This window comes from Cibotium barometz, chromosome 52 (genome assembly GCF_041138505.1).
Source record: "Cibotium barometz isolate CiBa-2024 chromosome 52, ASM4113850v1, whole genome shotgun sequence".
In the NCBI taxonomy this organism is placed as follows: domain Eukaryota; kingdom Viridiplantae; phylum Streptophyta; class Polypodiopsida; order Cyatheales; family Cibotiaceae; genus Cibotium; species Cibotium barometz.
Genome location: NC_141097.1, coordinates 18401782 through 18473870, shown reverse-complemented (window position 1 = coordinate 18473870; position 72089 = coordinate 18401782). Strand labels below are relative to the sequence as shown.

Below are 72089 nucleotides of genomic sequence, written 5' to 3'. Positions count from 1 at the left end.
AAGGCCGCTTGGGCAATGCCCTCATAGGTAAAAATGTAGGGGAATGTCCCTAGCTTTTTTCAGCCTCGTCCCTAGATTTTTTCAGCCTGAAAAACCTGTTCCAATCATAAAAGTCAAAAACTTTTCTAAGCAGTGAGCACTGGTTCAGAAAACTACATGATTCACATCCCCCAATCTTCCATTATGTTCAATCACACGTGTGCACACCACCATATATACATTTCTAACCCAACCATCACCCCCTTTTCACCATGACTAAGCACTCTTCTAACACCACTCCTCCCCTCTATTTTGTGCAAACAGACTTATCATGCAACACGCTTCTATAACACCACCCAACTTCCAATGCCCTTTTTTTCCACTTTCATTGTACTCAATCACATGTGCATACCACCATCATGTAATCACACGTGCACACACCACCATCATGTAATCACATGTGCACACACCACCATATATACATTTCTAAACTTAGTGCGAACACACTTATCATGCAACACCCTTCCAACCCGTTTCTCACGCCCTTTTTTTCTACTTTCACTATACTCAGTCACATGTGCATACCACCATCATGCAATCACACGTGCGCACACCACCATATATACATTTCTAACCCCACCTGATCTCCCTTTTCACCATCACTAAGCACTCTTCTAACCCCACTCCTCAAACCCTCTATTTCGTGCACACACTTATCATGCAACAGTCTTCTATACCATCACGCAACAGCCTTCTATACCACCACCCAACTTGCAACCCCTTCCTCATGCCCTTTTTTTCTACTTTCACTAACTGAGTCACACGTGCATATCACCATCATGCATGCACGTTTCACAAATCCACATTCAACGACACAACAAGAAAAAGCAGATTAGATTTGATTCAAAGTTAAATCAAACCATCAAAACCATCTAGCTACATCATGTGATGACTCCTCAGATACCAAAAGGGATGGGAATATACTCACAGAAATGTGGATGCCCTTGAAGGTGCAAAAACGTTGAAGCTTGCATTGCTGCCAAAGAGGGTGGCACTCCACTTGGCACACACCTGGCACAATCATGGCATAGGATAGGAGGACCCCTAGCTTCTCCACACTTGAAGTTGCTCATCCCTATGGTCTTGACCTTGTCTATCCCTGGTAACCTCTCCATCGCTTGCCACGTAGCCTTTATATCCAAGGGTGCAAAATCATCATCATAATCTATGCATGTGTGTCTTTGTTTTCTTTTTTGCTTTTTAATTCCATGAAAGTTATAAAAAAAAGTGTTAATACATTCTTAATTGTAATTATATATGTTAATGTATTGTGCTTTATATTCTTAATTGCAAAATATATGTTTTGCAATCCATTTACCAAAGCTTGGAAGTGGTCCATAAGTAGCCTTGAAGCATTCTTGCAGTGCTTCTCCAATCTAACAGGATTTGATTAACTGCGTTGATTAGTTCATCCATCAACACAAATTAGTAATATACTTCAGCTTTCTTTACTTAATCCGGTTTACCTCTTTCTCATTGCCATAGACGGCCGCGCAGTTGATATGTCGGTAACCCATCTGATTAAAAAAAATTAATAGTTACTTAAACCAGCATCATTCAACCAAATTGCGATGGTAAACATTGAGCGAGGGAAATCAGAGGAGTGTATTAAGGGATTTTTGAAGAAGGATTAGAATAATTAATCACATCCAAGGCAGCCGTAGCTGGCAGGTTTATCTACTCTAATTAACGCGTATGCTATATTTTCAAAAGATATATTCACATTCTTTTTTTTTTTCCACTACTATTTTTTTTTCCCCCCCACTACTAGAAGGGAGCAACATACTCCATGAGGACCTCTTATATCCCTCTCTAGACACCCGATTATTACCTTGCCCTCACTTTGTAGAGGATATTAAGACATTCGTTGTGTAGGTTTCTAGCAGACTTAATTACATGAGACGAGACATATATCACATATGTTATTTACATGGCTTGATCCATGCAAAGCTACATAGCCTTCTTCTTTCTCCAAACTTCACATGTGTCGTTGGCTGGCATGTGTCTCCACTTGCCAAATGCCTTGTCTCGTTTTTGATTGGTAGTTGCCAAATGTGTATCGATTTCTCTCGTGCACACGCACTCTCACACCCGCATATAAGTTTCGAGGGGGGTAGGCAAGAGAGTCCATATCAAAATGAGTTAATTAATAGGCGCAAAGCTTAATGGGGTAAATCCTTTTTTTTCCATAAGCTTTCCTACACCACTACACCAGCTCTTGCGGACTAACGAGGTCTCCATCATTGGAGGATGCTACCATATTGTGTGCAACCGCATCAGCACCAATGTCAAAAAAAAACTCTCCTTTGGTGTAATTTTTACGGCTCAAATTGAGAAAAATCGGTTGTAATTTCGCCTAGTCTTGAGTTTAAAGATTTAATTTTGTGAAATTTTAGTTATAAAATTGGTTAACCTATGCCTTTGTTTAATAAAAATCGGTTGCATGTCAAGGTCATACTTTTTTTCACTGGTTAGAGAAAAACTTTATTCTAACACTAATAAGGGAGAGAGAGAGAGAGAGAGAGAGAGAGAGAGAGAGAGAGTATAGCTACATAGATCTGCAGAGCTTTGAGGCCCCTCTTGACCTCATAATTTTTTTGGGGGCCGATGGGTGGGTGGGTGGATGAGACGACATAGAGAGGGAGCGTCATGCTCCTCACGGCAAAATGCACAGAATTCCATCGTTGAACATGTTGGAGTGAATGCTAAACACACACTTTCCAAACATCTATTTTTTAAATATTTTATAAGATCTATTTCTATGATAAAACTAGTTTGGTGACTCGCGTGCTCGTTCTCCCCGTCACGGAGCTACCACGTGGCCGAGCAAGGGGAAATTCCTGGTTAGTGTGGATAATAGTATTATCCATACTATTTCTCACACTAAATCTATTCATACTGCCACATGGTTGACCGAGGGCTCGGCCATGTGGCACCTCCCTAAGCTCTCCCCCTCAACTCTCCCCCTCAACTGTAAGGGGAGTGAGAGGGGAAGGGATAACACGCTGGTCCCCTCCTAGTGTGGATGACAAGAAAGGGATCTAGGGATAGGGCAGAACTCAATGGTTAGAGTCCTCACAATTAGACTCAATGGCTGGAGTCCACACAAGTTGCTCCTCGATGCCTCGAGTAGCCATAAGTTCATGAAGAAAGCCATGAAAGCTTGTGTAAGAAGCTAATAGCTCCAAGAAAGTTAGTGTATATTATGTTCAAAAAGGTCCAAAAGGGTACAATAGTCCTAGGGCTGATGTCTTTTACAGTCCCCAAAGCCCCATATGCCCAAAACCCATGCTAAATGTGCCCTAAGCTCCATGTGCCTAGGCCCATGCCCCATGTGCATGTGCACCCTAAAATCACTTTATTATAATCTATACTCTCCTACAATGATTTCATCCTCAAAATCAAAGGGTGGTCGTGCACAAACAAACATATGCAAAGGCTATATATAAAAGCTAAAAATCAACCATAACTAGGTGTTAATGCCATGGTAAATGCTCGGGGGGTGCACTACTAAGAAACCCTATATATCACATGCGTTCAAGGGGTATTTAAAAAACCCCTTACCTATGAATTTTTCATGAATAAAATGATCCCTTTTTCTTTATGGACTTACGGTTTTTTTTTCAAAATCGATTTTTAAACCCCTTATGTAAATGTACTTATGTAAGTTTGTCTTAAAATTTTGAATTAAAAAACCCCTTCATTTGAACTTATGTGGTATACTTACATATTTTTAGGTAAACCCCTCAAGGGTAAATGGATGCAAAAACATGAGTCGCACGATGTCGATACTAAAGTCACATGAGCCCCGACGAGATCAAATGGAAAGAAAGGTGGAATGCTGTCGAAGATGAGGCCAAACATACAACCACTTGGATTAAAGAGAAATCCAAACCATGTAAAGTCCAAAACCATGGCTCCAAGTAAACCTGGATCAAATGGGAAGTGTAAGGAAACACCGTTGATGATGAAGCTCACCAAATATCTTCTCGGGTTAGATGGATAACTATAGTATACATCACGGACCCATGAATCTGGAATGAAGGGATGTAATGCATGAAAAATATGAGTAATCACCATGTAAACATGATGCCTAAGTGTGTTTAGTCTCTCACCAAGAGAATGGAAATAGCCTTCCACAAGCCAAGAGAGAAGCCATGAGCTCCAAGAAACATAAGTTTCCATTTCTAAAAATGATCATCAAAAGTTACAACCATGGTCCAAGTCCCCTCTTTTATACATGGACTTGTCCCATTATTAACCCTATTGAATAAAGTTCCTACTTTATTACAAACCATCCCTTCCCAAAGATTTTGTCCTCAAAATCAATAACATGTACAATCTCAAAGTATGAGACTCTAATGTAATCAATGGGAAGTGGTTAAGAGTTCTCAAGTACATCCAAAGCACATATACAATGAAAATCCGGATGTATACAAGTCCACAAAGCTTCAAGCCCAAAGTGTATGAGTGGGACTGTTATGACAGCCCTTCTAGTCGATGAAGACCCTTGAAAATCCTTCATTTAGACTCCATATATTGGGCTGAAAATGATATGTACACTCAGCCATATGTAGCCCACATCATAATCTTTCATTAGGATACGCCATGAAGCTTGTTGGAGTAGAAAAATAGGCCCAATAGTAGACCTTCCCAAAGCTGTCTAGAAATTACAGCATGTATACTTCTTAAGAAGAGTTGCCATTTCCTCATCTATGTGCTGTCCACTGCCTTCCATCCCCTCTTGGGTAACATGTAACACATAGATAGTGCCAAAAGCCTTAATCTCTTTCTTGAGTCGCCTTGGAGTGATCAAAGAGAGCTTCTTAGGTGCATTTGCAGCAAGTACCACTTGTTGCCCATGATGTAGAAAGCTCATGAAACCTTGTTGAAGGTTCATGTGAATGTCACCAAGTGAAGCCAACCAATCACACCCCATGACAATGTCGATGGGACCCATATCCAAAACCACCAAATCACCTTCCCAAGTGTATGAAGAGGATAAAACCACTTTTGTAGAAGGGCAAACCAAGCTAGTCTTCTCACTTTCCCCATTTGCCACTTGCACTTGGAACGTTGTAGGTGTCTTCTTTGTGTTGAGTTTGAGAGAGTTGATGGATTTAGAGTTGATGAAGCTATGAGTGCTCCCGGAATCCACAAGAATATGTGCAACCCTCCCATTGATGGTCCCCACCAACCTTAGTGTGCTTGGGTTCTTGCAACCCGCCAACAACTCTTGTGAGATAGAGCATATGCAAGCTGAAATTTCTGCATTGGTAGGCATGTCTCCGTCCACAAGGCTTTCCTTAACTCCACCTCCCGGATCAAACGGAAACTCACCATCCTCCGTGATGAAAGAATGGTCTTCAAGTGTCTCCTCATGTGCTTCTTCATTGCAATCCTCCCATTCCTCAATGTCATGAGAGTCATCCTTGTTCTCTTCCTCATCCATGAGGATCATAGTGGCCACAATCTTCTTTGATTTGCACACATGCCCGGGTGACCACCTCTCTTTGCACTTGAAACATAGCCCTTTGCTTCTCAACTCCTCAATCTTTGGATTATCCATTCTTTGAGTCTTCTTGAAGGGTTGAAAGGGCTTCTTCTTCATGAAGTCACTACTCTTTTTGGCATCAAATTGATGTATCCCATTCTTTGGCTGTCCACCCCCAAATGATGTAGGAGTTCTTGGATTAGAGGATGGTAATGTAGAGGTAGGACCTTTCCCAAAATTGTAAGAAGTAGTGGTTGGTTTGAGTGTGTCTTTGGTGAAGGTCATGGGCTGAGACCTCTTGTACTTTGGCTCATAGAGTTCGGCTAACCTCATAGCTTCTTTGAGAGAGCTAGGCCTTTGAGCTGACACATCCGCCTTGATGAAGTGTTCAAGCCCATGCACAAACTTTTTCATCTTCATGTCTTTACTCAAGCCTTCCACGTACATTGAAAGCTTCAAAAATCTCTTGATGTAACCTCTCACCATCATCCCCTTTTGAGAAAGCTCATACCATTCTTCATGGTATCGGTCGAGCACTAAGGGTGAAATGAAGGCCAAGTTCATCTCCCGCTTCAATCCTTCCCAAGTTGATGGCGTGTTCCCTTGTTTGATCAAGTGCCTCCACCATTGATGAGCATAATCTTCAAGATGTAAGGAGGAAAATTGTACCATATCACGCTCACTTTTTGGGTAAAGTTGGAAATAAGTTTCGAGGGGTCTAGGCAAGAGAGTCCATATCAAAATGAGTTAATTAATAGGCGCAAAGCTTAATGGGGTAAATCCTTTTTTTTCCATAAGCTTTCCTACACCACTACACCAGCTCTTGCGGACTAACGAGGTCTCCATCATTAGAGGATGCTACCATGTTGTGTGCAACCGCATCAGCACCAATGTCAGAAAAAAACTCTCCTTTGGTGTAATTTTCACGGCTCAAATTGAGAAAAATTGGTTGTAATTTCGCCTAGCCTTGAATTTAAAGATCCAATTTTGTGAAATGTTAGTTATAAAATTGGTTAACCTATGCCTTTGTTCAATAAAAATGGGTTGCGTGTCAAGGTCATCCTTTTTTTCACTGGTTAGAGAAAAACTTTATTCTAACACTAAAGAGAGAGAGAGAGAGAGAGAGAGAGAGAGAGAGAGAGAGAGAGAGAGAGTATAGCTACATAGATCCACAGAGCTTTGAGGCCCCTGTTGACCTCATAATTTTTTTGGGGGCCGATGGGTGGGTGGGTGGATGAGACGACATAGAGAGGGAGCGCCATGCTCCTCATGGGGCAAAATGCATAGAATTCCATCGTTGAACATGTTGGAGTGAATGCCAAACACACACTTTTCAAACATCTATTTTTTAAATATTTTATAAGATCTATTTCTATGATAAAACTAGTTTGGTGACTCACGTGCGCGTTCTCCCCGTCCACGGAGCCACCACGTGGCCGAGCAAGGGGAAATTCTTGGTTAGTGTGGATAATAGTATTATCCATACTATTTCTCACACTAAATCTATTTTTTATTGCCACATGGTTGACCGAGGGCTCGGCCATGTGGCACTTCCCTAAGCTCTCCCCCTCAACTATAAGGGGAGTGAGAGGGGAAGCGATAACACGCTGGTCCCCTCCTAGTGTGGATTACAAGAAAGGGATCTAGGGATAGGGAAGAACTCAATGGTTAGAGTCCTCACAATTAGACTCAATGGCTGGAGTCCACACAAGTTGCTCCTCGATGCCTCGAGTAGCCATAAGTTCAAAAGCTTTTCTGTAATAATTTCCTTAATTCTTTTCTAATGCATACTTCAAAAGTTTACCCCCCAAAAAAGAAGATACCTCTATTTTTGTAGCAAACTCATTTTGAAAAATGACCATTCAAGTTTTTTTAAAAGATAAAAAGGACATTTATTTATTTATCTTGGCTAGATTTTACAACACTTAATGACCATTAATATTGCCAAGTATCATAGGAGCAAATTGAAGTAAGTGTTTTTTTAAAAATAAAGACATTTATTTATTCGTGCCATCTACATCGCAATACAATTTTTAAAGCTTGTTTACAAATCACCATCCCAGAACTCCTCCACAGATTTGTAAGGCCCAGAGTCGTTGCACATCTCTTCGTTTCTAAGCAATCTCACCTGCTAAATGGATTAAATTAGGAGGAGGATAATTATGCATCATGCATAATTAACATTTATAATATGCATATCTATTACCTAACATGCACATCACCAACAAACGTACACAAGTCTCTCTTTTTCTCTCCTTTTTTTAAACTCTTTTTTTGAAAGAGTTTTTTAACTCAATTGAATTCCCCCATCCATCAATAATAATATTGCAATTTTCCATCTTTACTCAATAATCACTAATATATCTTCCAATATCACACACCCACCTTCAATGTTGATCACATGGTAGTATTAATCCATCCACCATAACACCAAGCTTTCACATGATTCACATCTCCCTACCTTCCATTATCTTGAAGGACATGCACTCATAATAATAAGGGAAAGGAGATTGTGAAGATTATGGACAGGGATGGCTTGATACAAGGCCGCTTGGGCAATGCCCTCATAGGTAAAAATGTAGGGGAATGTCCCTAGCTTTTTTCAGCCTCGTCCCTAGATTTTTTCAGCCTGAAAAACCTGTTCCAATCATAAAAGTCAAAAACTTTTCTAAGCAGTGAGCACTGGTTCAGAAAACTACATGATTCACATCCCCCAATCTTCCATTATGTTCAATCACACGTGTGCACACCACCATATATACATTTCTAACCCAACCATCACCCCCTTTTCACCATGACTAAGCACTCTTCTAACACCACTCCTCCCCTCTATTTTGTGCAAACAGACTTATCATGCAACACGCTTCTATAACACCACCCAACTTCCAATGCCCTTTTTTTCCACTTTCATTGTACTCAATCACATGTGCATACCACCATCATGTAATCACACGTGCACACACCACCATCATGTAATCACATGTGCACACACCACCATATATACATTTCTAAACTTAGTGCGAACACACTTATCATGCAACACCCTTCCAACCCGTTTCTCACGCCCTTTTTTTCTACTTTCACTATACTCAGTCACATGTGCATACCACCATCATGCAATCACACGTGCGCACACCACCATATATACATTTCTAACCCCACCTGATCTCCCTTTTCACCATCACTAAGCACTCTTCTAACCCCACTCCTCAAACCCTCTATTTCGTGCACACACTTATCATGCAACAGTCTTCTATACCATCACGCAACAGCCTTCTATACCACCACCCAACTTGCAACCCCTTCCTCATGCCCTTTTTTTCTACTTTCACTAACTGAGTCACACGTGCATATCACCATCATGCATGCACGTTTCACAAATCCACATTCAACGACACAACAAGAAAAAGCAGATTAGATTTGATTCAAAGTTAAATCAAACCATCAAAACCATCTAGCTACATCATGTGATGACTCCTCAGATACCAAAAGGGATGGGAATATACTCACAGAAATGTGGATGCCCTTGAAGGTGCAAAAACGTTGAAGCTTGCATTGCTGCCAAAGAGGGTGGCACTCCACTTGGCACACACCTGGCACAATCATGGCATAGGATAGGAGGACCCCTAGCTTCTCCACACTTGAAGTTGCTCATCCCTATGGTCTTGACCTTGTCTATCCCTGGTAACCTCTCCATCGCTTGCCACGTAGCCTTTATATCCAAGGGTGCAAAATCATCATCATAATCTATGCATGTGTGTCTTTGTTTTCTTTTTTGCTTTTTAATTCCATGAAAGTTATAAAAAAAAGTGTTAATACATTCTTAATTGTAATTATATATGTTAATGTATTGTGCTTTATATTCTTAATTGCAAAATATATGTTTTGCAATCCATTTACCAAAGCTTGGAAGTGGTCCATAAGTAGCCTTGAAGCATTCTTGCAGTGCTTCTCCAATCTAACAGGATTTGATTAACTGCGTTGATTAGTTCATCTATCAACACAAATTAGTAATATACTTCAGCTTTCTTTACTTAATCCGGTTTACCTCTTTCTCATTGCCATAGACGGCCGCGCAGTTGATATGTCGGTAACCCATCTGATTAAAAAAAATTAATAGTTACTTAAACCAGCATCATTCAACCAAATTGCGATGGTAAACATTGAGCGAGGGAAATCAGAGGAGTGTATTAAGGGATTTTTGAAGAAGGATTAGAATAATTAATCACATCCAAGGCAGCCGTAGCTGGCAGGTTTATCTACTCTAATTAACGCGTATGCTATATTTTCAAAAGATATATTCACATTCTTTTTTTTTTTCCACTACTATTTTTTTTCCCCCCCACTACTAGAAGGGAGCAACATACTCCATGAGGACCTCTTATATCCCTCTCTAGACACCCGATTATTACCTTGCCCTCACTTTGTAGAGGATATTAAGACATTCGTTGTGTAGGTTTCTAGCAGACTTAATTACATGAGACGAGACATATATCACATATGTTATTTACATGGCTTGATCCATGCAAAGCTACATAGCCTTCTTCTTTCTCCAAACTTCACATGTGTCGTTGGCTGGCATGTGTCTCCACTTGCCAAATGCCTTGTCTCGTTTTTGATTGGTAGTTGCCAAATGTGTATCGATTTCTCTCGTGCACACGCACTCTCACACCCGCATATAAGTTTCGAGGGGGGTAGGCAAGAGAGTCCATATCAAAATGAGTTAATTAATAGGCGCAAAGCTTAATGGGGTAAATCCTTTTTTTTCCATAAGCTTTCCTACACCACTACACCAGCTCTTGCGGACTAACGAGGTCTCCATCATTGGAGGATGCTACCATATTGTGTGCAACCGCATCAGCACCAATGTCAAAAAAAAACTCTCCTTTGGTGTAATTTTTACGGCTCAAATTGAGAAAAATCGGTTGTAATTTCGCCTAGTCTTGAGTTTAAAGATTTAATTTTGTGAAATTTTAGTTATAAAATTGGTTAACCTATGCCTTTGTTTAATAAAAATCGGTTGCATGTCAAGGTCATACTTTTTTTCACTGGTTAGAGAAAAACTTTATTCTAACACTAATAAGGAGAGAGAGAGAGAGAGAGAGAGAGAGAGAGAGAGAGAGAGAGAGAGAGAGAGAGAGAGTATAGCTACATAGATCTGCAGAGCTTTGAGGCCCCTCTTGACCTCATAATTTTTTTGGGGGCCGATGGGTGGGTGGGTGGATGAGACGACATAGAGAGGGAGCGTCATGCTCCTCACGGCAAAATGCACAGAATTCCATCGTTGAACATGTTGGAGTGAATGCTAAACACACACTTTCCAAACATCTATTTTTTAAATATTTTATAAGATCTATTTCTATGATAAAACTAGTTTGGTGACTCGCGTGCTCGTTCTCCCCGTCACGGAGCTACCACGTGGCCGAGCAAGGGGAAATTCCTGGTTAGTGTGGATAATAGTATTATCCATACTATTTCTCACACTAAATCTATTCATACTGCCACATGGTTGACCGAGGGCTCGGCCATGTGGCACCTCCCTAAGCTCTCCCCCTCAACTCTCCCCCTCAACTGTAAGGGGAGTGAGAGGGGAAGGGATAACACGCTGGTCCCCTCCTAGTGTGGATGACAAGAAAGGGATCTAGGGATAGGGCAGAACTCAATGGTTAGAGTCCTCACAATTAGACTCAATGGCTGGAGTCCACACAAGTTGCTCCTCGATGCCTCGAGTAGCCATAAGTTCATGAAGAAAGCCATGAAAGCTTGTGTAAGAAGCTAATAGCTCCAAGAAAGTTAGTGTATATTATGTTCAAAAAGGTCCAAAAGGGTACAATAGTCCTAGGGCTGATGTCTTTTACAGTCCCCAAAGCCCCATATGCCCAAAACCCATGCTAAATGTGCCCTAAGCTCCATGTGCCTAGGCCCATGCCCCATGTGCATGTGCACCCTAAAATCACTTTATTATAATCTATACTCTCCTACAATGATTTCATCCTCAAAATCAAAGGGTGGTCGTGCACAAACAAACATATGCAAAGGCTATATATAAAAGCTAAAAATCAACCATAACTAGGTGTTAATGCCATGGTAAATGCTCGGGGGGTGCACTACTAAGAAACCCTATATATCACATGCGTTCAAGGGGTATTTAAAAAACCCCTTACCTATGAATTTTTCATGAATAAAATGATCCCTTTTTCTTTATGGACTTACGGTTTTTTTTTCAAAATCGATTTTTAAACCCCTTATGTAAATGTACTTATGTAAGTTTGTCTTAAAATTTTGAATTAAAAAACCCCTTCATTTGAACTTATGTGGTATACTTACATATTTTTAGGTAAACCCCTCAAGGGTAAATGGATGCAAAAACATGAGTCGCACGATGTCGATACTAAAGTCACATGAGCCCCGACGAGATCAAATGGAAAGAAAGGTGGAATGCTGTCGAAGATGAGGCCAAACATACAACCACTTGGATTAAAGAGAAATCCAAACCATGTAAAGTCCAAAACCATGGCTCCAAGTAAACCTGGATCAAATGGGAAGTGTAAGGAAACACCGTTGATGATGAAGCTCACCAAATATCTTCTCGGGTTAGATGGATAACTATAGTATACATCACGGACCCATGAATCTGGAATGAAGGGATGTAATGCATGAAAAATATGAGTAATCACCATGTAAACATGATGCCTAAGTGTGTTTAGTCTCTCACCAAGAGAATGGAAATAGCCTTCCACAAGCCAAGAGAGAAGCCATGAGCTCCAAGAAACATAAGTTTCCATTTCTAAAAATGATCATCAAAAGTTACAACCATGGTCCAAGTCCCCTCTTTTATACATGGACTTGTCCCATTATTAACCCTATTGAATAAAGTTCCTACTTTATTACAAACCATCCCTTCCCAAAGATTTTGTCCTCAAAATCAATAACATGTACAATCTCAAAGTATGAGACTCTAATGTAATCAATGGGAAGTGGTTAAGAGTTCTCAAGTACATCCAAAGCACATATACAATGAAAATCCGGATGTATACAAGTCCACAAAGCTTCAAGCCCAAAGTGTATGAGTGGGACTGTTATGACAGCCCTTCTAGTCGATGAAGACCCTTGAAAATCCTTCATTTAGACTCCATATATTGGGCTGAAAATGATATGTACACTCAGCCATATGTAGCCCACATCATAATCTTTCATTAGGATACGCCATGAAGCTTGTTGGAGTAGAAAAATAGGCCCAATAGTAGACCTTCCCAAAGCTGTCTAGAAATTACAGCATGTATACTTCTTAAGAAGAGTTGCCATTTCCTCATCTATGTGCTGTCCACTGCCTTCCATCCCCTCTTGGGTAACATGTAACACATAGATAGTGCCAAAAGCCTTAATCTCTTTCTTGAGTCGCCTTGGAGTGATCAAAGAGAGCTTCTTAGGTGCATTTGCAGCAAGTACCACTTGTTGCCCATGATGTAGAAAGCTCATGAAACCTTGTTGAAGGTTCATGTGAATGTCACCAAGTGAAGCCAACCAATCACACCCCATGACAATGTCGATGGGACCCATATCCAAAACCACCAAATCACCTTCCCAAGTGTATGAAGAGGATAAAACCACTTTTGTAGAAGGGCAAACCAAGCTAGTCTTCTCACTTTCCCCATTTGCCACTTGCACTTGGAACGTTGTAGGTGTCTTCTTTGTGTTGAGTTTGAGAGAGTTGATGGATTTAGAGTTGATGAAGCTATGAGTGCTCCCGGAATCCACAAGAATATGTGCAACCCTCCCATTGATGGTCCCCACCAACCTTAGTGTGCTTGGGTTCTTGCAACCCGCCAACAACTCTTGTGAGATAGAGCATATGCAAGCTGAAATTTCTGCATTGGTAGGCATGTCTCCGTCCACAAGGCTTTCCTTAACTCCACCTCCCGGATCAAACGGAAACTCACCATCCTCCGTGATGAAAGAATGGTCTTCAAGTGTCTCCTCATGTGCTTCTTCATTGCAATCCTCCCATTCCTCAATGTCATGAGAGTCATCCTTGTTCTCTTCCTCATCCATGAGGATCATAGTGGCCACAATCTTCTTTGATTTGCACACATGCCCGGGTGACCACCTCTCTTTGCACTTGAAACATAGCCCTTTGCTTCTCAACTCCTCAATCTTTGGATTATCCATTCTTTGAGTCTTCTTGAAGGGTTGAAAGGGCTTCTTCTTCATGAAGTCACTACTCTTTTTGGCATCAAATTGATGTATCCCATTCTTTGGCTGTCCACCCCCAAATGATGTAGGAGTTCTTGGATTAGAGGATGGTAATGTAGAGGTAGGACCTTTCCCAAAATTGTAAGAAGTAGTGGTTGGTTTGAGTGTGTCTTTGGTGAAGGTCATGGGCTGAGACCTCTTGTACTTTGGCTCATAGAGTTCGGCTAACCTCATAGCTTCTTTGAGAGAGCTAGGCCTTTGAGCCGACACATCCGCCTTGATGAAGTGTTCAAGCCCATGCACAAACTTTTTCATCTTCATGTCTTTACTCAAGCCTTCCACGTACATTGAAAGCTTCAAAAATCTCTTGATGTAACCTCTCACCATCATCCCCTTTTGAGAAAGCTCATACCATTCTTCATGGTATCGGTCGAGCACTAAGGGTGAAATGAAGGCCAAGTTCATCTCCCGCTTCAATCCTTCCCAAGTTGATGGCGTGTTCCCTTGTTTGATCAAGTGCCTCCACCATTGATGAGCATAATCTTCAAGATGTAAGGAGGAAAATTGTACCATATCACGCTCACTTTTTGGGTAAAGTTGGAAATAAGTTTCGAGGGGTCTAGGCAAGAGAGTCCATATCAAAATGAGTTAATTAATAGGCGCAAAGCTTAATGGGGTAAATCCTTTTTTTTCCATAAGCTTTCCTACACCACTACACCAGCTCTTGCGGACTAACGAGGTCTCCATCATTAGAGGATGCTACCATGTTGTGTGCAACCGCATCAGCACCAATGTCAGAAAAAAACTCTCCTTTGGTGTAATTTTCACGGCTCAAATTGAGAAAAATTGGTTGTAATTTCGCCTAGCCTTGAATTTAAAGATCCAATTTTGTGAAATGTTAGTTATAAAATTGGTTAACCTATGCCTTTGTTCAATAAAAATGGGTTGCGTGTCAAGGTCATCCTTTTTTTCACTGGTTAGAGAAAAACTTTATTCTAACACTAAAGAGAGAGAGAGAGAGAGAGAGAGAGAGAGAGAGAGAGAGTATAGCTACATAGATCCACAGAGCTTTGAGGCCCTTGTTGACCTCATAATTTTTTTGGGGGCCGATGGGTGGGTGGGTGGATGAGACGACATAGAGAGGGAGCGCCATGCTCCTCATGGGGCAAAATGCATAGAATTCCATCGTTGAACATGTTGGAGTGAATGCCAAACACACACTTTTCAAACATCTATTTTTTAAATATTTTATAAGATCTATTTCTATGATAAAACTAGTTTGGTGACTCACGTGCGCGTTCTCCCCGTCCACGGAGCCACCACGTGGCCGAGCAAGGGGAAATTCTTGGTTAGTGTGGATAATAGTATTATCCATACTATTTCTCACACAATCTATTTTTTATTGCCACATGGTTGACCGAGGGCTCGGCCATGTGGCACTTCCCTAAGCTCTCCCCCTCAACTATAAGGGGAGTGAGAGGGGAAGCGATAACACGCTGGTCCCCTCCTAGTGTGGATTACAAGAAAGGGATCTAGGGATAGGGCAGAACTCAATGGTTAGAGTCCTCACAATTAGACTCAATGGCTGGAGTCCACACAAGTTGCTCCTCGATGCCTCGAGTAGCCATAAGTTCAAAAGCTTTTCTGTAATAATTTCCTTAATTCTTTTCTAATGCATACTTCAAAAGTTTACCCCCCAAAAAAGAAGATACCTCTATTTTTGTAGCAAACTCATTTTGAAAAATGACCATTCAAGTTTTTTTAAAAGATAAAAAGGACATTTATTTATTTATCTTGGCTAGATTTTACAACACTTAATGACCATTAATATTGCCAAGTATCATAGGAGCAAATTGAAGTAAGTGTTTTTTTAAAAATAAAGACATTTATTTATTCGTGCCATCTACATCGCAATACAATTTTTAAAGCTTGTTTACAAATCACCATCCCAGAACTCCTCCACAGATTTGTAAGGCCCAGAGTCGTTGCACATCTCTTCGTTTCTAAGCAATCTCACCTGCTAAATGGATTAAATTAGGAGGAGGATAATTATGCATCATGCATAATTAACATTTATAATATGCATATCTATTACCTAACATGCACATCACCAACAAACGTACACAAGTCTCTCTTTTTCTCTCCTTTTTTTAAACTCTTTTTTTGAAAGAGTTTTTTAACTCAATTGAATTCCCCCATCCATCAATAATAATATTGCAATTTTCCATCTTTACTCAATAATCACTAATATATCTTCCAATATCACACACCCACCTTCAATGTTGATCACATGGTAGTATTAATCCATCCACCATAACACCAAGCTTTCACATGATTCACATCTCCCTACCTTCCATTATCTTGAAGGACATGCACTCATAATAATAAGGGAAAGGAGATTGTGAAGATTATGGACAGGGATGGCTTGATACAAGGCCGCTTGGGCAATGCCCTCATAGGTAAAAATGTAGGGGAATGTCCCTAGCTTTTTTCAGCCTCGTCCCTAGATTTTTTCAGCCTGAAAAACCTGTTCCAATCATAAAAGTCAAAAACTTTTCTAAGCAGTGAGCACTGGTTCAGAAAACTACATGATTCACATCCCCCAATCTTCCATTATGTTCAATCACACGTGTGCACACCACCATATATACATTTCTAACCCAACCATCACCCCCTTTTCACCATGACTAAGCACTCTTCTAACACCACTCCTCCCCTCTATTTTGTGCAAACAGACTTATCATGCAACACGCTTCTATAACACCACCCAACTTCCAATGCCCTTTTTTTCCACTTTCATTGTACTCAATCACATGTGCATACCACCATCATGTAATCACACGTGCACACACCACCATCATGTAATCACATGTGCACACACCACCATATATACATTTCTAAACTTAGTGCGAACACACTTATCATGCAACACCCTTCCAACCCGTTTCTCACGCCCTTTTTTTCTACTTTCACTATACTCAGTCACATGTGCATACCACCATCATGCAATCACACGTGCGCACACCACCATATATACATTTCTAACCCCACCTGATCTCCCTTTTCACCATCACTAAGCACTCTTCTAACCCCACTCCTCAAACCCTCTATTTCGTGCACACACTTATCATGCAACAGTCTTCTATACCATCACGCAACAGCCTTCTATACCACCACCCAACTTGCAACCCCTTCCTCATGCCCTTTTTTTCTACTTTCACTAACTGAGTCACACGTGCATATCACCATCATGCATGCACGTTTCACAAATCCACATTCAACGACACAACAAGAAAAAGCAGATTAGATTTGATTCAAAGTTAAATCAAACCATCAAAACCATCTAGCTACATCATGTGATGACTCCTCAGATACCAAAAGGGATGGGAATATACTCACAGAAATGTGGATGCCCTTGAAGGTGCAAAAACGTTGAAGCTTGCATTGCTGCCAAAGAGGGTGGCACTCCACTTGGCACACACCTGGCACAATCATGGCATAGGATAGGAGGACCCCTAGCTTCTCCACACTTGAAGTTGCTCATCCCTATGGTCTTGACCTTGTCTATCCCTGGTAACCTCTCCATCGCTTGCCACGTAGCCTTTATATCCAAGGGTGCAAAATCATCATCATAATCTATGCATGTGTGTCTTTGTTTTCTTTTTTGCTTTTTAATTCCATGAAAGTTATAAAAAAAAGTGTTAATACATTCTTAATTGTAATTATATATGTTAATGTATTGTGCTTTATATTCTTAATTGCAAAATATATGTTTTGCAATCCATTTACCAAAGCTTGGAAGTGGTCCATAAGTAGCCTTGAAGCATTCTTGCAGTGCTTCTCCAATCTAACAGGATTTGATTAACTGCGTTGATTAGTTCATCTATCAACACAAATTAGTAATATACTTCAGCTTTTTTTACTTAATCCGGTTTACCTCTTTCTCATTGCCATAGACGGCCGCGCAGTTGATATGTCGGTAACCCATCTGATTAAAAAAAATTAATAGTTACTTAAACCAGCATCATTCAACCAAATTGCGATGGTAAACATTGAGCGAGGGAAATCAGAGGAGTGTATTAAGGGATTTTTGAAGAAGGATTAGAATAATTAATCACATCCAAGGCAGCCGTAGCTGGCAGGTTTATCTACTCTAATTAACGCGTATGCTATATTTTCAAAAGATATATTCACATTCTTTTTTTTTTTCCACTACTATTTTTTTTTCCCCCCCACTACTAGAAGGGAGCAACATACTCCATGAGGACCTCTTATATCCCTCTCTAGACACCCGATTATTACCTTGCCCTCACTTTGTAGAGGATATTAAGACATTCGTTGTGTAGGTTTCTAGCAGACTTAATTACATGAGACGAGACATATATCACATATGTTATTTACATGGCTTGATCCATGCAAAGCTACATAGCCTTCTTCTTTCTCCAAACTTCACATGTGTCGTTGGCTGGCATGTGTCTCCACTTGCCAAATGCCTTGTCTCGTTTTTGATTGGTAGTTGCCAAATGTGTATCGATTTCTCTCGTGCACACGCACTCTCACACCCGCATATAAGTTTCGAGGGGGGTAGGCAAGAGAGTCCATATCAAAATGAGTTAATTAATAGGCGCAAAGCTTAATGGGGTAAATCCTTTTTTTTCCATAAGCTTTCCTACACCACTACACCAGCTCTTGCGGACTAACGAGGTCTCCATCATTGGAGGATGCTACCATATTGTGTGCAACCGCATCAGCACCAATGTCAAAAAAAAACTCTCCTTTGGTGTAATTTTTACGGCTCAAATTGAGAAAAATCGGTTGTAATTTCGCCTAGTCTTGAGTTTAAAGATTTAATTTTGTGAAATTTTAGTTATAAAATTGGTTAACCTATGCCTTTGTTTAATAAAAATCGGTTGCATGTCAAGGTCATACTTTTTTTCACTGGTTAGAGAAAAACTTTATTCTAACACTAATAAGGGAGAGAGAGAGAGAGAGAGAGAGAGAGAGAGAGAGAGAGTATAGCTACATAGATCTGCAGAGCTTTGAGGCCCCTCTTGACCTCATAATTTTTTTGGGGGCCGATGGGTGGGTGGGTGGATGAGACGACATAGAGAGGGAGCGTCATGCTCCTCACGGCAAAATGCACAGAATTCCATCGTTGAACATGTTGGAGTGAATGCTAAACACACACTTTCCAAACATCTATTTTTTAAATATTTTATAAGATCTATTTCTATGATAAAACTAGTTTGGTGACTCGCGTGCTCGTTCTCCCCGTCACGGAGCTACCACGTGGCCGAGCAAGGGGAAATTCCTGGTTAGTGTGGATAATAGTATTATCCATACTATTTCTCACACTAAATCTATTCATACTGCCACATGGTTGACCGAGGGCTCGGCCATGTGGCACCTCCCTAAGCTCTCCCCCTCAACTCTCCCCCTCAACTGTAAGGGGAGTGAGAGGGGAAGGGATAACACGCTGGTCCCCTCCTAGTGTGGATGACAAGAAAGGGATCTAGGGATAGGGCAGAACTCAATGGTTAGAGTCCTCACAATTAGACTCAATGGCTGGAGTCCACACAAGTTGCTCCTCGATGCCTCGAGTAGCCATAAGTTCATGAAGAAAGCCATGAAAGCTTGTGTAAGAAGCTAATAGCTCCAAGAAAGTTAGTGTATATTATGTTCAAAAAGGTCCAAAAGGGTACAATAGTCCTAGGGCTGATGTCTTTTACAGTCCCCAAAGCCCCATATGCCCAAAACCCATGCTAAATGTGCCCTAAGCTCCATGTGCCTAGGCCCATGCCCCATGTGCATGTGCACCCTAAAATCACTTTATTATAATCTATACTCTCCTACAATGATTTCATCCTCAAAATCAAAGGGTGGTCGTGCACAAACAAACATATGCAAAGGCTATATATAAAAGCTAAAAATCAACCATAACTAGGTGTTAATGCCATGGTAAATGCTCGGGGGGTGCACTACTAAGAAACCCTATATATCACATGCGTTCAAGGGGTATTTAAAAAACCCCTTACCTATGAATTTTTCATGAATAAAATGATCCCTTTTTCTTTATGGACTTACGGTTTTTTTTTCAAAATCGATTTTTAAACCCCTTATGTAAATGTACTTATGTAAGTTTGTCTTAAAATTTTGAATTAAAAAACCCCTTCATTTGAACTTATGTGGTATACTTACATATTTTTAGGTAAACCCCTCAAGGGTAAATAGATGCAAAAACATGAGTCGCACGATGTCGATACTAAAGTCACATGAGCCCCGACGAGATCAAATGGAAAGAAAGGTGGAATGCTGTCGAAGATGAGGCCAAACATACAACCACTTGGATTAAAGAGAAATCCAAACCATGTAAAGTCCAAAACCATGGCTCCAAGTAAACCTGGATCAAATGGGAAGTGTAAGGAAACACCGTTGATGATGAAGCTCACCAAATATCTTCTCGGGTTAGATGGATAACTATAGTATACATCACGGACCCATGAATCTGGAATGAAGGGATGTAATGCATGAAAAATATGAGTAATCACCATGTAAACATGATGCCTAAGTGTGTTTAGTCTCTCACCAAGAGAATGGAAATAGCCTTCCACAAGCCAAGAGAGAAGCCATGAGCTCCAAGAAACATAAGTTTCCATTTCTAAAAATGATCATCAAAAGTTACAACCATGGTCCAAGTCCCCTCTTTTATACATGGACTTGTCCCATTATTAACCCTATTGAATAAAGTTCCTACTTTATTACAAACCATCCCTTCCCAAAGATTTTGTCCTCAAAATCAATAACATGTACAATCTCAAAGTATGAGACTCTAATGTAATCAATGGGAAGTGGTTAAGAGTTCTCAAGTACATCCAAAGCACATATACAATGAAAATCCGGATGTATACAAGTCCACAAAGCTTCAAGCCCAAAGTGTATGAGTGGGACTGTTATGACAGCCCTTCTAGTCGATGAAGACCCTTGAAAATCCTTCATTTAGACTCCATATATTGGGCTGAAAATGATATGTACACTCAGCCATATGTAGCCCACATCATAATCTTTCATTAGGATACGCCATGAAGCTTGTTGGAGTAGAAAAATAGGCCCAATAGTAGACCTTCCCAAAGCTGTCTAGAAATTACAGCATGTATACTTCTTAAGAAGAGTTGCCATTTCCTCATCTATGTGCTGTCCACTGCCTTCCATCCCCTCTTGGGTAACATGTAACACATAGATAGTGCCAAAAGCCTTAATCTCTTTCTTGAGTCGCCTTGGAGTGATCAAAGAGAGCTTCTTAGGTGCATTTGCAGCAAGTACCACTTGTTGCCCATGATGTAGAAAGCTCATGAAACCTTGTTGAAGGTTCATGTGAATGTCACCAAGTGAAGCCAACCAATCACACCCCATGATAATGTCGATGGGACCCATATCCAAAACCACCAAATCACCTTCCCAAGTGTATGAAGAGGATAAAACCACTTTTGTAGAAGGGCAAACCAAGCTAGTCTTCTCACTTTCCCCATTTGCCACTTGCACTTGGAACGTTGTAGGTGTCTTCTTTGTGTTGAGTTTGAGAGAGTTGATGGATTTAGAGTTGATGAAGCTATGAGTGCTCCCGGAATCCACAAGAATATGTGCAACCCTCCCATTGATGGTCCCCACCAACCTTAGTGTGCTTGGGTTCTTGCAACCCGCCAACAACTCTTGTGAGATAGAGCATATGCAAGCTGAAATTTCTGCATTGGTAGGCATGTCTCCGTCCACAAGGCTTTCCTTAACTCCACCTCCCGGATCAAACGGAAACTCACCATCCTCCGTGATGAAAGAATGGTCTTCAAGTGTCTCCTCATGTGCTTCTTCATTGCAATCCTCCCATTCCTCAATGTCATGAGAGTCATCCTTGTTCTCTTCCTCATCCATGAGGATCATAGTGGCCACAATCTTCTTTGATTTGCACACATGCCCGGGTGACCACCTCTCTTTGCACTTGAAACATAGCCCTTTGCTTCTCAACTCCTCAATCTTTGGATTATCCATTCTTTGAGTCTTCTTGAAGGGTTGAAAGGGCTTCTTCTTCATGAAGTCACTACTCTTTTTGGCATCAAATTGATGTATCCCATTCTTTGGCTGTCCACCCCCAAATGATGTAGGAGTTCTTGGATTAGAGGATGGTAATGTAGAGGTAGGACCTTTCCCAAAATTGTAAGAAGTAGTGGTTGGTTTGAGTGTGTCTTTGGTGAAGGTCATGGGCTGAGACCTCTTGTACTTTGGCTCATAGAGTTCGGCTAACCTCATAGCTTCTTTGAGAGAGCTAGGCCTTTGAGCCGACACATCCGCCTTGATGAAGTGTTCAAGCCCATGCACAAACTTTTTCATCTTCATGTCTTTACTCAAGCCTTCCACGTACATTGAAAGCTTCAAAAATCTCTTGATGTAACCTCTCACCATCATCCCCTTTTGAGAAAGCTCATACCATTCTTCATGGTATCGGTCGAGCACTAAGGGTGAAATGAAGGCCAAGTTCATCTCCCGCTTCAATCCTTCCCAAGTTGATGGCGTGTTCCCTTGTTTGATCAAGTGCCTCCACCATTGATGAGCATAATCTTCAAGATGTAAGGAGGAAAATTGTACCATATCACGCTCACTTTTTGGGTAAAGTTGGAAATAAGTTTCGAGGGGTCTAGGCAAGAGAGTCCATATCAAAATGAGTTAATTAATAGGCGCAAAGCTTAATGGGGTAAATCCTTTTTTTTCCATAAGCTTTCCTACACCACTACACCAGCTCTTGCGGACTAACGAGGTCTCCATCATTAGAGGATGCTACCATGTTGTGTGCAACCGCATCAGCACCAATGTCAGAAAAAAACTCTCCTTTGGTGTAATTTTCACGGCTCAAATTGAGAAAAATTGGTTGTAATTTCGCCTAGCCTTGAATTTAAAGATCCAATTTTGTGAAATGTTAGTTATAAAATTGGTTAACCTATGCCTTTGTTCAATAAAAATGGGTTGCGTGTCAAGGTCATCCTTTTTTTCACTGGTTAGAGAAAAACTTTATTCTAACACTAAAGAGAGAGAGAGAGAGAGAGAGAGAGAGAGAGAGAGAGAGAGAGAGAGAGAGAGTATAGCTACATAGATCCACAGAGCTTTGAGGCCCCTGTTGACCTCATAATTTTTTTGGGGGCCGATGGGTGGGTGGGTGGATGAGACGACATAGAGAGGGAGCGCCATGCTCCTCATGGGGCAAAATGCATAGAATTCCATCGTTGAACATGTTGGAGTGAATGCCAAACACACACTTTTCAAACATCTATTTTTTAAATATTTTATAAGATCTATTTCTATGATAAAACTAGTTTGGTGACTCACGTGCGCGTTCTCCCCGTCCACGGAGCCACCACGTGGCCGAGCAAGGGGAAATTCTTGGTTAGTGTGGATAATAGTATTATCCATACTATTTCTCACACAATCTATTTTTTATTGCCACATGGTTGACCGAGGGCTCGGCCATGTGGCACTTCCCTAAGCTCTCCCCCTCAACTATAAGGGGAGTGAGAGGGGAAGCGATAACACGCTGGTCCCCTCCTAGTGTGGATTACAAGAAAGGGATCTAGGGATAGGGCAGAACTCAATGGTTAGAGTCCTCACAATTAGACTCAATGGCTGGAGTCCACACAAGTTGCTCCTCGATGCCTCGAGTAGCCATAAGTTCAAAAGCTTTTCTGTAATAATTTCCTTAATTCTTTTCTAATGCATACTTCAAAAGTTTACCCCCCAAAAAAGAAGATACCTCTATTTTTGTAGCAAACTCATTTTGAAAAATGACCATTCAAGTTTTTTTAAAAGATAAAAAGGACATTTATTTATTTATCTTGGCTAGATTTTACAACACTTAATGACCATTAATATTGCCAAGTATCATAGGAGCAAATTGAAGTAAGTGTTTTTTTAAAAATAAAGACATTTATTTATTCGTGCCATCTACATCGCAATACAATTTTTAAAGCTTGTTTACAAATCACCATCCCAGAACTCCTCCACAGATTTGTAAGGCCCAGAGTCGTTGCACATCTCTTCGTTTCTAAGCAATCTCACCTGCTAAATGGATTAAATTAGGAGGAGGATAATTATGCATCATGCATAATTAACATTTATAATATGCATATCTATTACCTAACATGCACATCACCAACAAACGTACACAAGTCTCTCTTTTTCTCTCCTTTTTTTAAACTCTTTTTTTGAAAGAGTTTTTTAACTCAATTGAATTCCCCCATCCATCAATAATAATATTGCAATTTTCCATCTTTACTCAATAATCACTAATATATCTTCCAATATCACACACCCACCTTCAATGTTGATCACATGGTAGTATTAATCCATCCACCATAACACCAAGCTTTCACATGATTCACATCTCCCTACCTTCCATTATCTTGAAGGACATGCACTCATAATAATAAGGGAAAGGAGATTGTGAAGATTATGGACAGGGATGGCTTGATACAAGGCCGCTTGGGCAATGCCCTCATAGGTAAAAATGTAGGGGAATGTCCCTAGCTTTTTTCAGCCTCGTCCCTAGATTTTTTCAGCCTGAAAAACCTGTTCCAATCATAAAAGTCAAAAACTTTTCTAAGCAGTGAGCACTGGTTCAGAAAACTACATGATTCACATCCCCCAATCTTCCATTATGTTCAATCACACGTGTGCACACCACCATATATACATTTCTAACCCAACCATCACCCCCTTTTCACCATGACTAAGCACTCTTCTAACACCACTCCTCCCCTCTATTTTGTGCAAACAGACTTATCATGCAACACGCTTCTATAACACCACCCAACTTCCAATGCCCTTTTTTTCCACTTTCATTGTACTCAATCACATGTGCATACCACCATCATGTAATCACACGTGCACACACCACCATCATGTAATCACATGTGCACACACCACCATATATACATTTCTAAACTTAGTGCGAACACACTTATCATGCAACACCCTTCCAACCCGTTTCTCACGCCCTTTTTTTCTACTTTCACTATACTCAGTCACATGTGCATACCACCATCATGCAATCACACGTGCGCACACCACCATATATACATTTCTAACCCCACCTGATCTCCCTTTTCACCATCACTAAGCACTCTTCTAACCCCACTCCTCAAACCCTCTATTTCGTGCACACACTTATCATGCAACAGTCTTCTATACCATCACGCAACAGCCTTCTATACCACCACCCAACTTGCAACCCCTTCCTCATGCCCTTTTTTTCTACTTTCACTAACTGAGTCACACGTGCATATCACCATCATGCATGCACGTTTCACAAATCCACATTCAACGACACAACAAGAAAAAGCAGATTAGATTTGATTCAAAGTTAAATCAAACCATCAAAACCATCTAGCTACATCATGTGATGACTCCTCAGATACCAAAAGGGATGGGAATATACTCACAGAAATGTGGATGCCCTTGAAGGTGCAAAAACGTTGAAGCTTGCATTGCTGCCAAAGAGGGTGGCACTCCACTTGGCACACACCTGGCACAATCATGGCATAGGATAGGAGGACCCCTAGCTTCTCCACACTTGAAGTTGCTCATCCCTATGGTCTTGACCTTGTCTATCCCTGGTAACCTCTCCATCGCTTGCCACGTAGCCTTTATATCCAAGGGTGCAAAATCATCATCATAATCTATGCATGTGTGTCTTTGTTTTCTTTTTTGCTTTTTAATTCCATGAAAGTTATAAAAAAAAGTGTTAATACATTCTTAATTGTAATTATATATGTTAATGTATTGTGCTTTATATTCTTAATTGCAAAATATATGTTTTGCAATCCATTTACCAAAGCTTGGAAGTGGTCCATAAGTAGCCTTGAAGCATTCTTGCAGTGCTTCTCCAATCTAACAGGATTTGATTAACTGCGTTGATTAGTTCATCCATCAACACAAATTAGTAATATACTTCAGCTTTCTTTACTTAATCCGGTTTACCTCTTTCTCATTGCCATAGACGGCCGCGCAGTTGATATGTCGGTAACCCATCTGATTAAAAAAAATTAATAGTTACTTAAACCAGCATCATTCAACCAAATTGCGATGGTAAACATTGAGCGAGGGAAATCAGAGGAGTGTATTAAGGGATTTTTGAAGAAGGATTAGAATAATTAATCACATCCAAGGCAGCCGTAGCTGGCAGGTTTATCTACTCTAATTAACGCGTATGCTATATTTTCAAAAGATATATTCACATTCTTTTTTTTTTTCCACTACTATTTTTTTTTCCCCCCCACTACTAGAAGGGAGCAACATACTCCATGAGGACCTCTTATATCCCTCTCTAGACACCCGATTATTACCTTGCCCTCACTTTGTAGAGGATATTAAGACATTCGTTGTGTAGGTTTCTAGCAGACTTAATTACATGAGACGAGACATATATCACATATGTTATTTACATGGCTTGATCCATGCAAAGCTACATAGCCTTCTTCTTTCTCCAAACTTCACATGTGTCGTTGGCTGGCATGTGTCTCCACTTGCCAAATGCCTTGTCTCGTTTTTGATTGGTAGTTGCCAAATGTGTATCGATTTCTCTCGTGCACACGCACTCTCACACCCGCATATAAGTTTCGAGGGGGGTAGGCAAGAGAGTCCATATCAAAATGAGTTAATTAATAGGCGCAAAGCTTAATGGGGTAAATCCTTTTTTTTCCATAAGCTTTCCTACACCACTACACCAGCTCTTGCGGACTAACGAGGTCTCCATCATTGGAGGATGCTACCATATTGTGTGCAACCGCATCAGCACCAATGTCAAAAAAAAACTCTCCTTTGGTGTAATTTTTACGGCTCAAATTGAGAAAAATCGGTTGTAATTTCGCCTAGTCTTGAGTTTAAAGATTTAATTTTGTGAAATTTTAGTTATAAAATTGGTTAACCTATGCCTTTGTTTAATAAAAATCGGTTGCATGTCAAGGTCATACTTTTTTTCACTGGTTAGAGAAAAACTTTATTCTAACACTAATAAGGGAGAGAGAGAGAGAGAGAGAGAGAGAGAGAGAGAGAGAGAGTATAGCTACATAGATCTGCAGAGCTTTGAGGCCCCTCTTGACCTCATAATTTTTTTGGGGGCCGATGGGTGGGTGGGTGGATGAGACGACATAGAGAGGGAGCGTCATGCTCCTCACGGCAAAATGCACAGAATTCCATCGTTGAACATGTTGGAGTGAATGCTAAACACACACTTTCCAAACATCTATTTTTTAAATATTTTATAAGATCTATTTCTATGATAAAACTAGTTTGGTGACTCGCGTGCTCGTTCTCCCCGTCACGGAGCTACCACGTGGCCGAGCAAGGGGAAATTCCTGGTTAGTGTGGATAATAGTATTATCCATACTATTTCTCACACTAAATCTATTCATACTGCCACATGGTTGACCGAGGGCTCGGCCATGTGGCACCTCCCTAAGCTCTCCCCCTCAACTCTCCCCCTCAACTGTAAGGGGAGTGAGAGGGGAAGGGATAACACGCTGGTCCCCTCCTAGTGTGGATGACAAGAAAGGGATCTAGGGATAGGGCAGAACTCAATGGTTAGAGTCCTCACAATTAGACTCAATGGCTGGAGTCCACACAAGTTGCTCCTCGATGCCTCGAGTAGCCATAAGTTCATGAAGAAAGCCATGAAAGCTTGTGTAAGAAGCTAATAGCTCCAAGAAAGTTAGTGTATATTATGTTCAAAAAGGTCCAAAAGGGTACAATAGTCCTAGGGCTGATGTCTTTTACAGTCCCCAAAGCCCCATATGCCCAAAACCCATGCTAAATGTGCCCTAAGCTCCATGTGCCTAGGCCCATGCCCCATGTGCATGTGCACCCTAAAATCACTTTATTATAATCTATACTCTCCTACAATGATTTCATCCTCAAAATCAAAGGGTGGTCGTGCACAAACAAACATATGCAAAGGCTATATATAAAAGCTAAAAATCAACCATAACTAGGTGTTAATGCCATGGTAAATGCTCGGGGGGTGCACTACTAAGAAACCCTATATATCACATGCGTTCAAGGGGTATTTAAAAAACCCCTTACCTATGAATTTTTCATGAATAAAATGATCCCTTTTTCTTTATGGACTTACGGTTTTTTTTTTCAAAATCGATTTTTAAACCCCTTATGTAAATGTACTTATGTAAGTTTGTCTTAAAATTTTGAATTAAAAAACCCCTTCATTTGAACTTATGTGGTATACTTACATATTTTTAGGTAAACCCCTCAAGGGTAAATGGATGCAAAAACATGAGTCGCACGATGTCGATACTAAAGTCACATGAGCCCCGACGAGATCAAATGGAAAGAAAGGTGGAATGCTGTCGAAGATGAGGCCAAACATACAACCACTTGGATTAAAGAGAAATCCAAACCATGTAAAGTCCAAAACCATGGCTCCAAGTAAACCTGGATCAAATGGGAAGTGTAAGGAAACACCGTTGATGATGAAGCTCACCAAATATCTTCTCGGGTTAGATGGATAACTATAGTATACATCACGGACCCATGAATCTGGAATGAAGGGATGTAATGCATGAAAAATATGAGTAATCACCATGTAAACATGATGCCTAAGTGTGTTTAGTCTCTCACCAAGAGAATGGAAATAGCCTTCCACAAGCCAAGAGAGAAGCCATGAGCTCCAAGAAACATAAGTTTCCATTTCTAAAAATGATCATCAAAAGTTACAACCATGGTCCAAGTCCCCTCTTTTATACATGGACTTGTCCCATTATTAACCCTATTGAATAAAGTTCCTACTTTATTACAAACCATCCCTTCCCAAAGATTTTGTCCTCAAAATCAATAACATGTACAATCTCAAAGTATGAGACTCTAATGTAATCAATGGGAAGTGGTTAAGAGTTCTCAAGTACATCCAAAGCACATATACAATGAAAATCCGGATGTATACAAGTCCACAAAGCTTCAAGCCCAAAGTGTATGAGTGGGACTGTTATGACAGCCCTTCTAGTCGATGAAGACCCTTGAAAATCCTTCATTTAGACTCCATATATTGGGCTGAAAATGATATGTACACTCAGCCATATGTAGCCCACATCATAATCTTTCATTAGGATACGCCATGAAGCTTGTTGGAGTAGAAAAATAGGCCCAATAGTAGACCTTCCCAAAGCTGTCCAGAAATTACAGCATGTATACTTCTTAAGAAGAGTTGCCATTTCCTCATCTATGTGCTGTCCACTGCCTTCCATCCCCTCTTGGGTAACATGTAACACATAGATAGTGCCAAAAGCCTTAATCTCTTTCTTGAGTCGCCTTGGAGTGATCAAAGAGAGCTTCTTAGGTGCATTTGCAGCAAGTACCACTTGTTGCCCATGATGTAGAAAGCTCATGAAACCTTGTTGAAGGTTCATGTGAATGTCACCAAGTGAAGCCAACCAATCACACCCCATGATAATGTCGATGGGACCCATATCCAAAACCACCAAATCACCTTCCCAAGTGTATGAAGAGGATAAAACCACTTTTGTAGAAGGGCAAACCAAGCTAGTCTTCTCACTTTCCCCATTTGCCACTTGCACTTGGAACGTTGTAGGTGTCTTCTTTGTGTTGAGTTTGAGAGAGTTGATGGATTTAGAGTTGATGAAGCTATGAGTGCTCCCGGAATCCACAAGAATATGTGCAACCCTCCCATTGATGGTCCCCACCAACCTTAGTGTGCTTGGGTTCTTGCAACCCGCCAACAACTCTTGTGAGATAGAGCATATGCAAGCTGAAATTTCTGCATTGGTAGGCATGTCTCCGTCCACAAGGCTTTCCTTAACTCCACCTCCCGGATCAAACGGAAACTCACCATCCTCCGTGATGAAAGAATGGTCTTCAAGTGTCTCCTCATGTGCTTCTTCATTGCAATCCTCCCATTCCTCAATGTCATGAGAGTCATCCTTGTTCTCTTCCTCATCCATGAGGATCATAGTGGCCACAATCTTCTTTGATTTGCACACATGCCCGGGTGACCACCTCTCTTTGCACTTGAAACATAGCCCTTTGCTTCTCAACTCCTCAATCTTTGGATTATCCATTCTTTGAGTCTTCTTGAAGGGTTGAAAGGGCTTCTTCTTCATGAAGTCACTACTCTTTTTGGCATCAAATTGATGTATCCCATTCTTTGGCTGTCCACCCCCAAATGATGTAGGAGTTCTTGGATTAGAGGATGGTAATGTAGAGGTAGGACCTTTCCCAAAATTGTAAGAAGTAGTGGTTGGTTTGAGTGTGTCTTTGGTGAAGGTCATGGGCTGAGACCTCTTGTACTTTGGCTCATAGAGTTCGGCTAACCTCATAGCTTCTTTGAGAGAGCTAGGCCTTTGAGCCGACACATCCGCCTTGATGAAGTGTTCAAGCCCATGCACAAACTTTTTCATCTTCATGTCTTTACTCAAGCCTTCCACGTACATTGAAAGCTTCAAAAATCTCTTGATGTAACCTCTCACCATCATCCCCTTTTGAGAAAGCTCATACCATTCTTCATGGTATCGGTCGAGCACTAAGGGTGAAATGAAGGCCAAGTTCATCTCCCGCTTCAATCCTTCCCAAGTTGATGGCGTGTTCCCTTGTTTGATCAAGTGCCTCCACCATTGATGAGCATAATCTTCAAGATGTAAGGAGGAAAATTGTACCATATCACGCTCACTTTTTGGGTAAAGTTGGAAATAGGTGTCAAGCTTGGTAGCCCACTCCTCCAACTCTTGCGGAGATGACCCGTCACCTTTGAACTTTGATAGTGAGATTTTGTCTTTGACATCCTTGGAAGATATGTGGGATGGGTTATCATGTTGGGTAGAGGGCTTGAATCTTTGCATCTTCGAGTATGACTCCATAAATTGTGCAAAGTCTTTGTAATCCCTCTTGATGATATTCGACAATTCCATCCACTTCTCGTGAGCATCCCTTTGTCTTTGGGCAAAGGACATTTGATTCCAATCGAGTGCAATCTCCTCATCATTCACAAACACCTCATCCTCTTCCCTTGAATGCATTGCCCTAGAAAAGGTAGGACCCTTTGATGCATTGAGGTGAGACAAACCCGAATGAAAAGAAGGAGGAAACATGTCCTTGACAAGAGGTCTCCGTGCATCCGCCATGAATCCCCGAGTGGATGCTCCCAATGGATCCTCTTGTACGGCCTTCATGGAATCCTCATTCAAGATGCCCTTGCCTTTTCTTTGCTCATAGTCACCATAATTCCCATGCTTTTCTTGTGCTTGAGACTTCCCAAACTTGTCCTCCATCACACCAATCCGTGAGGATAATGTTTCAAAATGAGAATCAAGCTTGGAGTCTAAGGTCTCCAACCGTTGTACAAGCATTTGCATGAGGGTGTCATGGTTAACCGCCGCTTGTGTCCCTTGAGAAATTTGATTATGTACATTGCCCCCATTGTCTTCATTGATGAATGCATCCCTTGCATCCATATTACCTTCCATGTCCTCATCACCCATGATCATTTCTTGCACAACATCCCCACCCTTGCGAGGTTTTCCCTTCGGCATAGTGAAGAAATGCAAGATGTTGGTAGAATGCCCAAATGATGTCGGAATTGGACAAAAGAAGGTTCTATGGGTAGGTAATGGTGTCTACTATCCTCCCAAATGAACACAGTAAGAATTAGGTGTGGGCAAGTACTCTCTGTTTTAGGGTTTGTGCGGGACAGCTGAAAGTAGTAATTTGGCTCTAAAATGCAAAATATATGTCGGAATTAGGATTTTGACGGCTCTATAGAAAGCTAACGGAAGATAGAACCTACCCCTAAAAGCATTTTGATTCAGTCAAAGTGGAAGTATATTCTGTTTGACTTTGACCATAAAGTCAACATGACTACTTTGACCGAGATTGTGATATCCGATTAAGGGGTTCTATGGCTCATTTGAAAACTCTCAATGAGTAGAATAGAGTCGTGTAATCACTCCGGACCTAATCCCAAAAACCCTAGGACTGAATTAGGGTTTTGTAAAATCCCAGAAATTCCCAAAATTTGGTCCCAAAGCTCAATCCGGCTACAAATGATTGGTGTTTCTCCCCTTGGTAGTTGTAAATAACTCTTCAAGTGTATCCATGGGGTAAATCTCCAATCAATAAGCTTGTTTGGCTCCCTTGTTGGAAAAATTCCGCCATAGTCTCCTTTGTAATTGGAACCAAATCTCAAATGAAAATGCAACTTCTCAAATCACCATGCAATACTCTTTGTATCCCACAATGTCATGAAAGATCATATGCACTCTTTGTCCATCAAAGCATTTGCAATATCCACACAATATGACGGAAAAAGGGGCCCCATTGCCCAAATGCATCCACAAAGTCGATGGTGAGGATTGTTGATGACGCGCGTTGAAGCTTGCCGATCTCCCGGCCAAGCTCTTCTCACCCCTTCACCGAGTTTTCCTCCAAGGTGAAGGTTGAGGCCATGTCTTCACACCGGTGTACCTAATCCCCCTTTGTACCGCTTTTCCAAGGCAATCACGGCACAAAGAGTTCAAGCCATTCTCCCCTTGGCCTCTCCAACCAATGCCAAGGTACCCTCACACATTGCTAGATTCTATAGAAACTTGAAGTGGTAGCAATGGTGAGTGTAGGTACAAAATGATGTGGATAATATCAAATGATAGAACAAGTTTGTTGGCTTACAAGTATTGAGCATGACTCATGCCCTTTTACAATTTAGAACTCACCAATAAAGCATGGACTCATGCCTCAATCCATCATCCAAAAGCTCCAACACAAACCAACAATTCACAATGCCCTCACCATGGCATTTGCATAAGCATTTGTTAACCACAATCAAGGCATTTGCAATTGCATTCCAACAATCCCTTTCACATCATATTGACAAATGCATGCTTCCAAATGCTCTCTTATGCCCATGTGTAAAACATAGCATTGGCATGGCTATGTAGAGCATCCATAGTGTCCATATGGCATCAAGATGAGCATGAGAGACTCCAAAAAACATTGCATAAGCTTGCTATTCCATCAATGGCATGCCAATTGAGACATAATGAAGAAAATCCCCCAAAATGTGATCTATGAATTGGCCAAGCTCATGTGGAATCAATTCCTTTCACCATTGCCATCAATAATGCATGGAGAAGCAATATTGGCATGTGAATGGTCAAGCTTTAATGGTTAATTTTTGAAAATTAGGGGAATTTGAATGTGTCCAACCCTAATCCATTCCCAAGCTCCACCAAATGCTTCAAACTTGCAAGAAATTGATCAAACCACTCACCAATGTCATCCGGAAAGCTTCAATGGTAGAAAATGTTGAAGAAGCCTCTTGTTGAAGAAAAACGTAGCCCTTCTTTGCTCTGAAATTTGCAGCCAAATAGCACCTCCCATGTGCTTGAACAAGGCTTGAAAATATGCTCCAAACAAGGGCTAAGAACCCTATTGAAAAGCTTTCAACTCTTGAGGTAGTAGAGCTAGGCTTCCCCTAGCTCTCCCTCATGATTTTCAGCGCCGTTTTGAGGCGGCAGCCTGCTGCAGCCCGTCGCCCTCCTCCTTGCCTCCTTCATGAGATGAGAATGCTCACAAAGATGCCTATGAAGTGTAAGAGCTTAGCAATGCAAGACTTGGTCAATATTGGCAAGGTATACTAGGGCTTCTCACAGCCATGGAAGAATGAACAAAAGCTCTCCAATCTTGAGAAAAAAATTAGCAAGAAGAGGCTCAAATGAAAGATCTCAGTGAGCTCTACAAAAACCCTAAGGTTTGGCATCAAAACGGGTAAAGGAAGAGCATCCCATGGCTATGGAAAGCTTGAGGAAGAAGAAGATGATTACTAATCGTGATTAGCAAAAAAGTTAATTGCAATTAGTCACTTGCCCTAAGTTTTGGCCCGACTGCCCCAAATTTTTGGTCCAGAGGCCCAAAATTTGGTCCAAAAATGGTAAAATTGGCCAAAATCACTCAAAATTCAAGCAATTTCCATGAAATGCTCACCATATCCATGAGATTAAGCAAGATTAGAGAAGATTTGTCAAGAATCACTCAAGGATTACAAGAAAATGAGAAAAAAATTAAAAGAAACTCAAATTTTCAAGCAAATTTTCCCAACAACCCATGCATGCCCATGATCAAAATCAAGAGCTCTGATACCAATTGGAATGAAGGGATGTAATGCATGAAAAATATGAGTAATCACCATGTAAACATGATGCCTAAGTGTGTTTAGTCTCTCACCAAGAGAATGGAAATAGCCTTCCACAAGCCAAGAGAGAAGCCATGAGCTCCAAGAAACATAAGTTTCCATTTCTAAAAATGATCATCAAAAGTTACAACCATGGTCCAAGTCCCCTCTTTTATACATGGACTTGTCCCATTATTAACCCTATTGAATAAAGTTCCTACTTTATTACAGAATCTGATGTATTAATAGCTCTCGGGTCGAAAGGAAAGCTCATAAGTCCATCCACTCGAGCATAGTGTGAATCCGGCATCCAAAGTATCCACCAAATGAAACCATAACTCATGATCAGAATGTCGAATGGTCCTGGCATAAATAAATCACAGTGTAGGCTAAAATCAAAATGTACCCCATGTGTATTCAAATGACATGCCACATAATCAAATGCCATACACCCCAGGTGACGTAGAATTCATCCAAAGAGAAATGTCCCGGATCCAAAGAACATAGGATCATGTTTACAATCATGGAAACCAAATGAACATAACTCAAGGTCGGTACCATGCAAGATCAAATGTGAATCAATGCCATCATCCCATGTAGCACCTCTCAAACAATTCGAGGTATGATCCATTGCATCAATATGTATATAGGCACGATCCATACCATGTAACATATCATGTGCTATGTGTATGATAATCCAGAGTAGAAACATGATCATCAAGATCATGTTTCATTATAATCATCACTAAATACTTATAATGAATCTACAAATGAGAGATAAGTTGTATCATCCACCAAGTAACTATCCATGGCATCCTCAAGGTCTCTAAGGTCATAACATAGTCTATCTCCATCAAGGGTGCCCCTATATAACATATACCCCATGATAGATCAATCTCCATCAATACTAGAAGATGTATAACTCAAATACAAATCTGACATGGATCCACTTCTTAAAAAATAGAGAAAATAGAGACTTGCAAGAAAAATAGATTATTCAACCCAATCAACTCATTAAAAACCACAAGTTCAACCCAATCAACTCATTAAAAACCACAAGTTCAACATATTCAAGAATTGAATAAATAACATGTAAAATACTTAGCTCAGGGTAACGACTCAACATTGGGTTCAATCTTCCCCCCTCATGTGTGTGGCCTCTCCCCACACATGAGTATTTACGTAATTCTTTCATACCAAACTTAGGCAACAATAGTCTCCAAAAATACAAAAGGTGCTTTTACTTACACGGTACTCTCTTATGCTCAAAATAGAGTGTCCATAAATTGAGGCTAGGGTTAAAGCATATCACGCTTTACAAAAGCATTAAAGTTTAAGTTTAAGCTTGATAAATCTAAGTTTTCAAAATAAATCAAAATATGCACAAGCTAGCACATATATACAAAGCTTGTTTACAAAAATGTATGCCAAACAAATAATATTTTGCGTATTCTTCTCAATCTTCTGAATCCTCTTCACCAATAAAATAACCACAAACAAATATTCTATAAGTATACAAACCATCACCACACACATGTTTGCCAAGCGTAAGTAATCTAGGAATCACCCTTCCATACAAACCAGCTATAACAAAAATTGGAGGCCCCAATCATACATCAATGTATACCAAACATATTAATATTTATAATGGCATCACCCATGATATTAACATGATTTGGCATGAAGCAAAGATAATCCAAGCGTCCCCAATTTGTCTAAGAGGGTAGAATAATATTTTAAAGAGAGCTTAAAATATATTCTCATAACATTCCCTATTTCTTGAGTTTGCAATTGCCCTCAATTGTGGGTTTGTTGAAAAGAATGGAGGATCTCAGGGAAGGTATGAAAGTATTTCTTACGCACCCATCTTGCATCTTCATGAGGATGATTTTGAAAAGTCACCAAATATTTGATATATTGATTTCTAGTATGACCTGATATAATCTGATGATTGATGAAAGTATCTAGAATCAAAACTTCTTCCTCACCCTCAGTAAGAGGTGGTTCCTCATACACAGAATGCGTGGAAAGTAATCCCGTGAAAGGTTTTAACAAACTCACATGAAATGAGTTATGAATCTTCCAATGAGAAGGTAATTCAAGTCTATAAGCAACATCATTAATTTTGTGCATCACCTTAAAAGGTTCATAAAATCTTGGGGTGAGCTTAAGAGCTAGGAATTTTTCAACACTTTACCTTTCTCAATTCTCAAAAGTACATAATCTCCAATTTCAAAAATAGATAGTTTTACGTTTGCGATTTTCTTTCTTAGCATGTGTAATAGAATGTTTTACATCATTCAAAATGCTACTAAAATCAATAGTGAATTGATCAACAACTTCAATTTTGTGGAAAAGTCTAGTAGCTAGAATAGGCAAAGGTTTTTTATACATAATTTTGAAAGGTGCTCGACCAGTAGTAGTAGTAGCCAGAAGAAAAGGTTTTTCATACACAATTTTGAAAGGTGCTTGACCAGTAGCTGAATGAGAAGTATTATTGTTAAGCAAACTGGAGAAGATGAATGTATTTATCCCATGAATAATTAGATTTTTGGGCAATATAGGCTCTGATTAGATCCAAGATAGTGCTGTTAGTAACCTTAGTCTGTCCATTCATTTCTGGATAGAAAGCTGTGGAAAAATCTATCTTAGTGCCTAAGTTAGAGAAAAGAGTGATCCAAAAGTTATTGTGAAATCTAGAGTCTCTGTAAAAAAAACAACTTTTGGCAATCCGTGATATACAAAGATATGTTTGATAAACACAGTCATCGTGCAGCTTGCTGAGAATTCAATGTTTTCTTACAAGATAAGAAATAAGCTTGCTTACTTAAACGGTCCACTATAGTCCAAATCATGTCATTATGACCAGATATAGTAGGAAAACATGTACTGAAGTCCATTTATATTTGTTCCCAACAAGTATCATTAGGAATTGGTAGAGGAGTAAGAAGTCCCTGGGTCTTACCTTTATAGCTTTTAATTTTCTGACAAATAGAACATTCAGCCATAAATTTTTCTACATCTTATTTAAGATAAGGCCAAAAGAATTCTCTAGTGACTTATTAAAAAGTAGTAGAAACATCTCGATGACCCATGAATGGCGGTTAATGCATTTCCTCCAATATAAATTGTATGAAAAGTTGTGTAATACACAATATCTTTTGGAAGAAAAGGTAACCATCATGGCACGAGTAATCACCAACAGGGTTCCAATTATTGTCTCTAAGCTTAGTCCAAACCTGAGAGAAATTTGGGTCATTCTCATAACATTCTCTCATAGGACTCAAATGTTCACTTTGAATGACAAAAATGTTATGAACACTAGGACATTTACTTAAAGCATCTTCCATAACGTTTTCTTTACTTAGTTGATATTGTATCATAGTATTTACGTAATTCTTTCATTCCAAAATGGGCCATAACCTCCAAAAATACAAAAGGTGCTTTTACTTGCATGGCACTCTCTTATGCTCAAAATAGAGTGTCCATAAATTGAGGCTAGGATTAAAGCATATCACGCTTTAGAAAAGTATTAAAGTTCAATTCTAAGCTTGATAAATCTAAGCTTTCAAAATAAATCAAAATATGCACAAGCTAGCACATGTATATACAAAGCTTGTTTCCAAAAATGTGTGTCAACAAATAATATTGTGTGCATTCTCCTTAATCTTATGAATCCTGTTCACCTATAAAATAACCAATAATAAATTGGTAAACAAATATTTCATAAGTATACAAACCATCACCACACACATGTTTTCCAAGTGTAAGTAACCCAGGAATCACCCTTCCATAGAAACAAATTGTAACAAACATTGGAGGCCCCAATCATACATCAATGTATACCAAATGTATTAATATTTATAATGGCATCACCCATGATATTGACATGATTTGGTATGACACAAAGATAATCCAAGCATCCCTAAATTACATAAGAGGGTAGAATAATATTTTTAAGAGAACTTAAAATATATTCTCATAACATTCTCTGAAGATCAACAACATACGATACAATAAGAATATCATCCATGTGCATAATCTTTCCTCTCCTACGAGACCTCACCTCAATGAAATTATCACTAGTCTCATGTACTATGCCTAACTACTCAAATATATGAACTATATCTATGCTAACCACTACCAAGTTAGCTATGAGAACTAGGAGTTCTTAGTGGTCGAATCAAGAATGAAACCACAATTGTAAGCCCTAGAAGAATAGCCTATGACATATCTAACATAAGAAGCTAATGCTTATGTTCATAGGTATCTCGCGTGTACAATGGACACATCACTAGTCAAAAGCTCATGATCCTGTAATAGACCCTCATCAACATCTATGGCATCCCCACGATCCCTAGGAAGGTAGGTAGACATAGGTGTACCCATGAAACTCAATGCTATACCTGCCCTCTAGATCATGTTCACATCAATGCTATACCTGCCCTCTAGATCATGTTCACATGATCTAGCTCACACACATTAATAGCACATACATCATCATCATGTGCATATGTGGCAATGTTATCATCATGTGCATGTGTATCAATATCATCATGTGCAAATGTATCAATATCATCATGTGCAATGCATCATCATGAATCTGTGTCAAAGTAGTCTACATCCTTAGGAACATAATCATGATGGCTCAAGACTGTAGGACACTCATGCAAGTTGCTAAAAGAAGAATCATCACATTGCGAACAATGTCGAACCATCAACCAAGCAATGAATCAATAAAGTCACCGTGTAGAGACAATCTGACACATACATCCCTCTCATCAAAAACGTGTCTCAAATGGCTAGGCATCAAACCCTCAAGCTTGAACATCCAACCATGGCATGGATATACCGCCTTATCATAGCATGAAGTCAACAAACGAATGAGGATCTAAAGGTTTAAGCCTTGAAGTGCCAAAGGTATGTGTAAACTCGACAAAAGAAATGTGATCCATGTCACAAAGTGGCAACTCATGATAACGAGTGTAGAGCCATGATGATAGTGCATGAGAAAATCTCCTATGGTTGGAATTTGAGATGGTATTAAAATGATGTCAATGACCATGATGGGTGTAGTATGTCGATCCAATGAAGGATAGTAATAATATCCTATGGTTTACGGCGGCAAGTGAACAACACCCAAAGTATGTATTATCTACACTTAGGGTTTTTCTTAAAATGTTCTTCACCCTTCTTTACAACTGTCTACACCAAACTTGTCGCATATGCAAGATCTCCATTCTAAATTACCTCGATGATCTCTAAAAACTCTAATCTCTGACTTATCCTTACTAATCACTACAACTTCATGACTATGTGCGTGTATTAATATTTTGCATAACCTATTTCATGGCATTAATCTGTAATAGTTGGCAAGTATTGTAATGCTTTAATCTCCCAGTGTGATCTCTTCTAATTCACTATTGTAAACTAAGTACGTCAATTTGTAAGTTGGCTTTATTTCATTCTTTGTTCTTTTCTTGTCCAAACTATTATTAACTCTTGTATATGTTGGAATGGAACCTCAAGCATGGTTGTGCACTGGTGCTTACACTAGAAGGGTTGGGTTTGACACCCAATAGGGTTATACAATCATGACTCCTATTATTATACGATGTTGTCAGGTCATAATCTATCATTAACTATGTTAATCCATTTATTATAGTCTTTGCATAAGTGAAGATGTCATCACCACCCACTAACACTAATATGTACCAAGATTTACTTCTTCTTGCTATCAATTAGTTTCTTGATTAAGAACTTCTTAGATATTAATTTATCACCCAATGATGCAAAATGTGTCACAAAAGATTGTAAGAACTTGATCAATCTTACACCACTTCCAAAAGATTCACTAATCTTACTTTCTTATATCAAATTCAGCAAGAATCCAACAATTGTGCTTTCCTTTCTTAAGCTTTCAACAATATTCATGGTTTCTCGAAGTTTGTATAGAAATTTCTTTTAAAGAAACATAATTGTTCTTTTCATGCTTGAATTTTCAACAGTATTTGAATGGTTTCTTGAAGTTTGTAGTTTCTTTTAACAAAACATAATTGTGCTTTCCTTGCTCAATTTCTTTTAAAGAAACACAATTGGTTACAAAAATGATCAAGATTAGGAAAGATTTGATCAAGATTCACTCATCACTGATATTAATTATGTGCAAGGTTTGATTTCTGTACTTAATCTCTTTGCAAACTTTATAAATCTACACTAAGATTCCTTTAGAATCTGCACAGTGCAAACTTTGCCTAAATCTATAACAAAACTATAAATTGTCCATAAATCTACTCAAATCTACAATAGAACTGTAATCTGCACATAAATATATTCAAATCTGTAACATAACTGTAATTTGTACACTTTCTTGATAAACTATGTACCAAGATTCATAACAGAAACCACCAATATCCAAACTACTCTCAAACTACCAAGAATCTAAATAAACTAGGTAAATATTGAAAGAAACTACGGTTTATGAAAAGATTTGATGAAAGAAATCACTAAAATCAAGAAAATTATGTATGAAACTCAAAGAATATGATTTTTGAAAATAGTGATTAGTATATATTCAAAAATAATTAACACTAATCTCATTACTAATCCACATAAATCAAGATAAATGCAATCTTGAAAAACTGTGTGAAACTTAGTCCAAAAATGATTAAGTCTTAATCATTATCAAGATCAAAGCCAAAAGCCACCAAAGGCAAATATCTGATACTAGTGCAAGAAAGGGATCTAGGGATAGGGTACGACTCAATGGTTAGAGTCCTCATAATAACTAGACTCAATGGTTAGAGTCCTCATAATAACTAGACTCAATGGCTAGAATCCACACAGGTTGCTCCTCAATGCCTAGAGTAGCTATAGGTTTATGAAGAAAGCCATGAAAGCTTATGCAACAACCAAATAGCTCCAAGAAAGGTAAAGTGTATATTATGTCCAAAACGGTTTGAAAGGGTACAATTGTCTAAGGGTTAATGCCTTTTATAGTTCCCAAAGCCCCATATACCCAAATCCCACATGTTAAATGTAAGTCCCCATGTGCCTGGGTCCATACCCTATGTGTATGTGCCTAGGTCCATACCCCATGTGTATGTGCATCCTAAAATCACTTTGTTACATGGATTCAACACAAGCTTTGCAAAAGCCCAAAAAATGTGATGAATAAATCCATAATATTATTCACACTAAATCTATCCATACTGCCATGTGGCCGAGCTAGGCAGCTCCCCTCAAGTGTGAGGGGGGAGTGTGAGGAAGAGGAGTGAGGAGGAGCGGCAATGCATGGGTTCCCTCCTAATGGATTCAACACAAACCTTGCAAAAGCTATATACATATGCTAAATAAATTAACTAATAAAACCTAAAAGTAACATTTCCTCACTTGAAATTTATCTTAGTGGTATTAAATAAGTGGCCACTTAATTATAGTAAGGTTATACTAAGGTCATACTTGTGGATAATTTCATTACTCATAATTTCTCCCACTCATGCCCGGCGAGAGAATCGCTCACCTACCACCTCCTCATTCCTCATCTCACTCTGAGAATTGGCCAACCTCCACTAGCTTAGCGCTTACCTCTCCCTCCCTCCTCCATTTCTACCTCCCTAGGCATCCTCTTCTCCATAGTCCTTTGGAACACGTGAGCATAGCTTATAGCCTCCCAAGACACACACACACACACACAGAGGGAGAGGGAGAGAGAGCTCTGCAACCATAGAAAGATATTTAGAATATTTTGGAAGAAACAAAGGAGGAGTGTTGCATGTCAAGAGAGAGAGACCTTTGGCCTATATGGTAGCCTATATGGATTAATAGAGAGAGAGAGAGAGAGAGAGAGAGTCTACATGGGTTGGAGAGTTGAGTCTACCCCTTTGTAGAGCAATGATCAGGAGAGAAATGAAGAGAAAGTCATGACTAAATCATATGTGTGCACACAATACACACATGAGAAAAATGGAACACCTTCCTAGATATACTAACTCACTACAAGGGAATGATGGGTTTACAAGCACCTATATCGGCACCAAAACATGGCATTGTAAGTGCATCGAGTGTCAGTATACATGCCAGTATATAGGCGCCAGTTCATATTCACCTGGAATAGGCGTCGGTATAGATGTTGGTAAGGTTATTTGATTAGTGGTGGTGAGGTTAAATTTTAAGAAATTCTATGCAATGGGTTGTACCATAGGCCATGCATACACCCACCATGGTCTCCCCATCCCCAGAGATGTACCTCGATGTTGTTGATGACGAGGTTTCCACTAGTGGGTGAGTAAAAATATACCCACTTAGCAACTACTTTCTTTGATGAGAAAATAATCATCCCTGAAGCTGATGGCTTGCTGGTATCATTTGTTGATGTCATTCATTGTAGCCATCCCAGATGCTTCATATGTTATTGAGCACTCTTGTTTTTTTTATTTGTCGGTCCAAAGGTTCTTGTGGCATGAAGAAGGTTTTTAGGTACCCATATCTGGTGGATTCTTGGGCATCGAGCATGGTTCCTTGGTTATGATATCTCTGTTTTGATACAGACTTCTTCATGGGTGCATACCGCTTCTTCTTTGAGAGCATAGTTTGATTTTTTGGGATCCAAACTTGGGTTGCACCTTCATGATATCCTTGGGTTTATAGTATTACCTTTGTAATCCACACTTCTTTTATTGGCACCTTCTTGTGTAATTGCTTTGGATGCCATGGTTGAGGTTGCATTATTATTTTCTTCTTGTTGTCAGGCCTTTGAATTTCTCCATGTGAATGTTGTTTGGTCTAACTAGGTAGCTAAACAAGATTACTTCATTATGTCGACGTTAAGCCTCTCTCTCTCTCTCTCTCTCTCTCTCTCTCTCTCTCTCTCTCTCTCTCTCTCTCTCTCTCTCTCTCTCTCTCTCTCTCTCTCTCTCTCTCTCTCTCTCTCTCCATGTGAATTTCTCCATGTGAATGTTGTTTGGTCTAACTAGGTAGCCAAACAAGATTACTTCATTATGTCGACGTTAAGCCTCTCTCTCTCTCTCTCTCTCTCTCTCTCTCTCTCTCTCTCTCTCTCTCTCTCACACACACACACACACACACACACACACACAAACAAACAAACAAACAAATATGGAAATCAAAATTTGGAAGAAAAAATTTTGGAAAAAAAATCCAACCCCTCCCCCATCCTAAGTGTGAGCCCGCCACTTGGGATGGGAAAGGTGTGGTTTTTTATTTTAAAATTTAGTTCCTTTTATTTTAAAAAAAATTAAATCACATCTCTCTCTCTCTCTCTCTCTCTCTCTCTCTCTCTCTCTCTCTCTCTAAAAAAAAACCATAGCTTCTTTTTCCCAAGTGTAAAATCCTGTTTTTATTTTTCCTCCATGGCTTCTTTTGCGTGAGAACGTATGCCTAATATGTTCGAGCACTGTCTTATAAAATTTAAAAGTTAAGAGCCCCTTGTTCAGGCAAGTAAGATAGCAAAGCACCTTATATAGAGGCCAGATGGCTGAAATCATGTAAAGCTATGGAGTGGTGATAAACATGGTTACATTAGCCTTGATTGGTCTTTGAAGCTCTAGGATAGTGTGTGAAGTAATCATTAATGGATCAAGGTTTTCATTTGTAAGGATTAAGGTTTCACACTAGACCTCAACTTCATACACAACATTGTTGTGGAAAAAATAGGTAATATTTCCTGAAAACGAGAAACATTTGGCATCTTTCAAAAATTCCTTAAAAAAGGGTTCACTTTTTACCTCTTTTTGAAAAGTGGTCTACACATATGCATACAACACTGCCAAAAATAATAATATTTTGGGTACTTTGCACGTTTCTTACAAAAATTGACATGAAAAAAAAGACTTGGTTCTATTACTTTTTGAGATTATAATTGAAAATTTAACGATAAGTTTTCCAAAACATACCAAAATAGAGACACTGTTTATCATTGCCATCTTCAATTTTTTTAAAAATGGTACAACTATAAAAAGGAGGTATTTTCTAGACGTACAGCTATAAAAAGGAGGTATTTTCTAGATGTATAGCTCATGGCATAGTTATGGTTTCTCATGATCATTGCTATCTATACCATCAACATCACTAGTTGATGTGCCTTCTTCTCTGATAAGGTAGACAAGGCATCCTCTTCTTCACTATTCCCAAATACATTTTTTTCTTCTATGTGTACACTTGAAGCCTAGACTCCTTGGGTCTACTGCCATGTTAGCACAATTGAGGATATGCTACAAAGTACAACTATAAAAAATTATAATTTTATATGAATATATTACAAAAGCGTTATCTTGATACAATTATTATCTCAACTATAAAACCCTATTTTTGGCTCTTGATGAGAGTAGTGTTAAAATCCATTTTGAAGCTCTTGAGTATCTCAATTTACAAATTGATAGTATATACTTTTTTTGGGAGAGTTTGTTATGCATAGATGAATTTTAAAATATTATCAATAAGCTTATATTTAAAATTTGTCTAATTTTAAAAAACGTTACACATTGATTTTTAAAGAAAATGTATCCTTGTTGTGAGAAAAAGGGATTAAAAAGGTATTTTTAGTTATTAAAGATCAGTGTGTAACGTTTTTTAAAAGTTGTCTAATTTTTAAAAAACGTTACACAACACTGATTTTTAAAGAAAATGTGTCCTTGTGAGAAAAAGGGGTTAAAAAGGTAATTTTAGTTATTAAATGAGTTTAGAAAGCATGAAAAGCTCACTTTAAGAAAATTACTTTTTTATAAAATAGCAAGTGGGTGAGTGGGTTGGTTACTACATATGGTAAGGATCTGCTAGCTACAACATTTGTGGCCAACTTAATGGAGAGCAACAACTTTTCACCTAAAAGTTGATGTTTTGCATCAACTTGATTAACACATCAACTTTTTGGCTAAGAGTTGATGTTTTGCATCAAGTTGATGCAAAACATCAACTTTTTCACAAAACTTGATGTTTTGCATCAACTTCATGCAAAACATGAACTTTTCCACAAAACTTGATGTTTTGTATCAAAGTTGATACAACACCAACTTTTTCACGAAGCTGAATGTGTTACATCAAAGTTGATGCAAAACATCAAATTTACTATAAAACTTGATGGTTTGCATCAAAGTTGATACAAAACATCAACTTTACCACCACAAAACTTAATGGTTTGCATCAAGTTTTAGGTGCTCTGGAGAAGAAAGTTGCAGCATTAAAGGTGGATTTTAAAAAACGGCATGATTTTGTGATTCCATTTGCGGGAGCATCCTCAGAGGACTAGTTTCACAAATTTTGAGTATCAACATGATCCTGTTTCAGTGCTATTTGCGCAGACGTTACAGAGTGATTTGTAGATGTTGTAAATCACTTTGTAACATCCCCAAATCGCACCAAAACAAGGTCATGTTGATACTCTAAATTTTTGGAACAGGTTGTCTGTGCGTGATATAGCATGGACAAAATCACAAAATCAGATCGTTTTTTTAAAATTGACCTCTGATCCTCCAACTTTCTTCTCCGGAGCACATGAAACTTGATGCAAAACATCAAGTTTTGTAGTAAAGTTGATGTTTTTCATCAACTTTGATGCAAAACATCAACTCTTAGCCTAAAAGTTGATGTTTTACATCAACTTTAATGTAAAAACATCAACTTTCAGAAACCAAAGAACCTTCGTAAGGTCTTCACTATGCTTAGAGGGGTATGCCCAAGACTTTATATTTGTAGCTTGCTATATTTTTGTGAGCTTTTACGCTCAAAAAACTCAAAAAAACTTATGCTTTATTTTTGGAGTTATCTTTTTGAAAAGCAAGCTTTTAATACATATAAATATGGATTAGTACTACTACAAAGGGCCACACTCATCTAGAGGAGATTCAACCCAATCTTGTGTCAACGGATATCTTCCTTCTCTCTCTTGCTAGTTGTTGCTATCACCTTATTCCCCTCTCTCTCACCCCACTTTGTGCACTGTTAGTCATCGTAGCCGCCAATTCCCTTTGTTTCTCTCTCTTTGCGGGCCGACAAACGATGCTTTTTCTCTCTTCGTGTGTACGCCAATCGATTAACAGGTTTTTTTTGCCAAATCTTTAAAAGCTTTGCTATTAATAAAGCTTAAAAAGCTTTATAAGCTTTACATTGTAAAGCTTATAAACTTCTCTTTTGGGTGGCTACTAAGCTTTCCTTCAAAGCTATAAAGGCTTCCTTACTCTTAAAACCTTAAAGCTTATATATTGTAAAGCTTATCATATCTTTCCTTTCATGCCTATGCCAAAGCTTTAACCACCCCTATAGTTTAAAGGTTAAGAACCTTATCTTCCTTGTCCAACATCTATTAAATCTTTATCCCTCAAGGCTTCTACAAAGGTACACAAGTGCAAAACTTCCAAAGGGTTGCTTATTGGAAATTGAGCATCAAACAAGAGAATTTGAAGGGTTTGAAGGTTTTATAAAAGAAAATTGAATCAAGGCCTTTTTAGGGGCACTTTTGTAGCATTATATGGTAGTGATATGTGTGAACACACTTAGGACTGTTGGGGTACTTTTTCCCTCACTAGGAGGTTTTTTCCCCCGTGCGTATGTACACTCTCTCATCTACTCATTTTGGGGTGTGTAATTATCTTTTGTATGTGTCATAAATTTGTTGATTCTAATCTAGTGAGTTTGTGTGCTCTCAAGCTTCTCTATCTTGTGTGTGTGCATTGTTGCAACCCTAACCCTAATTCCAACAATTGGTATCAGAGCTAGCTTCCCTCTTAGGAGAAGAAGCTATATAATGTAGTGTGTTGTATATGAAGTATATAGAGTTTTCGAGATCCGTGGCGCGATTTGGGCGCATTTCAGGCATGTTTTGGGCACCGCAAAGATTTTTGCAGATGTTCTAGAAAGGTATCATTTTGGATTGGTTCTGCTCAATTTTGGGTGTTTAGGCTGTGTAGCGACAAAGATTTGGTGTGCAGCAATATCTACAATGTCTAGAACAACATCTACAGTGTCTAGAACAACATTGACCATCATACTTTCGCCACCAGTAACACTCTATTCTGTACTCTGTGTTATTTTTCATACACTTTGCAGGTGATTCGGTCAGCCATCCAGGGTTGCATTCAGTGAATATTGAGTACTTGTAGTGTGTTGAAATATTTTGCATTTGGTAGAAAGTCATGGTTGGCAGTAGTGATGTATTCAACATGTTTGTTGAGGACAAACTTGATGGGACTAACTACCCATTGTGGTCCTATATGATGAGGCATGTACTAGTTGCTAAAGGCCTTTGGAATGTGGTAAGTGGTAGTGAAACTCATCATGTTTCACAACTACCAGTGCAACTAGGTGCTGCAGGTACATTTGAAGTAGAATCTTATACAAATGTGCCTCCTCCACATGCACCACCAATACCTCCCACTGCCGCTCAAACGAGATGGGATGGAAGAGATGCACATGCACATGCATTGCTTGCACTTTCTGTGAAGTGAAGCATTATTCCTCATATTCAGTCATGTAAGACTTCAAAACAGGAATGGGATGCACTTGTTGCATTATACCAAGTGTGCAATGAAGCACGTGTTGTATATCTGTGCAAACAGTTGGAGTCTGAGCACATGAATGAGGGAGACTCAATGGGCAACTTCTTGACCAAGATCAAAGATTTTAAGGAGCAACTTGCTAGTGTGGATGAGATATATCTTGATAGTACATTGGTGCCCACAGTTCTCAATGCATTGCTGGACTCTTATCAGAGTTTTGCCTCTATCCTTAGACTTATGTGATGAAGGGAAATCCAAATGCCCTTCATTTGATGAGATGGTTTCAATACTCTTGCAAGAAGAGCAGTCTAGGCAAAATAGATCTATTATGCAAGTTGGTGACCAAGATTTTGTTGCTAATCAGAAAGGCAAAGGTAAAGCTTCTTCGCATGGTGGCTATAAGCCAAAATCAGAATCCTCAGGTAAGGATGTAGATAAAGAAGGTGATTAGCCTAAAAAGAAGAGCAAGTGTCACTATTGCAAGAAACCAAGGCACTACATAAATGAGTGCAAGAAAAGGCTAGAGAAGGAGAAAAAGAAAGAATCGGGCATGGTTGTGGCTGATGCATCTACACCAAGTGCAGAGAAGAAGGAATCTGTAAATTTTGCTCAAGATGATTGGGCATGGATTGTACATTGCAGTTATGACTCTTCTGTTCATGATGTATTCATGTTAGTGGTGGGCAGAAGTGGATGCTTGTACTTTGACAGTGGTGCTAGTAAGCACATTACTTCACAAAAAAATTGTTCTCATCTCTGGAATCTATCCCAAGTGCAGGAACCATCACATGTGCAAATGGTTCCTTATATCCTGTCAAAGGAGTTGGTAGAGTTATGCTCACTGCTACAAATGGGGGCGTATTTACTCTTTCTAAAGTTTTATATGTGCCAGGCATTAAGAAGAACTTGTTGTCAATTTCAGCCTTAGCCTTGTCAGGCTTGACAGTGAAATTTGTGGATGACAGATGTATAGTTCAGGATAGAAATGATAGAGTTATTCTATCATTGCCTCAGGTACCTTGTTTCATGGCCTATACAATATGGATGTATTTTAGAAGTTACAACATGATGCTTGTTCAGTCTCCACGACTCATGCTATGAGTGATGCAGAATTATGGCATGCATGATTTGGCCATCTGAATTATGGCAGTTTGTTACGCCTTCAAAGGCATGATATGGTGTCTGAGTTGCCAACTCTTGAGACCCCTACTAAACATGTATGTGAGGGGTGTACTATTCGTAAAATGCATCGGGCATAATTTCCAAAGGATGGATCTGTGAGAGCTATTAAGAAATTACAGCTTATACATAGTGATGTATTTGGTCCTACGAGGACACCATCTATTGGGGGATATCTCTACTTCGTCACTTTTATTGATGATTACTCTAGATATAGCTGGGTGTATCCCCATTAAAGCAGAAGTCAGAGGTTTTGTATGTGCATTAAGCACTTCGTATCCATGGCTAAAAATGTATGTGAATGTAAAGTTGGCACCCTTCGTTCAGATCAAGGAGGGGGAGTATATGTCCAAGGAATTTCATGCATATATGGCTGAAAAGATGGGGCTATGACACACACAAAGAAAAAAAAATCGCGTGCAGAAAAAAGAAAGCAAATGGAGGTAAGCTTGATGATAAGGCAATTAAATGCATATTTGTGGGATACAGTTTAGAAAGCAAGGAATATAGACTCTACCATCTGGCCGCCTCAAAGCGGATTTTGGTAAGTAGAGATGTTGTTTTTGTCAAAAACTCAATTCAACCCATGCTTTCATGCAAAAAATAGTAGAATGTATGCTCACATGACATGCTTGATTTGCTCCTACCTTTGTTTAATGGAGGGCAGCCATATGTAAAGCAATTAAATACTCAGCCAAGTGTTGAAATTCAGCCTTTGTAGCTACACAGTGCTCGATCGCTCTATCACTCTCTCTTTCTCTCTCTCTCGCACACACGCAGGAGAAGGAAACCAAGAGGATAAGGCAAGAGCACTCTTGTATTCAACACATGAGAATGAGAGTTTTAGGGTTACATTTGACTCTTATGGGTGACTTGGCCGTTCACACATGGACGTCCATACATGGCCGACCGATCCTAACACTTACCCTGCTGATATTCAAGGTGCGCCTCTCATCGGCGATCACCCAATCCCTTTATCCTTAACATATGGTGCCGACAAGCCCGGCCCATGACTCAGAATATTTAAATTAATGAAGTAAAACATAGTACGTCTCAATGTCCGTCATAGGTTAACATGCCCCCCTTCCTGATGTAGATTCCGTCCTCGGAAGCTATGGTATGGTAAGCTCGATAGGGTTGTTGTGGTAGACTGTCTGCAAAACAAGGAAGTAGAGTGAAAGTATGCTGGAATTCAAAAGATATAAAGTGTATCAATTCAAGCATGTTAGACCACAATGGATGTTGCTATGAGACTTAGTTTAAGGGGTCACATGAATGAGCTAGTGTAGCAAATTAACAGGAGTTTAAAATTATTGAAAGTAAATCAAGAGTTAGCAAGGTGTCAAAGATTAATCAAGGTTTATAACTGGCCTAAGTCAAGGAAAATAACCAAGCTTAATAAATAAACAGATAACCACACTGTGTCTACTCTAAGAACAAGTTAATACCACGAGCCTAGGGACACAAGAAACATCAGAGTTACAGGAGCCTTTTGCCTTTATTTTTTTATGCACGTGACAATTTTTACACACAATGGCGACCTTTCTAAGGCAAAACTAACATCGATCCTGGTACCATGTTTAACACAAAGCATTATCCAGGAATCTATTAGTTCACCTTAGGCAAGGCTACCCCCTACCATAGAATACTCCTCGCCTACCAAGTATCAATAAGGCGATAGGCCAACATTAAAGCACATCATAGACTTGTATTGCCATTTATTGTAGGTTTTTTTTAAATATATAGTTTATTTCTTTTGACCTTCGCTCCTGAACTATAATTTGTCTTGCATCCTTTCAACAAAGGGGTAAAAGCTATGTCCTAGAGATCAACATACACACAGCCAGGTTGTTTAAACATTACGATGGTTTTAACCCAGACTTAAGACAATCGTATTCCAAGGTTAACTAAAGATGTCATGCTGCTCAGGAATATATCCAATAAGGTTAAGCTCATTAATGATTTACACTAGCACATCAAGCAACTTCAAAAACTAAGTAGTACATTGACAATTTCCATGTGGTCATGCATTATAGTTCATGCAATTAATTGAACAGTAAAAACGAAAGAGAGTGGGTATGGAAGAATAACACCTGTATTTTGGAGATCTCCTTGATTCGATGAGAAAAATGCCTGCAATTTGATGAGATTTATGTATGAGCGTTGCGGCTATTCCTCAACTGGGTTTGGGTAAGTTCCAATCTTTTTCTTGAGGGTCTTTGGCCCACGTGGCTTGTCTTGGGGAATCTCAGTCAGTTTGGGTGGTCGAGAGGGCATTAACTGACTTGGTTGTGGGGCGGAGGAAGTTTCCTTCTGTTTCCCCTTATTTATGTACTCGCTTGATTCTCCCTCGTTGAGCTCCCGAGTGGGGTCCTCCCTTAAGGTAGTGGCTTTGGTCCCCATGGTTTCTATTGAATCGGAATCATCTTCAGGATCATTCATATACACGAGGTCGTCTCCTGTCCCTATGTTAGTCTTTGAACTAGGCTTGGAGCTCGTGGCATCAAGCGATCTCTTCCGTCGCATTTTCTTTTTCTTTGCTCAAGCAATTGATGCAGTATCCCTCTCTTCAAGAATGTAGTTTTGATTTTGAAGCATTGACCGTGTAACTACATTCGCGGGTACAATGGGTGTGGTTCCTCATGCCTGGTTGGTGACCTCAACCAAATTCAACGGCGTAATCTTGGGTGCATTAGGATTATGTGGACACTGAGCAATCAAATGATCTATGCCACAACGATTACATGTAAGTACCAGCATTCCCGATGTGCTCCCTTGATTTGTTTGCATTTGAGTAGCGATCTTCTGTAGCCTATTAGGGCACTCCGCTACACGATGCGGTCCACCACACTCATAGCATTGAAGAGGTGGTCTCCTTGCCAAGGTATTAAGGTTTTGCCCTCTTGTGGCGAGAGCAGCCGCTTGATATACAGGCTTGACTTGCCCGAAATGATCCTCCATGTAGTATTGGGGAGTCATTTCAAACGTATCAATCCCATATGGAGTAGTGGGGTCTATCTCCTCTTCATAATCCCCACATGCACTATGTGACTCACAACCCATCTAGTTTATTGGGGTAATCCTTGAGGTTGTGGTCCTAGCATTGGCGGTGGTAACGGCACAGACTGGACTACATTCGGATTCTTTGGAACTATGTGCTGTGACGGTTGCTCGACAGGTTGTGCAGGCATTAGCGCGGGTACTTGAGGTGTGTTTGACCAGGCTAGTGGTGCCTGATTTGCCAACATTCACTTAAGTACTAGGCAATCCTTAGATTGATGGCCATACTTACCACATGCATTGCAATTCCCATTGAATTTGACTCTGAATGTGGGACATTCACTCGTGCTATGTGGTCCTAAGCAGACCGAACACCATTGTTGCTCTCTTCTTGGGTACATATGGCTATTTTGAGGGGCTCGATTACCCCTAAAGTATTCTTGGAGAGCCTTAGTAAGGTCGATCACAGACATTTCGGATATCTTGGGCTCCTTGGCAATAGGTTTCACCGTCATACTTGCGAACTAACGGATTTTGTCTCCGAAGACACCTTTTTACCTGCAATCATCAAGTTGTCTTCTAACTGGATTGCATTGGCAGTGACTGCTTCCCACGTTGTAAGACCTCTAATGACTAGGCCATTGTATATGTCCTCGTGGCGCAATCCTCGGATGAATCTATCGAGCAGTTGGTTATTATTGAAGCGCTCATCGGGAGTGCAGCGAGAATTTAGATGCTTCAATCGACTTATAAAGTCTCTCACTGACTCCCCTTCTTCGTGTTTAGCTTTTTGGAGTCGAGATGCTACTCCCCAAAGCACACCCTCACGTATGTATTCTTTCAAGAACAATCTCTTGAGAGTGGGGTAGTGAATGCGCTCTTCAACCCTTAAGGTTCGATACCAATCTCCGACCTTCCCACTCAAGGTTAAGCCTAAGGCTTTACACTTATGCAGCTCTAAATCCCTAGAAAAGAAGTCCAGGAATCCATAGACCTGTATACCATAATCCTTGTATACCATAACTCTTACTAGGGCGGCGAGGCGGTAGAGCGGTGACGGCGGCTCCTCCTTCACGGCTGCGATGCGGGAATCCTTCACGACGGCAGTTTGAGAGGTGAGTGACACACGTTTGCATTCTGTTTGAGCTTGCTTTCCTGGTTGTATGCTTGTAGCCATTTGTGGCTCGCATACGGTGTTCTGCAAGTCCCCAGCTATGACCTGTGCGGCAAAAGCGCACAGGAATATTATATGGAACAAACATGTCTAATTTCTTAACTCTGAAGGAATATTATCCAAACACTATCCTTGACTCTGAAGGAAGCAGAAAACAAAGTGACCCACTTGCATTGCGATCATGAAGCATGTGGATTGTGAGTAGATGGCACTGCCATACCTGTTGTTCCTGCTCCCACAGTGAAGCACTTATGGCCGCGGCCCCTTCTAGTCTTGCATGTGGCAGATTTAGGAGCTCATCCAGTCCTTCCATAGTTTCCTGAAAGAATTTTTCATAATCCAAATTATGTAGGAATGAAATCTATAATATCACCTCCTCGTCCTCCAGATGTCTCCTTTTGCTTGGACTCAGTGTATCTTGAGCCCTTGGCCTTTTGCCTGTATCCAATGGCTCTTCTGTGACTTGCACTGGGAACGATGTAGCTTCTTCATGTAAGATTCCTCCCTCCAACTTTTGAGGTGTGCAGGTATAAGAACCTCCCCTTCTGATCTTATAATTATTTCCCTCTCTGAAATAAAAGAAAGATCCTGTTTTACCCTGTTTTGAGAAAATGTCTAGAGGGAGGTAATTCAAAATTGAGATATTTTTGGATATAAAAATCCTCCTAGTGTCTAAAATGGTTTCCCTTGAAACAAAAATTCAAAAAGAACTTTCCAATGTGCAATTGGAATTAATTGAAAATAGGTAAAAAGGACCTTAGCCTAAGGATCCAGATTTTTCAGAAATTTTTGGATTATGGTCCAATTAAGGTTCCTATGGACCAATAATATTAATCCCAATTTAGGGAGGAGATAAATTTAAGAATAAAAGAAAAACCTCCAAAAATGAGTAAATGCTCACATAAGATGAACAGTTGACTGAGTACAAGGTTTATTAGTTAAAAATTAAGAGATATTTAGAGAAAATGATGCATTTTTGACACCTCGATGTGGGAATCTCCCCTCATGAAGGAGGTGCCTATTTCACATGTGTGGAGGAGTTTTAAACTAAAAAATAATGAGATATTTTTATCTCTCCTCTCTCCTGTTTCAACTAGATCCAAAAAGTAAGCTAAACTGACCCAAAAATGGTCAAAAATTGACCAAACTGATCTAGAAAATTCTAGAATCAGTTTGCTTGGTTAGAGGCTCACTTTTTCCTATAAAAAGAAGCCTCCTCCTTTGTAAAAGCTTAATGGTGTTTATGCACTGTTACTCTGCTCTTGTCCTGAGCCATTTACATTGATTTTTTTTTAATAATTCAATTATTTTTGGCCTGATCCTCTCCAAAGGAATTGGTGGCCACTCTTGCTTCAAACAAGAGTGGAACCCTCAATCCCTCAAGCCAAAGGAAAGCTTACAACTCCATGTAAGCTAAATTTTCTTACTTTTTTAATTTTAAATCTATGGTTTTCTTGATTTTCTTGTTTTAGAGTTGTTTGAATTAAATTCAAATGCTATGCCTTTGAGGAAAAGGCCACCCCCTTCTCTTCTTTATAATTCAGCCTTTCTTAATCCTAGAAAGATTAGTTAAATGATTAATTAAACTTTTCTTATTGTTTACTCTCTTGAATTCTGAAAATTGAGTATATTAGAATCCTATACATCTAGATTGGGTTAATTTACGTTGAAATTAGAATGATAAAAATAAGAAATGGTAGGTTATGTCAACGTTTTCCAAAATTTTGTGGAAAAGAAAGTTTGTTTTTATGTTATTCCAAAAGAGTAATTCCCACCGTTTGTGCATTCTAAAAGAAATATTCTAATTACTCCATGTACATATTCACCTATGAATATGCATGGATATCACTGATATTAATTATTAAAATTGATTTTTATGCATAGAAAGATGCATAAAGTATTTATTTTTATTTCAAAAGTGTTATTCTCATTAAAATTGATTTTTATGCATAGAAAGATTCATAAAGGATTTATTTTTATTTCAAAAGTGTTATTCTCATTAAAACTGATTTTATGCATAGAAAGATGCATAAAGGATTCATTTTTATTTCAAAAGTGTTATTCTCATTAAAATTGATTTTTATGCATAGAAAGATGCATAAAGGATTTATTTTTATTTCAAAATTGTTATTCTTATTAAAATTGATTTTTTTTTGCATAGAAAGATGCATAAAGGATTTATTTTTATTTCAAAAGTGTTATTCTCATTGAAGTTGATTTTTATGCATAAATAGATGCATAAAAGGATTTTTATAAAAGTGTTATTCCCACTGAAGTTGATTTTTATGCATAAATAGATGCGTAAAGAATCTTTATATCAAAATTAGAATTCTCTTAAATTCTATGTTTAAATTCTGTGAATAGATGTAATGTGATGTGATGAGAATCAGATAGGTGTGAATGTGATGGATATGAATGAATGTGATGTGATGGATGTAAATGGATGTGATGTAAATGAATGTGATGGATGTGAATAGCTGTGATGTGAAGTAAATCTGGATGTGAATGAATGAGATGTGATGTCATGTGAATCGGGATGTGAATGAATGAGATATGATGTCATGTGAATCGGGATGCGAGTGAATGAGATGTGATGTAAATTGGGATAGATGTGATATGTGATGTGAATGAATATGATGAGATGTGATGTGAATCAGATAAATGTGAATGAATATGATGAGATGTGATGTGAATCAGATAAATGTGAATGAATGAATAGATGTGATGTGATGTGAATAGAGGTGATGAGATGTGAGGTGAATAGATGTGATGAGATGTGATGTGAATCAGATAAATGTGAATGAATGGATGGATGGATGTGATGTGAATAGAGGTGATGAGATGTGAGGTGAATAGATGTGATGAGATGTGATGTGAATCAGTCTGGCTAGGGGGCCTGGGAACTCTTTTCCCTGGTATCCGAGCCAAAACCTAACCAAATTCTTACTTGGATCCCATCACTACAGTGGTTGGCTAACCCACGGGACTGGACGGGGTTTGAAAGATCCCTCCTCCCTCCGTGCAATGGATTCGGGGGTGCTAGCAGCGGAAGTAGCACTTCTTGCGGGGGGCAGGATCCCTTACTCGGGGCCTCGCCCACGGATATCCGGACAAGAGACTAATCCCTCTATTTTTCTTCAAAAACCGAACCCGAAAAGACTTCCCTCACCCAAATTGCACGGGCGATTCCTCCAGGATATTTTTACTCTAACGTAGTCAGGGTCATTACTGACCAAACTGATCCGACCGAGCCTATGAGTCTCTTAGTCCAGATCAAGGAAGAAACTTGCACTTGGATCATAGAAACCAACGCTTTTTCCCCATCGAGAGGCACAGCCATTGATTCTTTTTCCATAGAACAATTACTATCCTAGATTTACTTCATCTATCGTACTATAATAGAATTGAGTCTTATTTTACGGATCCATCAGTCCATCCTAACCCCATCCAGTCCAGCCTATCCAGTCCCATGGGTTAGCTAACCGCCCAACCACTGTAATGATGGGATCCAATTAGGAATTTGGTTAGCTTTTGTCCCGGGTACCAGAGAAAAGAGTTCCCAGGCCCCCTAGTCGGATATTCATGCAAATTTAATGCCAGTCACACCACTTACACACCCAATATGAAATTACCTTTTTCACAGATTCAGTTATCTTTAAAACAATCATTTAATAAAACCATAGTGTCACTGATCATAATTCTCCAAAATATCCGGTTGAATCCTAATTTCCAATCATTCCTTCATCGGTGTACCTATGGCATCATTGGCAACTAGAATGCTCACCACCTGTTTCTCAGGGGCCTTTTCGATAGTTCCTAGCTCATAGTAACCGACAATATAATCACTTATAAAAATCAAGATGGAATCTTCATTGAAGATCGGCAAGATCAACCAACAGATCCATATAAAAGAGCCATGGACTCATCCGTTGAGGACCAGCAAGGTCAATCAACCAGATCCATGCCCGGTTTCAGAAAACAACTCTTACTCCTTGTTTCAATATCTTCCACGACACGTGTGGGTATCTTCGGTGACCCAGATCCCGAGCACCGTATGGTCAGCACCCTCTAGGATCTTTCGCAGGTCACCTAGCGCTTCACTCATAGGCTGCTTCCTTGGTCCCTCATCCATTGTACCGGAAACTCACCATTTAAATCGAATCGAGGCTGGTCAAGACCTCAGCCGACCTTGTTACGCGAGACGTCCTCCGTTGACTCTCCGTCAGCTGTTGCAACTTTATCAGTTAGGTCTCCACGACCTCATTCACAAGACGGTCAAAATGCTTCCCCAGCATTTTTGACCTCAAATAGTCATTTAAAAACAGGTCATAAATACAATTCCTATAATGAACTCTCGTCTTTCTTCATTGTTTCACATCAATCCACATTACTTAATCCACGTCCAATTCATATGTATACCCATTCTCATCCAATCACATCATTTTCCATCTCATCACATCTTTCCTCATTTACCCTCATCACATCTCATCCACTCGCATCTACCCTCCACATATCATATCACATTCATTCACATCTTATCCATTCATATCTACCCCGATCCACCTCACATCACATTACATTCATTCCCATCACATCTCATTCATTCACATCCCGATCCACCTCACATTACATTCATTCCCATCACATCTCATTCATTCACATCCCAATTCACATCACATCACATCTCATCCATTCACATCTCATATCATTCATTCACATCCTGATTCACATGACATCACATCTCATCCATTCACGTCACATATCATTCATTCATACTTGTCCGTCTCACATCACATCACATCCACCCATTCACATCCATCACATCACATTCATCCATTCACATCCATCACATCACATCCATTCACATCTCATAACATACATTTACATCTAATTTGCATGGCATCACATCTCATTCATTCACATCCCGATTCACATCACATCACATCTCATTCATTCACTCATATCGACATCACATCCTTTCGCATACACATCCACATCCATTCTTCCACATACACATCCACATCTATTCTTCCACATACACATCCACATTCATTCTTCCACTTACACATCCACATTCATTCTCATTACATCACATCTTATCACATCCTATTTTCATCTTATCACATCCTATCACATCCCATACACATCTTATCACATCCATTCACATTCTATCACATCCCATACACATCTTATCATATCCATTCTCATCCTATCGCATCCCGTTTACATCTTATCACATCTTATTATTGCATCCTATTTTCACCTTATCTCATCCATTCACGTGCTATTCCCATTTAATAGCTTTTTCTAGGTTGATCCCGATAATGGGACTTTTTCTAAATTTTTGCCAATTGCTTGGCCTAATTAAAGGTTCTTTTTCTCGACGACTATTTCCATATTCATTCTCAATTTCTCCAATGAATTATATTCAATACTCCTCTTTTGAATAAAAGAATTCATGGGATTTGTAGAAATCAATTTTACCCATATTTCACTTTTGGTAAATAATCATAAATTGAATTATACTAAAAATTCCTCTTCTTCTCATTTATTTTCTTGGATCTCAAATATCATGGGAATTCCTCTTTTTAGATTTAATTAATTGCATTCCAATGTCATGGGTATTCCTCTTTTATCATCAAATATTTCTCATAAAGTAATTTCTTCAATATGCTAGGAATTTCGCTTTTTCCATCTAAATGATGGAATTCCAATTGTCATAGGAATTCCTCTTTTAACATTTAAATATTTCTCATAGATAAAATAAATTTATCTAAAATTCATCTTTGAATTTAAATAAAATTTCCATTAATTTTAATATGCTAAAAATTACACTTTCCTTATTTAAATATTTGAATTTCAATATGGTGGGAATTCCTCTTTCATCATTTAAACTTATCTATGCAAAAAGATAAATTTAACTAAATTTTCTCTTAAAATTTAAATAAAAATCTCCATTAATTTCTTTACACTAGGAATTACACTTTCCTCATTTAAATATTTGAATTCCAATATGGTGGAAATTCCTCTTTCATCATTTAAACTTATCTATGCAAAAAGATAAATTTAACAAAATTTTCTCTTAAAATTTAAATAAAAATCTCCATTAATTCCTTTACACTAGGAATTACACTTTTCTCATTTAAATATTTGAATTCCAATATGGTGGGAATGCCTCTTTCATCATTTAAATTTATCTATACAAAAAGATAAATTTAACTAAAATCTTTTTTTAATTTTTAAACAAAATATACATTATTTTAGCATCCCAAGTTTTCTCTTACTTCATTGGAATACATGGATTTCCATTGTCATGGGGATTACTCTTTTAACATAAAAATGAATTACTAGAAATTTCTCTTTTTTCTAATTAACTATTTATGCATAAACATAAAAATTAAATTTTTCATGATTATAATGAGAATCATTCAATTAATCTAGGATGATTAATCCTAGAATATGGTAGGAAGTTCTCTTTTCATATTATGAATGAAAATGATTTATGTGTTAATTTTCCAAAAAAATTTACCATAGCGTCGCTGCTTTTACTGATAATTCTCAATAAATTTGAAAGAATAAAGTTTAGTATTATTCATGTGATTAGAATAACCACTAATTGGATCATTATCTAATTATGGATTGATTCTTAATTTTATCATAAATTAAATAGCATAAAAGTATTAAAAAGCCATTATTTTGGCCTCCAATTAGACAAGCATAGAAATTACTTTTAGATTAGAGAAATGCTTCATGAGAAGCTTCATTAAAATTGAGAATAGGTCATAGGAATGACCATTCTTTGGGGGATAGAGAGAAATGCTTAAAAACCATTATAAATTAAGCATAAATGGAAATTCATGTATTTCTTCATTACAATACATAAAGAACTTCAATAGTATTCAAAAGCCATTCAAATTAATGCTTCTCAAGCTTGAGAGTGGTTGAGAAGAGAAACATTTGGAGATTTAAGAAAAAGAAGACAATAATCCACACTTTACCTCCTAAATTACTTGATTCTTTGATCACAGTAGAGGCCCCTAACCAATCAATTGGTTTGGTATGTTGATGAAGTCTCCAAGAAAGATTGAAGAGAGAGACAAGCTCCAATCTCTTCAATTTGTAGAGGATTTTTAGAGGATAGAAAATATAATTATTTCAGTATAATAATGGCATGGTATAGTTCTCATATTTTTTTACAAAGGGCTCAGGATCTATTTATAGGTGAGGGAGGCCTCTAACCAAGTCCAACTAGTTTCTAGAATTTTCCAGGTTCAGTTTGGCTGAATTTGGACAAGATTTGGACCTAGTTTGCTCCCTTTTGATTTGGTTTGATCTAGGAGAGAGGAGAGATAAAAATATCACAATATTTTTGAGTTTAAAACTCCACCACACATGTGAAATAGGCACCTCCTTGAAGAGCCCCCTTCTCCTTACCAAGGTGTCAAAATTGAATCATTATACCCAAAATATCTCATTTTTTTAGTAATACTCATAGTTTTTTACTAATAAACCTTGTCCTTAGTCAACTCTTCATCTTATGTGAGCATTTACTCATTTTTGGAGGTTTTTCTTTTGTAAATTAGATTTATCTCCTCCCCACACTTGGATTGATCCTATTGGTCCATAGGAACCTTAATTAGACCATAATCTAAAAATTTCTGAAAATCTAGACCCTTAGGCTAAGGTCATTTATACTTCTTTTCAATTAATTCCAAATGCATACTGGAAAGTTCTTTTTGAATTTCTATTTCAAGGGAAACCATTTTAGACACTAGGAGGATTTTTATATCCAAAAATATCTTAATTTTAGATTATCTCTCTCTAGATATTTTCTCTCTCTAGGCCAAAACAGGATAAAACAGAATCTTTCTTTTATTTCAAAGAGGGAAATAATTACAAGATTAGAAGTGGAGGTTCTTACACTTGCACACCTCATAATCTGGAGGGACGAATCTTACAGGGTTAGGCTGGACTGATGGATCTCTAAAATGAGACTCATTTCTGTTGGTATGATAGATGAAGTAAATCCCGGATAAAAAATTATTCTATGGAAAAGAATCAACGTCTGTGCCTCTCAATGAGGAAAAAAGCATTGGTCTCTATGATCCAAGTGCAATCTTTTCCTTGATCTGACTATGGGACTTACAGGTTCGGTCAGATCAATTCAGTTAGTTAAGGCTCTTGTCTATGTTAGAGTAAAAATATCATGGAGGAATCGCCCGTGCTTTCCGGGTGAGGGAAGTTTTTTTGGGTTCGGTTTTGGAAGAATTGAGGGATTAGTCTCTTGTCCGGATATTCATGTGCGAGGCCCCGAGTGAGGGACCCTGCCTCATGCAAGAAGTGCTACTTCCGCTAGCACCCATGAATTCGTTGCGTGGTGGGGCCAGGGATCTTTCATCTAGTATCAGAGCAAATTGGCTAATGTGGATCAGCCAAGAAGCCAAAAATGTTTAAAATTTATGAAGTAGCAGTAAAAGGTTGTAATTGTGTGATGAAATTCATACAAATTGATATTTAGACTGAAATTCATAAATTAGTAATTGGGTCGTCATATGAAAGTACCACAATTTCATGGAATCCTTGACTTGCTTGAGGCCTAGACATGATGGTATTTACCTTATAATTCCAAGGACCTTGACTACCTGTATATACTGAGAGGGTATAACTGCAGCTCTTTACTAGCAGTATATATGAGTAAATCTAAGACTTGAAATTATAAGAAAAAATGCTATCCAAATGATGAATTCGAATGTGGTTGATATGATTTTAAAAACTTTGGTTGAGAACTGATGAGTTGATTTGGATTCTGATTGAAAAATGATGATTCCTGAGTTTTGGTTGAAAAGTGATAAGTTGAGCAAAACCATAATGAGGATGAATGGGACGAGTCCCCGTGATGATGTTCGTAACTAGAATGACGATTAATGACTTCAGCAAATCACTATGAGATTAGTGGATTGTGCTGAAGATAGATTGCTATTGTTAACACTTGACCCAGTGGATCAAGTTAAGGGATGTCAAATTACAAATCTGTATAATTGAAAATTCCCATGGAGGACTGTTCAGATGGAAATTTTGGTCTAATGGATCATTATTGTGTTAAAGATATGAATGATATGATCTAAAAGAATTGTTATCTGATAATGAGTTCTTTATAAGGGATCTTTTTCCTAGGATTCTGTTGGGTTCACCAGACTGTAAGGAACCCCAGAAACAATTGGATCTTAAGGGAAAGAGTTGTCCTCTAATTTGCAAGATGAGGATATCTCGCATTTTTTAAGTGGGGTAGGATGTAAGATTCCTCCCTCCAACTTTTGAGGTGTGCAGGTATAAGAACCTCCCCTTCTGATCTAATAATTATTCCCTCTCTGAAATAAAAGAAAGATCCTGCTTTACCCTGTTTTGGCTTGGAGAGAGAAAATGTCTAGAGGGAGGTAATTCAAAATTGAGATATTTTTGGATATAAAAATCCTCCTAGTGTCTAAAATGGTTTACCCTGAAACAGAAATTCAAAAAGAACTTTCTAATGTGCAATTGAAATTAATTGAAAATAGGTAAAAAGGACCTTAGTGCCTAAGGGTCTAGATTTTCAAAAAAATTTAGATTATGGTCCAATTAAGGCTCGTATGGACCAATAAGATTAATCCAAATGTAGGGAGGAGATAAATTGAAGAATAAAAGAAAAACCCCCAAAAATGAGTAAATGCTCACATAAGATGAGGAGTTGAATGAGTACAAGTTTTATTAGTTAAAAATTAAGAGATATTTAGAGGAAATGATGCATTTTTGACACCTCAGTGTGGGGATCTCCCCTCATGAATGAGGTGCCTATTTCACATGTGTGGAGGAGTTTTAAACTAAAAAATAATGAGATATTTTCATCTCTCCTCTCTCCTGTTTCAACTAGATCCAAAAAGTAAGCTAAACTGACCCAAAAATGGTCAAAAATTGACCAAACTGATCTGACAAATTTTAGAATCAGTTTTCTTGGTTAGAGGCTCACTTTTTCCTATAAATAGAAGCCTCTCCCTTTGTAAAAGCTTAATGGTGTTTATGCACTATTACTCTGCTCCTGTCCTAAGCCATTTACATTGAATTTTTTTTAATAATTCAATTATTTTTGGCCTAATCCTCTCCAAAGGAATTGGTGGCCACTCTTGCTTCAAACAAGAGTAGAACCCTCAATCCCTCAAGCCAAAGGAAAGCTTACAACTCCATGTAAGCTAAATTTTCTTACCTTTTTAATTTTAAATCTATGGTTTTCTTGATTTTCTTATTTTAGAGTTGCTTGAATTAAATTCAAATGCTATGCCTTTGAGGAAAAGGCCACCCCCTTCTCTTCTTTACAATTCAGTCTTTCTTAATCCTAGAAAGATTAGTTAAATGATTAATTAAACTTTTCTTATTGTTTACTCTCTTGAATTCTGAAAATTGAGTAGAGGCAACATTTTCTAAAATTTCATGGAAAAGAAAGTTTGTTTTTATGTTATTCCAAAAGAGTAATTCCCACCGTTTGTGCATTCTAAAAGAAATATTCTAATTACTCCATGTACATATTCACCTATGAATATGCATGGATATCACTGATATTAATTATTAAAATTGATTTTTATGCATAGAAAGATGCATAAAGGATTTATTTTTATTTCAAAAGTGTTATTCTCATTAAAATTGATTTTATGCATAGAAAGATGCATAAAGGATTTATTTTTATTTCAAAAGTGTTATTCTCATTAAAATAAATTTTTATGCATAGAAAGATGCATAAAGGATTTATTTTTATTTCAAAAGTGTTATTCTCATTAAAATTGATTTTATGCAGCATAGAAAGATGCATAAAGGATTTATTTTTATTTCAAAATTGTTATTCTCATTTAAATTGATTTTATGCATAGAAAGATGCATAAAGGATTTATTTTTATTTCAAAAGTGTTATTCTCATTAAAATTGATTTTATGCATAGAAAGATGCATAAAGGATTTATTTTTATTTCAAAAGAGTTATTCTCATTCAAATTGATTTTATGCATAGAAAGATGCATAAAGGATTTATTTTTATTTCAAACGTGTTACTCATTAAAATTGATTTTTATGCATAGAAAGATGCATAAAGGATTTATTTTTATTTTAAAAGTGTTATTCTCATTAAAATTGATTTTTCTGCATAGAAAGATGCATAAAGGATTTATTTTTATTTCTAAAGTGTTATTCTTATTAAAATTAATTTTTTATTCATAGAAAGATGCATAAAGGAATTATTTTTTTTCAAAAGTGTTATTCTCATTGAAGTTGATTTTTATGCATAAATAGATGCGTAAAGAATCTTTATATCAAAATTAGAATTCTCTTAAATTCTATGTTTAAATTCTGTGAATAGATGTAATGTGATGTGATGAGAATCAGATAGGTGTGAATGTGATGGATATAAATGAATGTGATGTGATGGATGTGATGGATGTGAAGTGAATCGAGATGTGATGTGAAGTGAATCGAGATGTAAATGAATGAGATGTGATGTCATGTGAATCAGGATGTGAATGAATGAGATGTGATGTCATGTGAATCGGGATGTGAGTGAATGAGATGTGATGTAAATTAGGATAGATGTGATACGTGATGTGAATGAATAGATATGCTGAGATGTGATGTGAATCAGTGTGAATGAATGGATAGATGGATGTGATGTGAATAGAGGTGATGAGATGTGAGGTGAATAGATGTGATGAGATGTGATGTGAATAGAGGTGATGAGATGTGATGTGAATCAGATAGATGTGAATGAATGGATGAGATGTGATGTGATGTCATGTGAATCAGGATGTAAATGAATGATATGGGTGATATGTGATGAAAATGGATGTGATTGTATAAGTGAAGAATGGATGTGAATGTATATGTGAAGAATGGATGTGAATGTGTATGTGAAAGAATGGATGCAAATGTGTATGTGAAAGAATGGATGTGGTTATGTATGTGAAGAATGGATGTGGATGTATGTGAAAGAATGGATGTGGATGTATGTGAAAGAATGGATATGGATAGATATGAATGTATGAATAGATGTGGGTAGTCGTATACAAGTGAACGATTGGATGGATGTGGATGAATGAGATATGATGTGGATAGATGTGATGTGATGTTATGTATGTGATGGGATGGTGATGAGAATGAATGTGATGGATATGAGTGAATGTGATGTGAATCAGGATGTGAATAAATGAGATGTGATGTCATGTGAATCGGGATAGATGTGAATGAATGAGATGTGAGGTGAAATGGATGTGATGTGATGTGATGTGGATCGGGATAGATGCGAATGAATGAGATGTGAATGAATGAGATGTGAGGTGAAATGGATGTGATGTGATGTGATGTGGATCGGGGTAGTTATGAATGGATGAGATGTGAATGAATGTGGTGTGATGAGATGTGGAGATGGGTAGATGCGAGTGGATGAGATCTGATGAGGATAAATGAGGAAAGATGTGATGAGATGAAAATGATGTGTGAGAATGGGAATACATATGAAATGGATGTGATTTAAATCAGGTGGATTGATGTGGAACAATGTGGAAAGATGAGAGTTCGCTATAGAAACTGTATTTATGACCTGTTTTTAAAATGATTGTTTTATGTCAAGAATACTGGGGAAGCATTTTGACCGTCTTGTGAATGAGGTCATGGTGGAGACCTAATCTGATAAAGTTGCAATAGCTGATGGAGAGTCAATGAAGGATGTCTCGCGTAGCAAGGTCAGCCGAGGTCTTGACTAGCCTTGGTGAGCTTCCGGTATGGTGGATAAGGGACCAAGGAAGCGGCCTATGAGTGAAGCGCTATAGGTGACCTGCGAAGGATCCTAGAGGGTGCTGACCATATGGTGCTCGGGCTCTGGGTCGGGCTCTCGGTCGTCGAAGATACCCACATGTGCGTCGGGGAAGATATTGGAACAAGAAGTAAGAGTTGTTTTTTGAAATCGGGCATGGATCTGGTTGATTGACCTTGCTGGTCCTCAATAGATGAGTCCATGGCTCTTTTATATGCATCTGTTGGTTGATCTTACTGATCTTCAACTTCTTGGTACAACTTTATTTCCTGCGCTAGTTCAGCCTCAAACAATTCTCTGTGTTTCTTCAGCAACATCCGGTATATGAATCCCCTTATCTTTCATTCAATCTTATTTTTCCTTCCTCTCTTGATCTCCTTCATTATCGCTTAGTCTCCATGAGTACAGCTTGCCCTTATCTTTCATTCAATCTTCTTTTTCCTTCCTCTCTTGATCTCCTTCATTATCGCTTAGTCTCCATGAGTATAGCTTGCCCTTCTTGCATTTTCACAGAGCAATCAGCATTGGTTGCTCTGTTAGGAGTGCCAATTGCATTCTCTCTTTGGGTTCTAGTTCTCCTATTGCCCTAGTGCTTCTTGGTATGACTTTATTTCCTGCGCTAGTTCAGCCTCAATTCTCTGTGTTTCTTCAGGAACATCCGGTATGAATCCCCTCATATTTCATTCAATCTTCTTTTTCCTTCCTCTCTTGATCTCCTTCATTATCACTTTAGTCTCTCCATGATTACAACTTGCCCTTCTTGCATTTTCGCAGCAATCAGTGTTGGTTGCTCTGTTAGGAGTGCCAATTGCATTCTCTCTTCAGGTTCTGGTTCTAGGAGAGGCCTCTGAGCCACATGTTTTAGTACCTATTTCATCAGTTTTACAGGTTGCAAATCTTTGACTGATGGGCCTTAAGGTAATTCTCCATCTCCCTGTGGATGTAATAGGCCCAATCCCTTTTCTTCATGCACCTTTGCTATTTGGTTCAGTGGCACCTTGTTGTACCTGTCCACTGGCTTCACTTGCATGATTAGTGACATAGCCCTGCATGCCTTTTCTGTGACTTCATTCCTCATATTCTCGTATTCAGCTCCATTAGAGTTGTAGGAGCTCTTCTTCAACATTGCATCTAGGGGAATCTTGTCAAAGGCATGTGTATGTATCTTTACTGGTGGTGGGAGCTGTAGAGTCTCACGTATTAATTCTTCTGTGATCAATACTTGCTCCATGGTGCCATCTGCTTTTGTCATTGTCCCTCTCTTGGTGGCTTTGTCGTACGTCTTTATATATTCTACACATAGTTCTGTGTCTATGTTTCGGGGGAGAATCTGTGCCATCTTCCCGAGGCCCATCGTCTCCATCTTGTATTTAACTTCTGCCTCTTCCAAAATCTGGAGGCACTCCAAGCTGTGGTACTGCAAAGCCACCTTTCCATGCACCATGTGGATCTCTTTGCTGATTATGGCACCCTAGAAAGCCTAGGCGTATGGACCCACGTAGTTCATCTTCGAGCCCCGTGTTGATCTTTTTCTTTTGGCTCACCGAGGATCTCGTGGCACTGGCTTGTGTCACCACGGGGATCTCTGCGGCTTCTGGGTTTGAGGTCGACATCTATACATGGAGAAAATGATCAGTCCATAGACTGGTGGGGCATATGCCACACCTTGTTGTTGTCTTTTTTCTTTTTCTTTTTTTTAATGGTAAGAAGGTTAATTGGGATGGGAATTGTGTTAGTGGTGTGAGCAATTAACAGGGTATATTAGCTATGATATGACAAGGTTCAATTCCCGTGATTAGGTGAAGTACCATGAAAGTGTAGGTGTTAAGGCCGTGAAAGTGCTGGTCGTGAGGGGTAATCCCGTGAAACGGGGTAAACCCATGAGAGTTAGTTTTGTGAGTTGGAATTCTGTGAGAGTTAGTTTCATGAGTTGGAATTCCGTGAGTTTGCAGGTTTTTTGGCCATAGTCGTGATTTTGCAGGGTTTTTTGGCCATGTGATTTTGCAAGTTTTTTGGCCGTAGCCATGATTTTGCAGGTTTTTTTGGCCGTAGTAGCGGCCATGAGTTATTTAGGTTTTCTTTTTATATAAATCTGATGAATGCATTAATTGATTGGACCGCAAAGCGGGGTTTAATGCAAGGATGATCACGAGGGCAATCAATGATTATGATATTGTTCGAAAATTTAAGACATTGTTCGAAATGCAAAAACTTTATTCGGAATGCAAAGACATTTTTTGTCCAAGGCATTAAATGATTACAATCAATGATTTGAATACATGAAAGAAAAGAAAACACAAAGAAAATCCCAATCACCTCAACCCGTATGTGTCGATTGAACTCGAAGAAGTGAGGAGGAAGGCGATGCAAGGAAGGCTTGATTGTTGCGTTGTACACACGATGATCGGCGAATGCAAAATGACAGAAAAAGAAGGAATTTTGATTTTATTGTGCAGCCATCGGACTGGGCGGCTACCTTAATGAAGAATGCCATGTGTCTTCCTACAATTGGTCCAAAAGAAGTAACCATTTCATAGCGTGAAGCATTTTGGACTAGTTCACGGAGTGAACCGTTTTGTACTAGTTCATGGCGTGAACCTTTTAAGATCAGTTCATGGCGTGAACCTTTTGTACCAGTTTACAGCGTGAAGCATTTTGGATCAGTTCACTACATGAACCTTTTTGGATCATGTGTGTGCAAGATTGATACCCTATATTTCTCTTCATACTCAGACACTCAAACATGTATTTAAAGAAGTGAATGATACCTAGTTTACCTTGTATCCATTCTGTGACTAATGGATACCTTCATCTTTTTATTGCCATGGAAACCAAGGTGGTACTTTGGCACTTCTGGGAGGTGTTGTTGTTGCAGGCATTTTAACTCTGTGTGAGAGTGCTTGATTCTTCCCTCCACCCAACTGAACAATGTTTCTACTGAGTCTTGTGGATTGTTGTATCAGTGTCCATTTGTTGCACCTTCTTTTTCCTCCTTTCAAGGTCTTTGTCCAGCTCCTCAGTCGAGGTTGGTATAGATATTGGTTTTGTTATATTTAACCCATCTTGTTGGGTTGGCTTCTTCCTCTATACCAGTGTTTGTGCACTCTTAGCATTGGTTGTAGTTGGGAGTTGGTTTTGAATGCCTTTACTTCCCTTTTCTTTGTATTCGGAGGTGTTTGCATGGTGGCCACTGGGGGTGGAGTTTAGGCACCTATACTGTTGTATTGCCTTGGTAATAACCTTGTGCCATTAGCAAGTCCTTTTGAACCCATTGCTTATTACGAATGATTTATGGAGTGTTGTTTGGTTTGTAGTACCTCCAACTTACCAGTTAAGACCATTTATGTCCCTTGCCTCCATTTTGAACCCCTTCTTGTTGATTCCTTATTGACTCCCTTCTCATCCTTGTAGCTGATTTCCAAGTTGACCCTTAGGCACCCACTGCTATGTACCCTGTGACTTGGGCTATTTTTTGCATAGGGATTGTGGAATTGATGCCTTTTTTTCTTCATGAGAGCTGATGTCATCGTGCTTGGTGTTTCTATGTCCTCAATCATGGCCTACTTCCCTGTGTTTATTGGGCTCCATAAGGGTACAAAAATGACATTGTTGCCCTCATTCAGCAATGCTATCCTCTTCTTGCAATGGATATTACACTTGCTGGCAGCGCAAATCCAAGATCGTCCTAGGATCATTTCCTCCTCCATGGAACCTGCAGGCATGACAAACACCTTCCCAACCAAGGAATTATTTCTGATGGAAACATTAACACTTAAAAATCCCTCAGCTTTTGTAGTTGTCAACCAAGTGCACACTGCATACTTGTGCATTGGTGGTTTCAAGGTGCGGTTTATCTAAGGCTACCCATGTCTCATATGAAATCAGGTTATGACTTGATCCCATATCTATCAATGCAATGCTCATTGCATGACATTTAGCCCCGTTAGAGAGTCCCACCCTGAGTCGCATTGGCTCAATGTTTAGTTCCTCTTTGTCTAGGAGGGTTAGTGAAGCCATGTTCACGTGCAACATTCTCTTCTAGAGTATCTATTTGGCTTTGGCCTCCCTTGCTTGAGCCTCTTCTTGAGCTTGTTAGATTATTATTTTTTTTGCAAGCTCCTTTCGTTGTTTTAAAGGATGTTCTTTCAAGAGCATCTCTTGGGTCAGTGGTCCAAAATATTTTTTAAGTTTTCTACCATTGACATAACCCGCCATGTGTACGCCGTCACTTGTCTCAATTGTAACCCCTTGAGGTGTGATCTCGGACACTCAGAAGGGTCCTAGGCCTCTATACTTAATTTTCTTTTTTTTTTTGGTGCTCCCTACACCCTACATGAGGACAAGGTCCCCCATTTCTAGTTCTTTTTATTTTAAGTTATTGTCAAACCAATGTTTTCTTCGTAGTTTTCTGACCATAAGTCCATGTGATGCAATTAGTCTAGTCTCATCAAGCTTCTCTAAATCGATTAGCCTTTCAGCTAATGCATTTTCTAGTAGACGTTCTTGCACTACAATCCCTAAGCTTGGAACTAGGTATTCCATAGGCATTGCTGCCTCAACACCATAAGCTAGACGAAAGGGAGTGTATCCCGTCGCTACCTTATATGATGTTCAGTATTCCTATAAGGCTGTTGTTAGCTTATGCTCCCAGTCCATTTGACTTGCTTCCAATGTTTTCGTCAAGATAGTACACAAAATCATATTTGTACTCTCTTCTTGACCATTAGCCTGTGGATAATAAGGTGATGACTTCCGGTAGACTACTAGGAATCCAGCAAGTAAGTGATCAACCACCTCATTAATGAAATGTGAACCGCGATCACTGACTAACTCTACTGGGCAACCGAATCTCGAGATAATTTGCTCATATAAGAATTTTGCTATTGTTAGTACATTAGCTCATTTTTAGAGGCTCTGGCTTTCGTCCATTTTGTGAAATAGTCCGTGGCCATGATTACATATCAGGCTTGTGATGGATGCGCCATTGGACTAATAGGTCCAACAAAATCAATCTCCCATTTCTCGAAAGGTTGTCTTACAATAACAAGGGTGAGCGGCATCATGTCCCTTTGTTGTGGGATGGCAAATCGTTGACATTCGTCACACCTTTTGACAAACTCTATAGCATTCCTGAATAACGTAGGCCACCATAGTCCTGCTTGAAGCACCTTGCGAGCCGTAATCTCTCCAGCAAATTGTCCTCCGGCTGTCCCCCTGAATGTGCTTCATCCAATATCGTGATGAACTCATCTTCTTTCACGCATCTTCTTAGGACATTGTCCTTACCTAGCTTATATAGTTGTCCCGCAATTAATTGATAAGGTGCAGCAAGCTTGATAAGCTGTCGCATTTTATCTTTGTTCAAGGGTCGTTCTGCAAAAAAACCATAAGCTAGATAATCGGATATTTCCTCGCTCCATTCGGGCATCATGTCTAGTTTGAACAAACAAGCATCAGGGAGGTCATCATCAACTCCAGCTACCGGTTCCCCATTTGGAATTCTCAACATATGATCGGCCAACACGTGTCCCCTTTCTCACCATAACTGTAAAGTCAAATTCCAATAGTAATAGCAATCAGCATGTGATTCTCCTCATGGTACAAGGCTTGTTCTCCAAATATAATAAGGCCTGATGGTCCACGAAGAACACGAATTTGTTGGCTAATAGGTAATGTCGATACTTCTTGACTGCATAAACCATGGCCAACCCTTCTTGCTCTGTGGTAGTGTAATTCACCTCTCCATCATTCAATTGACAACTAGTGAAGCAGAATGAGTAGTCCAATTTGAACTCACTAGGTTGTGCCAATACGCATCCAATAGCAAAGTTCGATGCATTGATATGCACATGAAATATAAGGTCCCAATTAGGTGGTTTTAGAATTGGTGCACTAGCCAATGCCTACTTTAATCAATCATATGCTTCCTAGAATTCCTCAGTCCATTTAAAGACAATGAGTAGCTTGTATAATGGCATGGTGATTTCAGCATAGAAGATTATGAAGCAACGGTAATACCTAACATGGCCCATAAATCTTTGCATACCTTTGTAATTAGTGGATGGTGACCTTGCTGTCATCCGTGGATATATCATTCTTAGAGACAATATGTCCCAATATCACATCGTGTTTGACCCAAAATTGGCACTTCAAAGGGTTCAGGGATATATGATATAATCGACATCGCACAAACACCTTCCTCAAGCAAGCCGGGATGGTCTGTCCATCGAGAGTGTGCACACAGATCATCAATGAATACCTCCAACCACTTCTGTAAGTAGTCTTTGAAGGCTGTGCACATTAATCGTTGGAATGTTGTTGGGGCATTGATGAGACCAAAAGGCATAACTTTGTAAGCAAACGTCCCCCACATTGTATTAAAAGCTATCTTATGCTAGTCTTCTGGTGCTATAGACACCTGATTGTAGCCTAAAAATCCATCCAAGAAGCTATAAG

General features: G+C 38.9%; 4 pseudogenes; all 4 read right to left on the bottom strand.

Moving 5' to 3' along the window:
- Window positions 1-901: 901 nt before the first annotated feature.
- On the bottom strand, window positions 902-1556 carry LOC147608899 (NADPH-dependent aldo-keto reductase, chloroplastic-like; annotated as a pseudogene).
- A 7421-nt stretch (window positions 1557-8977) lies between these two features.
- Window positions 8978-9632, bottom strand: LOC147608898 (NADPH-dependent aldo-keto reductase, chloroplastic-like; annotated as a pseudogene).
- Window positions 9633-17059: 7427 nt separating this feature from the next.
- LOC147608897 (NADPH-dependent aldo-keto reductase, chloroplastic-like) lies at window positions 17060-17714 on the bottom strand (annotated as a pseudogene).
- A 7423-nt stretch (window positions 17715-25137) lies between these two features.
- LOC147608896 (NADPH-dependent aldo-keto reductase, chloroplastic-like) lies at window positions 25138-53124 on the bottom strand (annotated as a pseudogene).
- Between the last annotated feature and the right edge of the window lie 18965 nt (window positions 53125-72089).